The sequence below is a fragment of the Populus nigra genome, chromosome 2, assembly GCF_951802175.1.
Source record: "Populus nigra chromosome 2, ddPopNigr1.1, whole genome shotgun sequence".
NCBI lineage: Eukaryota > Viridiplantae > Streptophyta > Magnoliopsida > Malpighiales > Salicaceae > Populus > Populus nigra.
The window spans coordinates 38,574,036-38,644,998 of record NC_084853.1 but is presented as its reverse complement, the minus strand read 5'-3'; the positions used below and the strand labels follow the sequence as shown (position 1 = coordinate 38,644,998).

At 32.1% G+C, this 70,963-nt stretch overlaps 7 protein-coding genes and 8 non-coding genes across 15 annotated transcripts; 13 read left to right on the top strand and 2 right to left on the bottom strand.

Annotated features, from left to right (window-relative positions):
- The first annotated feature begins 4,699 nt into the window (after positions 1-4,699).
- LOC133681561 (pectinesterase-like) lies at positions 4,700-7,570 on the top strand. Its single transcript, XM_062104636.1, has 2 exons — positions 4,700-5,820; positions 6,704-7,570. Exons 1-2 carry the CDS (start codon positions 4,749-4,751, stop codon positions 7,372-7,374), a joined length of 1,743 nt encoding a protein of 580 aa, XP_061960620.1. The 5' UTR covers positions 4,700-4,748; the 3' UTR covers positions 7,375-7,570.
- Positions 7,571-12,228: 4,658 nt separating this feature from the next.
- Positions 12,229-13,599, top strand: LOC133681748 (transcription factor IBH1-like). The gene has a single exon (XM_062104874.1). It carries the CDS (start codon positions 12,768-12,770, stop codon positions 13,275-13,277), a length of 510 nt encoding a protein of 169 aa, XP_061960858.1. The 5' UTR covers positions 12,229-12,767; the 3' UTR covers positions 13,278-13,599.
- Positions 13,600-27,012: 13,413 nt separating this feature from the next.
- LOC133681859 (putative lipid-transfer protein DIR1) lies at positions 27,013-27,674 on the top strand. The gene has a single exon (XM_062105030.1). The coding sequence runs from the start codon at positions 27,085-27,087 to the stop codon at positions 27,394-27,396; it is 312 nt and encodes a 103-aa protein (XP_061961014.1). The 5' UTR covers positions 27,013-27,084; the 3' UTR covers positions 27,397-27,674.
- A 677-nt stretch (positions 27,675-28,351) lies between these two features.
- On the bottom strand, positions 28,352-37,443 carry LOC133683117 (signal peptide peptidase-like 3). The gene is made up of 14 exons (XM_062106643.1): positions 37,115-37,443; positions 36,845-37,003; positions 36,537-36,648; positions 36,311-36,430; positions 35,715-35,872; positions 33,773-33,952; positions 32,787-32,821; positions 32,520-32,676; positions 31,847-31,900; positions 31,648-31,740; positions 29,830-29,972; positions 29,550-29,620; positions 28,774-28,857; positions 28,352-28,662 (listed from the first exon to the last, which is right to left on the bottom strand). Exons 1-14 carry the CDS (start codon positions 37,256-37,258, stop codon positions 28,562-28,564), a joined length of 1,611 nt encoding a protein of 536 aa, XP_061962627.1. The 5' UTR covers positions 37,259-37,443; the 3' UTR covers positions 28,352-28,561.
- A 3,226-nt stretch (positions 37,444-40,669) lies between these two features.
- On the top strand, positions 40,670-45,869 carry LOC133681687 (uncharacterized). Its single transcript, XM_062104794.1, has 6 exons — positions 40,670-40,965; positions 41,037-41,232; positions 41,375-41,447; positions 45,052-45,101; positions 45,389-45,502; positions 45,632-45,869. Exons 1-6 carry the CDS (start codon positions 40,704-40,706, stop codon positions 45,759-45,761), a joined length of 825 nt encoding a protein of 274 aa, XP_061960778.1. The 5' UTR covers positions 40,670-40,703; the 3' UTR covers positions 45,762-45,869.
- Positions 42,019-42,102, top strand: LOC133684390 (small nucleolar RNA Z122). The gene has a single exon (XR_009837892.1). It is a non-coding gene; the product is annotated as a small nucleolar RNA Z122 (small nucleolar RNA).
- LOC133684391 (small nucleolar RNA Z122) lies at positions 42,271-42,354 on the top strand. Its single transcript, XR_009837893.1, has one exon. It is a non-coding gene; the product is annotated as a small nucleolar RNA Z122 (small nucleolar RNA).
- Positions 42,521-42,604, top strand: LOC133684395 (small nucleolar RNA Z122). The gene has a single exon (XR_009837896.1). It is a non-coding gene; the product is annotated as a small nucleolar RNA Z122 (small nucleolar RNA).
- LOC133684394 (small nucleolar RNA Z122) lies at positions 42,771-42,854 on the top strand. Its single transcript, XR_009837895.1, has one exon. It is a non-coding gene; the product is annotated as a small nucleolar RNA Z122 (small nucleolar RNA).
- Positions 43,021-43,104, top strand: LOC133684392 (small nucleolar RNA Z122). The gene has a single exon (XR_009837894.1). It is a non-coding gene; the product is annotated as a small nucleolar RNA Z122 (small nucleolar RNA).
- LOC133684397 (small nucleolar RNA Z122) lies at positions 43,271-43,347 on the top strand. Its single transcript, XR_009837898.1, has one exon. It is a non-coding gene; the product is annotated as a small nucleolar RNA Z122 (small nucleolar RNA).
- Positions 43,659-43,739, top strand: LOC133684396 (small nucleolar RNA Z122). The gene has a single exon (XR_009837897.1). It is a non-coding gene; the product is annotated as a small nucleolar RNA Z122 (small nucleolar RNA).
- Positions 44,088-44,165, top strand: LOC133684389 (small nucleolar RNA Z122). The gene has a single exon (XR_009837891.1). It is a non-coding gene; the product is annotated as a small nucleolar RNA Z122 (small nucleolar RNA).
- A 13,127-nt stretch (positions 45,870-58,996) lies between the features above and the next one.
- Positions 58,997-61,344, top strand: LOC133681523 (pirin-like protein). The gene is made up of 7 exons (XM_062104584.1): positions 58,997-59,310; positions 59,456-59,505; positions 59,587-59,625; positions 59,713-59,741; positions 59,825-59,887; positions 60,001-60,104; positions 60,510-61,344. The coding sequence occupies exons 1-7, from the start codon at positions 59,102-59,104 to the stop codon at positions 60,991-60,993; spliced, it is 978 nt and encodes a 325-aa protein (XP_061960568.1). The 5' UTR covers positions 58,997-59,101; the 3' UTR covers positions 60,994-61,344.
- A 2,789-nt stretch (positions 61,345-64,133) lies between these two features.
- Positions 64,134-67,574, bottom strand: LOC133682813 (ras-related protein RABA5d-like). The gene is made up of 2 exons (XM_062106342.1): positions 67,107-67,574; positions 64,134-64,746 (listed from the first exon to the last, which is right to left on the bottom strand). The coding sequence occupies exons 1-2, from the start codon at positions 67,438-67,440 to the stop codon at positions 64,427-64,429; spliced, it is 654 nt and encodes a 217-aa protein (XP_061962326.1). The 5' UTR covers positions 67,441-67,574; the 3' UTR covers positions 64,134-64,426.
- Between the last annotated feature and the right edge of the window lie 3,389 nt (positions 67,575-70,963).

The following is a 70,963-nucleotide window of genomic DNA, read 5'->3' as shown; positions in this document are numbered from 1 at the left end:
TCTTGTATACCAAGATTTTTAAGTTTTCTTCTTTCGTTAATGAGGACGAAATTTGAGCACTTTAATCAGTTTACATTTTTCAGAATATGATAAAATGTTATTTCGTATCATGCAGCTAGAACTCAAGAACAATAAACAATCCTGTTTTCAGAGCTAGTTCCTATCAAAAAATATATATATATAAATCATATCTTGAAATTTCATGTAATTAACAGTTTAAATTTTTAAGTTGATATAGTTATTTGACATGGTATCAGAGTCTTGATGACGAAGTAATCACGAATTCAAATCTCACAATTTTTATTTATTTGATAAAAATTATACACAAGATAGTCAAGGTTAGCGCAAGTTTCAAGTCCAAAAGATTTTTACTTGAGGGGATATATCAAAAGATAATATAAATCACCTCTTAAAATTTAATCTAATACTTTAAGCTTTTAAATGAAAATGATTCTTCAACGATTCCATATTTTATTCTCGTTGTTTTATTGATGAAACTGAGCTTAAGAAGCGTGGACATGAAGATGAAGAGAAAGAGAAGAAAGGCTGGACACCATTCCAGAAACCAATGATCTGGACTGTCCACAGACAATATAGAACCCCACCAGTGACCCCAAATGGGTGCTTCTTGTGATCAGTGTAATCGTGGGCAAAATTAGGTTGGCGTTTCTTCATCAATTGTAATCATCCATAAATTAGGTTGGCGTTTCTTCAGAGAATATGAACCTCTAATTCCTAATAAGAAAAAATGGTGGATTATGGATAATCAATTTATCAGCATAATCCATTACATGTACACCACGTTTCCCTCCTTTCGTCTCAATCAAGCCACGTTATCGTTTTCTGTCAACGTGAGCCTTAAGGAGCTCTCCTGATAGAACACGCACAAAAAGTAGGCGGCTAAAGGGACTCGTTACTAGGGAGGGCACCAATATATATATATTTTTAGCAAATTACTATAATTTTCGTATTTTCTCTCGAGCTTTTTCATTCAGAGAAAAGGCGTTCGATATTTAGCAGGGTCTTGAAATTCCTTTTCAATTTAAAAACTGGATGAAACATCATTAATGATTTCTTTCGTTAAGGAAAAGCTTTCTTCAGCTTGAAAATTACACGAAACCACTTTACTTTTTGAGAAAATAAAAATAGAAAAACTCAAAAAAATTGTTTTAATTTTAAAAATGAGTTTTCTTTAATACTTTTATATTAACTTTCAAGCACCAAGCAACCAATAAAATCATTACTAAAGATGTTTCCGTAATTCAGTGCTTTGCATGTCTTGATTAGGTCGCCTTAATTAGGTTGATGGACTCGGTTTGACATGGATTTAGACTTTTCTTTTTATTTTTTTTTCTATGAATGGGATAAAAAAATTAAGGAAAGTACAAAAGATAGCCATTAGGATATGGATTTTAAAGCAATTCCAAACCAGCAAAAACAACACTGGAAAAAATCGAAGCTAGGATAAGAAGGTCATTTCCATATATAGTTGTAGTGTGAAAAGTGCTTGGGAGAACTGATCCTGTTGCTGATAGAAATGTGTTCATTAGTAAAACCCATATAATTTATTTTTAAATAAAAATATAGTTATTAAAGAATCATCTCAACCTAATAGCTTAAACTGTTAGATGAGGTTCCATGATATAATTTATATTAATATTCTCTAACACACCCTCTCAAGAGAAAGTCTTTTGAACTTGAAACTTGTATAGACTCATATTATCTTGTGCTTGATTTTTATCAAATAAATATGGATTGTGAGATTCGAACCCGTGACCGCCTTGTCATCAAGACTCTGATACCATATTAAAGAACCATCTCAACCCAATAGCTTAAACTATTAGGTGAAATCCCAATATATAATTTATATTATTCTCTAACAATAATAGCTTATGATTGTTGAAATTTTGAAAAGTTAAACATCTGTTATTGTTGTTGTTGTTGTTATAAGAAAAGAATCAAAATATTTTTTAGTTGAATAAGAGTCAGATTTTGATGCTGATGGGTTTTCTCATTTTGAAGTTTAAAGATATGATAAAATTGGTTTATGATTTTATATGAAAGCTATATTTTAAGTCTCAGACAATATTTTTTATAAATAGCTAGAACTTGTATTTTACAACTTATTCAGTTGAGATATATGATGTTGTGATATCACCTGTCAAAATCCATAGTTAATATAAGTTTTTCATCACATTCCTACTCGGTGAAGTCATCATATCTTTGTTCATCTTATCAAACATTGCAATAGGAGATAAAGAAAAGAGAATACAAAATAGAGAAAAATAATAATTTTATTTTTTAAATAAAATAGTAGATGAATTCCATGACAATATCTTATGAACAATTTTAGATACCATGATAGTACATCTAATAAAGGCCTAGGTATATTTGACACTCATGACTCCACTGATGCAACCATATATGACTCAACATATAATTGCACATATAGGTATCACATCTCCATCAGTATATTAACATTGACCTCGATCATCATATCTCAATCCATCTTACATCAATCCACAGTATATTAGTTCATTACAAGCATAATGATTGTATTTTTTTATTGTATTGTGACTTATTTGTATTAATGTAAGTTTAACTAAATTCTTAATTGTACTATGAATTTTATTTTTATTTCATTTATTGTTGTTGATAAAATAATTTTAAATATTATTGTATGTTGTGTGTGTGTGTGTGTCCTACAATTTAAAATATTCAAAAATTATTAATTAAAAAACTATTTGGGTAAAAAAAGGATATAAATTAATAAAAAATCATATAATGAACAAGGAATTTTTCATTATTGATTATAAATATTTTATAAATTAGCAACAACAAATCCATTACTGGTTATATGCAACTCATGTGTGTAACATATAATCGGCAACGGGTTTTTTCATTGCTAAATAATAAGCAATGGAAAATTCATTTCTAATTATAATCAACGAATAATTTGTTGTTGATTTACAAATCTACACTATCATGTTGATTTCATTGATAATTTTAGTTTTGTCTGGAATTGATCATGTAGTTGCTAATAGCTCTATTGTTTTAGTAGCGAAAGATGCAATAGTTGCTGCAAGACTTCTTCAATGGGAAGGATCTTTGCAAGGGTATCAATCCTGATGAGGATGATGCTTGTGGTGCTTTTGTTCAGGCTGCAATTCTTAATGGTGAGGGTAATGAGAAGGTCCAAGTCACCAATTTATACTTTGGTTTGGAGATCAATGGCAGAGTCATGACTGTATTGATTTCGAAGAACACTACCATCCCCACCAAGAAAGAGCAAGTTTTCTCCACCAAGAAATATTGTATTCAAAATATTTATTTTTTAAAAAAATAAAGAAATGAAAGAGTTCCTTTTTTTGCTGTGACCTCAAAACTGAGTTTTTCTTATGTGGAAGTTCTATACTGACAAGTTAAATAATTTTTCTGACAAAAAAAAAAAAAAGCACAAGTTCGATGGATAAGCTAAAATTTTGTTAGAGTATTCTACATGTCTTGTTTCCTATGAGATTGACTTGTTAATATGCTAGCGGGACCGAGAGTATGTCCAAATTAAACTTAGAATATGATGTTTGAGAATTTTCTTTATTTTATAGCTTATTTAAAAAAAAAATATAGTTAAAGATTGATTATTGACAACTTTTCCTTTCAAACTTTTAACTCTTTTAAAGCTCTTTTAAAGCACAAAGCTAGCTAAGCCGGCGCCTGACTCAAAAACTAGCTGGAACCTTAAGAACCATAGACCAAAAATTAACACATATTGATTTAAGGAACCTTCGCCACCACAACTAGATAGAATTCTTCTTGCATGAACTGAGGAACCACACAGCAGGCAAGCTAACATATTGACTCCAAAATCATCCATGTATGATCTTAGAGAAGAGTTCATCTCTTAATTTAGATAGAAGTGGAACTTTATTCCAGGAATAAGCTCACAGATCCCAAGAGCACAAGAAGTCATCAAGAACTTGATCAAAGGCATCTCAAAAGGAACAACAGCACTCAAGAAAGCCAAACAGCGATCACAGATGTTAACATCTTTTGTTTTCATCAGCTACAGGTGACTCAAGAATCGTATTTCTGATAATACAATTATTAGTCACCGAGAGGGTAGTTGAAAGAAACTAATATACAAACTTGAAGTCTTGAATATATAAATATATGATCTGAGGTTTTGATTATTTAATTAATAATACCATGTTAAAAAATCAATTAGTTTTAAAGAATATAATATAAAATCATTTTTGGAATTTCAATTGATAAGTCTTTTTTTTTAATCAAATATAAACAGAACGCGACCAAATGATCAGAAGTTGACTTCTCCCACCCTTCAAGCTGTGAGGTTATTAAGAATGGTCCTTGCTATAAATAAAAAGTGTTATTCACTGTGGTTAATTTCTTCGCACTTTCTAGCAACTAATTAACTCGCTTCCTTGATCTAGTGTTAATTGCAATGGCATCGCGTTGGAATTCATTAATCTTGAAGGATTCAGAAAAGATGCTGCACCCATCATCACGTCACTTAGCCAGCAATACTTCTATATAATGGCAGTAAAAAAAAAATATTGGAACTTTTCGAAGCTTTTATTCCCCTAATTGATAATTAAGGTGACCATGACATGATTTTTTTTCGTACAACAAGAAGGATGCTGCTGTAGGGATGGTCACTCCTATATATACTAGAAAGTATGAGGTATTCAAGCACCCATTACGAATCTCTTATCCTATCAAGTACAAATATGTACACAATGCCAAAATTCTTCCATGCAAATCCTAGAGACAAAAAAACCTCATTCATGGCGGCCCTATCAATGCTTCTAATCATCAAAATCCTTTGCCTGGCTAATTTTGCAGAAGCTACCACTTCAAAACCCTTGCCATCTCAGTTCGCAAAGTTGTCTAGGTCAACAACAACACCCGGAGCTCCATCATCCACTGATACCTCTCCGTGCAAAGGCACCCCTTACAAAGCAGCCTGCCAATCTCTCCTCCTGACATTGAATACCAATAATAATGATGATCTTCCTAAAACCCCGAAAGAACTCTTTGATTACTCAGTCCATTTCACCTCAAGCCAAGCTCACTCAGCCATAGACCAACTCGCTACCACATTCCTTGGCCAAACCTACCAGGAGATTGACATGACTCGTTTGCCTGGTAGTGGCATGAGAGACTGCATGGAGTTGCTTGATGATACCTTGGACCAACTCTCTAATGTCATCAATCGCAAGAATGACCCTACCCACACCCACAACGATGTCCAGACATGGCTTAGTGCTGCAGTTACCAATCAAGAAACATGCAAAGAAAGCCTGCTTGAAAATGTTAAAAAGAATCATTTAGAGAAGTTTGACGTAATAGATTCCACGGTAAAAAACTTAAGTCAATTTATAAGCAACTCTCTTGCACTTTATGTGTCCAGCTATGGACTCCCTAGCACGAGTCCTCGTGGTCGGAAATTGTTGACGGACCAAAGTAATATTATTAATGATTTCCCAAGTTGGTTATCCTTGTCGGAAAGGAAGCTTCTAGAAGCTTCTGTAGGAGAGATAGAAGCCCATGCGGTAGTGGCAAGGGATGGGAGTGGGACCCATACCACCATTGCGGAGGCAATCAGGCAGGTGGCGGCTTCTCTGGATGGTGGGGGTAGAAATGTAATTTACATCAAAGCCGGGACTTATAAGGAGAACCTCAATATCCCTTCAAAGCAGAAGGACGTGCTTTTATATGGCGATGGGAAGGGTAAAACGGTCATTGTCGGTAGTAAAAATGCTGCAGATGGTTCCACAACTTACGACTCTGCCACAGTGGGTACGTATTTTTTATTATGTTTTTTTTTTTTAACAATTTTACATGTCTGTATAAAAAAATAAAAAAAAATTCATCTATATCATTAACATAACATGCTGGTGATTTATCTTGATAATCGAAGAAATCAATTTCACCTCTTTTATTATTTTAAGGTATGTTATTATCTGTTTCGGTTGAATATATAAAGTTTTGACAAAACTATGAACGAGATTTTTTAAAATATTAAAGAAATATATATTTTTTATTTTTATATATATATTTGACAAGTAAGATCCTAGATAATCTAATTCAATTTTATATTTGGAGCTTTTTTGTTACGTGGAAGTAATTTTCATTTTACAAAATATAATTAATAAATATTTTTTAGATTTTTTTTTAGTTTAACGTGGGTGTCCGGGTCAGTTTACGCGGACCTCGACTAATCCAACTAGCCCTGAAGTTAACGACCATGTAAGCCTCCAGTGGCCATCATATGAGCAACCACAGGGTTCAAACCGGAGACCACAGAGGAAACAAACATGTTGGTTCCAAACTCTTACCATTAGACTACCATCTAGATAGTTTATTTTTTAGATTTTTTGTCTGTTAGGTAGAGGTCTTGAATCAATATTCCCCTGAGTAACTCTTAATTTAAACCGACTCTGCTCTTATCTTGAATTTTTGGATGCATGGTATCAAGAAAATTCTGGAGCTAAGACAATAATAATTTTGAGATTGATTAGCGTGTGGGAACGGGGATGACAAAAGTCATCTCCTTCCCCCGCCCCCAACAGTACTGTGGGACGCATGCATTGCATTATAATTAACTGGGCATTAATTGTTGATTTCTGGCCATAGTTTTTTTTTTTTTTTGCTAATTAAATATGAGTCTGTGCTTAATTAGGCGTGATGGGGGATGGATTCATCGCGAAAGACATAACATTTGTGAACAGTGCCGGTCCGAGCAAGCACCAAGCTGTTGCCCTTCGAGTTGGATCCGATAGAGCAGTAATCTTTGGATGCTCAATCGATGGTTATCAAGACACTCTCTATACTCTTTCCAAACGACAATTCTATCGAGAAACGGACATTTATGGCACAGTAGATTTCATTTTTGGTAATTCAGCAGTGGTTTTCCAGAACTGTAATATTTTTGCCAGGAATCCCGGAACAGGACAGAAGAATTTTGTGACTGCGCAAGGTCGCACTAGCCCTGATCAAAACACAGGCATTTCTATACAAAACTGCCAGATAGAGGCGCAGTCGGTCACATATCTTGGTCGGCCATGGAAGCAGTATTCTAGAACAGTTGTAATGCAGTCCTCTTTGGATGGTTCAATAGATCCTGCTGGTTGGTTTCCTTGGGCTGGTGGCTCCTCCCCCTCGTCAATCTATTATGGTGAATACATGAACTCAGGCCCCGGCTCCTCTACTTCCGGCAGAGTCAACTGGCCTGGCTATCATAGCTCGCTTACCTCCACAGAAGCTGAAAAGTTCACGGTTGGTAGTTTCATTAGCGGGAATGTTTGGTTGCCCCCCACCGGCGTTGCTTTCGATTCTGGGCTGGGTGGTTAAGGCTCGAAAATGGAAACTACGATGGGGTCCAAATGTGTTTATTTTATTATAGCTGTCATCTTTGTCCTATCTTCTGTTTAATTATTTTCCTAATTTATTATGTTTTTTTTGTTTAAAAATAATTTTACTTGTTCATGAATCAAGTGCCCAAATGTAATTCTCCATGTTCAAGTAATACAATTTCATTTCAATTTCATTTCAAGTGTAAATAGCTTTTAATATATAATTTTATTAGAGAATAATATAATTTATATTTTGATAACTTATCCAATAATTCACTTTTAAAATGAATTATTTTTTTAATATATAATTTTATTATAATATATTCTTTTACTTCATTTTTCTTTTTGATAATCTTAGAGATATTATTAAAAGTTCTTTATGGTTCAGTGATGCCAAGAACACCATAATATTAAAACTTTCTTTCCAGTCCACCGTAATATTAAAAAAATTCTTTCATCCTAAAAAATAAAATATTTTCACACTAATAAGTAAAAGAATTTTGTAAGAAAATGATATATTTAATGATTGTTTGCTATTTACTTTTTAAAATATCTTTTATTTAATTTGAATCAAAAAATAATTTTAAAATTTTAAAAACTTTATTTTTATTGCCAAAACAAGAGAATTAAAAAACATGACTTTTACGCTAGAGTACAAGAGAAATTAAATAAACAAGTACGCTGGAAAAAAAAATTATAAAGCAATTAGAAGCACATCAATCTATTTGATGTTCAAATCAACTAGTTATAAAAGAGAAAATGAAATAAAGGAAAAACTTGTGCATGTATCTTTCATAATGACGTGTTTGTTTCAGCAATAATTAATATATATATATATATATATATATATATATATATATATATATATATATATTAGTGCAATGGTAGCTTGGTAATTTTGCTGTTGGGAAATTTATCCCACGTCACTAAATTAAAGTACTCCAAACTATTATTTCACTCCTAAATTAATTAACTTATCACTTTAACCCCTTCTTTTTCCATTCTTAACAATATTAATTTGCCTTTGCAGCTCAGGCTACTGCTTTGAGATTATGATAACGATTGTTTTTAAAAATAATTTTATTTAAAAATATATCAATATATATATATTTAAAAATTTTATTTTTGAAATTAACACATTAAAATTATCCAAAATCATAAAAAAAAATTATGTTTCTAAAAAATAATTTATTTTAAAAAAATAACACTTTTTAAATACAAAAATAAGCATCCTCTAACATTATACTCTAATATTGGTATTTGTCATCCATAAGTTCTTTTGATAACAGTCAAAGTTTGCTTTTATGGTTTTTACCTCTCTTCCTTGCATTATATTAGCCATGGGTCTGGGCCTGTGGCCGAAATGTGTGCTAATTCCTGGCCCGTTAACCTACTTGCCTTGGATGACCTGTGTGTGATTGCACTGCGTTTGCAGTTAGCAGCCTAATTAAAAAAATAAAAAATGGAGCTGAAGCCCAAGCCATACAGGATAATAGAAGTCCATGGGCCAATTAGCAGAGATACACATTAAGATCCAGATGATAGTCTTATGACCCACTTTTGTTTTTTGTTTTTTGTTATATATATATATGTTTAATTTGTTTTGAGAATTTTAAAAAAGATTTAATCCGTCGTGATATTAATGTTAGGTTGGCATATAATGTGTTTTCTATATATATAAATCAAAATGCTTGAAAAATAGAGAATAAGAAATAGCTATATATTAGTCTTGATCATATTTGTTAGAAGTGAGCAAAAAAACTAAAAAATCAAGAAAACCAAGAAAACCGGAAAAAAAATTAACCTAAAAAACCAAACCATGAAAAAAACCTATTAAACCAATTAAAATTTTAAAAAAACCGACCGGTTCAGTTTGGTTTCGGTTTTATAAGCCTAAAACTAAAAAAAACCAAACCGAACCCAAACCGAAAAAACCGGAAAAAAACCGAGTCAAACCTGTATGAACTAGTTTTTATTCTAAAAACCGAACCGAACTGAAAATGATCACCCCTAATATTTGTTATTATAAGAAAACATGGCATTTGATTTTCAAACAAAACTACTTAAGTGATCTTATTGCATGTAAATTTAGTAAAATCAACCCAAAATCCTCCATTATCATAATATACCTCAAGGAATTTTCTTTTTAATCATCAATATAAATTAACAGCACAATAAAATAAAATTACAAGGAGACATAGATGGGGTAAGGCTGCATGCGGCATGCTACCTCATCAACATACCTATATATATGTGGAGATCATGATGTTTCTAATTAACATCAATGCTGTAGCGCCACATGATGAGGCTTGCTTTGGCGAGGAAAGAGAAATTTCATAAGAGAAGAATTAGAAGCCAAATTCATTGAAAGAGAAGGTATCAAATCATTAGGTATTAAATCCAGCTTATTATATCGAGTTATTCAATATGATGACTCTGAATTTAAAGTTTAATTTGATTCAAGTTTATTATTAAATTATATTAAGAATTAACTCGGTCAAAGTCATGTTATCCTATGGATCAACTCATAACCACGTTGATCAGGCCAAATCTAGATTTGACTTGATAAAATCAACTCTAAATATTTTTTAAATTTTTTGTTCGAACAACATCATCTTACTTAAAAATAAAAGCATAAATGATGTTGTTATTTGATAGATTCGGGTTAATACGTCAATTGGCAATTCACCATCCAACCTACAACATAGCCTTAAACATGCTCCAACATTGAATAATACTATTATATTTAATTTTGTTTGACGGAACATCAAAATCATAATTAGACATTTAGCTTAAAGTTCACAATAGCTCAAACGTCCATGTGACAACGGAAGCACTTTTGGAGTTTTATTATATAGTAGGATAGAAGTATGGATGCTTTTAAGTATAGCTGGATTCGTAAGATCATGTGGCCAAGGGAGACAATATCTCGAGCAGAGATTATTACATGCTATGTATGTATATATGCTTTGCAAAGTAGAGCGAGAAGCACGAAAAAGAGGGAGAATTAACTATGCCTTTTGATTCTATTTGAACCTATATATATACAAAACTAACTCGACCTAGATAAAAACAACGCCGCCAAGAATCCCTTGATGAAGAAAAATGGTGTTTGGGGGATTATAAAAAGAGACTCACTTGCCCAATCCACTCCATCTATCACGTTGATGTTGCAGTCAAGACTCAAGAGTGCGTGGATTAATTAGAAATAAACCAAGAAATAGTATATCAAAGAAAGAAAATAATGGATTTTGCTCTATTTTTTTATTCTCTTAACGAAAGATTGTGTCTTTTACTTTGAGAATTATGTTTGTTTTCTAATCACATATTAATTTTTTTCATTAGGTTAATTTTATTACTAATATCGTTTGTAAAATTTACACGTTATCAAACTATATAATTGTTTTATTTTTTTTTCACTGTAATTCTCTTAGTTTATACCGTAAGAATATTTTTATTGGTGTTTATTAATGGATTTAGTGAAGAAAAATTCGGTCAATAAATATCATCACAATATAAATTTTATTGATATTTCTATTTGTATTTATCAATTTTTTTTAGTAATAATTTAAGACAGAGTTAAATTAATTATCCTCGGAAAGCTTTTTAGTTTAAGTGAAAACAGAGATCTCTTAAGAAAAACAGAGAGAACACCGGTTCAAATCGAACTACAACTCATCAAGAACTAACAAATAGTTTGAAAATGTACTTTCAACAATACAACGAGATACCTATGAATCTTGTTAATTATGAAGAGTTTTTTGTCGGGATATAGATGTCTTACGAGGAAAGGCAGGGGCAGCAGACGACCTTATTAGCATCATGAGGTTAATAATTAATATATATATATATATATATATATATATATATATATATAAAGGGGGGGAAGACGATGAGGGCTAAGACAAATTATCAACACAAAGCATCAATTGACAAGGAAGTAATCAAAGATTAGATAAGGGGAAAAGGTTCCCGTTAGACAAGTGGGTACAGAACCATGTGCGATCATGTGGTTGTTGGCCCTTGGCGGGCCCACCAACCCACTTCTCCAGCCCTATTCCTTCTTGACAGGGAATTTTTGTTCAAAATAAATTAAAACAAAACAAAAAAAACAAGTAGCCAGTTTGCTTTCTTTCGTGTTGGCGAGTGCACTCGACGCTTGTTTCTCGAAGGCAAGAAACATGGCAGGTCTTCTTCCCAATTCAAACAGTGGGGGCTCCTGGCTGAATTTCGTTTCCATTAATAAAGCAACAGGGGCGGCATGATCCTTACATGGTTTTTATGACACGGCGGACATGGCGTGAAGCCCACGTCCCCTAACGAAATAGACATGTTGCACACTTTTATTATGGCCAAAGATGAACTTGGTAAGATGGTTTGTAGATTAATAAGGATGTGTATGGTTGAACGTAGTATTTTTTATTATGTAAATTTTTAAGATATAATTTATATTATTTTTTAATATATTTTTTTAGTTTGATTATCAGGTTTTTATATCAAATGATCATTATAATTTAATAACTTAAGTTATTAGATAAGATTTCAAAATATAATTTATATTATTTTTTAATATTGTAAGGAAGCTGGTTTGATGATAAATTTATTGATAATAAAATTTAACAAAGGCTTGGGATTAATGGTAAATGTGTTTTTTTATTTTTATTTTGTTATTGTGGAGGTTTGAATCCTAAAAAATATGATAAGAAGGATAGTTTTTTATATATATATATACAAATATATACATCCATTTAAATACAAATGATATATTTAAAGCTTGATGGAAGAGGGATTTAATATTAGGGTGATGGAATCTATTTGAAGAATGCTCTAAGAGCCAGAAAAAAAAAATTATTGATTAAAAAAATCCTTTAGGTGCCGAAAACATAAAGGCTAAAATTCTCTCTAGCCGTCCAAATTCAATCCCTTCCACTCTCATCTAATATTCCTTCCATATTAGCTTTCTCTCTCTCTCTCTCTATCTCTCACTCTCCCCCTCAAAATCTCATAATTAGCTCTCCATGCCCATGGAAGAAAGCCTTCTCTCTCTTTCCTAGGCTTTTTAGAATATTAAGAGCTGATTTGTGTGCGAGTGTCAGAGATGATGGAACTTTGGCTTTTGTCGACCTTGGAAGCAAGAGGCCCCCTTTGTGTCAGAAGAAAATCCTAACTTCCAATCTCAAATGCTCACTTGTCCCTCTTTCACCCCCATAAAGTGACTTGTGTCAGAGTTAGTTAGTTAGTACTAGGATTTTACGGGATAGTTCATTCACAGTACTATACTAGTACTCCTGCTGCTGTAGTTTCTATATAAATTCCTGCTAGAAAACCCTAATATTCCCTTCACTGTTTTCTCTAGTTATTCTTTCCTTGAAATTAACTCGGTTTACAGCCATGACTTCAAAGCATGTAATAGCTACAACACACACGGGGTCTCTTAAGAACAGGTTTGCCCGTAGATTTCTCAGATCCCTTCTGAAAGTGAAAAGGAGTGATAGACTCGGCACTGGTACTGGTACTGGTTTCCAATCAAATGAAGAGATCAGGAAAAGGAATGCTCAGAGAATAAAGACCGCTGCTTATAGATCGATGGCTTGTGTAGTTGGGCCAAGAAAAAATTGGAGCCGAGCCCTTCTTTTCAAGCTTAGATACCGAGCCAGAATCCAGGGAGCTGGTTTGAGAAAGCGATGCTTGGTTTCTAAGAAGAAGAGAGTTCTAAGAAAGGAAAATAAGGTGCAGGTGATCTCAAGAGAGCCCAGTCGTGCTGATAATCTTCGAAAGCTTGTTCCTGGAGGGGATTCGATGGATATTTGCAGCTTGTTGGATGAAACTGCACATTACATAAAATGCCTTGCTACTCAGGTTACGGTGATGGAAAGTATAGCCGATTTATACTCTGAATGATGATCAGATGATGAATTGCATGCATGGTAATTTGAATATATTGTTTTTATATACATCAAAATTGAAGTAAATATCATAAAGAATAAAACTACCATGTCATGTTCTACAAGGAAAGGATCCAGATGATGAGTATGTAAACAGGTAAATTCTCTAGATCTATATATAAATATAAATCACTGCACAGTAATATTTTTCTGCATCTTGATGACAGATGTTAGTCAGATCAGGGACCAATCGTACCAGATGGTTTTTGTTTCTTGTGCATAAATATATTATCTGACAGACAGGATATCGTTTATATATGTTTTTTGTATTTTCTTCCTCTCTCCCTCTCTACAACATAAGCTCAAACTGCATCTTCACTTCTTAAGATTTCTGTAATAATTTTCCATAGCTTGCACATCAACGATTATATATATGCAGGCCGATTGTAGTGTATAATGTTGCAGGTGGCAACATAATAAGGGAATCCTGTATATGGGACTAATCAACCTATCAATTTATACCTTCTATTAGAAGATCTGATAGTGAAAATCTTGTTTCAAAGTTAATATGGCTTAGGAGACTGATCGATCAAGTAATCACAAGGGTTTCATGGCAGTCACACACACACACACATATATTTATATATCCATTTTCAGCTGCAAGAAAATGTATTACAAATGCTGATTAGCCGGAGTTGTGTTGAGATAAATCAATGGTACTTGAATTTGAAGTAGCCAATATCGGCCAGGTCGTTGATTAAAAGATATATATGCACAGTTTTCACATCCTGTAATGTTTGATGGATGGTTCGAACTATTTACTGGACCCAAACCTAGATTCGTTCAATATCAATGATATTGTGTGGACGGGGAGCTTGTCCAGAGTCCTTGAATTTACTAGCGAGGGGTCAGTCGTCATCCAAAAAGAGTAATAATAATTACAGAAACTAAAAGGGAAACATCTGCACTCATCCTGCTGTTCATCATTTCAACATTACTAAATTTAATTTGTATTATTTTCGACTATTCTACCCTATAGTCACTGCAGAGAGTGCGAAGCAGTTAAGATCTCAATTTCAAACTTTGGAGATGGTGGGATATGAGATTTAAAGATGGAAAATGACTACTTTTCATTCTATAGTTGAAATCCTGCTGGACTTTAATATGAACAAGAAATAAGTTTCTAGATGAATTAACAAATTAATTGGACATTCACCAGATAATTATACAAAGAAAGGGAGTCCTTGTGGGTTTAGCAGCTGTCCAACTGTTTTGGTTACATATCAATTCTCCAAATTTAATTTAATTGATAGTTAAGGAGACTCTTTCATTGCCTATTAAGATCTAAACTATCGGATCCCATCAACCATGCACTAAGATGTAAGCTTTTTCATGAATCTTCTTGTATCGACATGGATATCAGAGCTTTCTTCTGTAGAGCTATATATATATATATATAAAGAGGAACAAGATATAAGCACCACAACTAACTGCGATTGTGAATTAGTACGCTGTCACTCTCGTGATCAATGTTCAAAGCAATTCTTTCTTAACTTTATGCCCAGACAAGCATTATATACATATAAGAAGTGGTAGCTAGAATCTTAGCAAGTGCTGTTTACAAAAATCTGTTCATTATGTAGGAAAAAATTTAAAAATCACTGTGAAATATATAGTTTGATGACAAAAATTGCATGCTTTCCGTATTTTAAATTAACTTAATAATTAATACACTATTTTTTAATTAGATATATGTGTTGCACGTGAATTATTCAAATATTCAAAATATTAAAAAATACAGCATCCATGACTTCAAATAGTTTGAAGAAACATTCAAAGTCTTTAATTATTTCTAATAGATAAAAATATTATGAAAATGATAGGAGTTTTTTTCCCTCGAAATTACAGAGGAACCGGTGAGCAATGTAGTCTTCTTTTTATTATTAATTGAATCAAGTATAAAATTTGAAAATCATAATCTATAAATCTAGTGAATAAAGAAAAAATGGCCTGTGAAAAAAATCTGTGGTGCTTTGATGTATGTTAAAATCAAAGGTTCTTCTAAGTGATGTTTGGAGGGGAAAAAGTTTAATTAGTGTAATTATAAAAATAAAAAAAATTATGGTCTAAAAAAAGTTATATAAGAAAGTTATATAACATTGAATTTGTTATATGAGAAATACAAAATTGGATATTGAATCTGAAAAGTAAAAGGAATATAGGGTACATAGTATAAATGGGGAAAAAAAGTTATATAGGAAACACATGTTAGGAAATGAAAAAAAGAAAAAAAATATTAAAAAAGTTATAGGAATTATACATGTATTAAATAAGTGTATGATGATTATTTAAACAATTTAAGAGTATTAATTATAGTCTTTTAAAAGTATTTAAGGTATTATCTTCAATCAAAAGTTTCCATAGAGTTTGTTCTTTTATATAAAATTATAGATATGTCATATAAATTGATAAAATAAATTTAGTGAATTTATTAATATTCTTATTATATGTTTACACACACATGTTTGTTAGAGAAAGCACAAAACCCATAATAATATTATTATTTTTTTGGAAATGGGATCCTCTCATGTTTTTTTTATTTTTATTTTTGTTATTGTATAAACACAACAATAATATTAGGGAATGCATATATATATATATAAAATATTATAGAACTACTTTAGTGTTGTAATATCCACCTTTACTATTGTATATTGCTCTACATATATAAATAAAAAAGGTTAGTAAGATAATAGGTTAAAACTCTTATTTCTTCTCAACTTGATATCAGTCATTACACATTAAAACTTTTCTCTTCCTAATGGACTCTGTTGTTGCTGCTGACTTCTCCCTCCACCAAACCAGTGTTATAGCACCGCTGATCGGCCACACATAGGCTGTTGTTGGTGGCCCCTTCCCACAATAGTAGACTCCCTCTCTTGCAGAGCAGAAAAATGGTTTCTCTTCTCATGTTTTTGTCGATCCTCTTCATATTATAGGGACCTTAATTCCAGCCATAATTTCTTTGTCCAATACTCAGCAAGTTATTTTGTTGAAGCTTATGAACAATAATTGGGCCTTGGAATTTGATTTAAATTCAAGTTGATTTTTAATTTTTTAAACCAATTAAATATTATTTTGAGGGGTTAGTTGTGGGTTTATTAAAGTTTATAGGGTTTTTTTTTAGGGTTTTTAAGTGCAAAAAAAAGAGGGCTGAAAATGGAAGTTTTTTTTACAAAAAAAAAAAAGAGCCCATTTTTCACCAACTTGAAGTGGCCTAAGCAAAAATAGTGGATAACATGTCATTGATCTATTTTTTTAACATAAAATAGGTAAAATCATTCAACGAAAAAAAAAATGGCTAAGTGCGCTAACCTACCTAGACCCAAACATGTGGCTTTTTTTTAACTTTGGTTTTAATTATAACTCATTAAAATAACTTATAAAAAAAATTTTATTTTGAATTTTATTTTATTAAATATTATTTAACTTTTACTTAATTTTCAAGCAGCGTTATAACATTCTTTTTATGACATAAACAAATGATTTTTTTATACAACCCTTTATAATGTTTTATTAATAAAAATATTTTGTTGATATTTTACGCATATCTATTTTTATTATTGTATGATTAAATAAGAAATAGATTTCGATAAACAAAATTATTAAACTCAACCAAGTCCATGACATGATTTATGGATTTGACGGGTTGACTCTGATTGTTCCAAAACATCATCATTGTTTTGTTATATAAAAAAATATATTCAAACAACATCATTTTAAAAATATTTTCTAAGTTAAATCGAGTTATAAAAGGGTCATGTTTGAACTTTTCAAGTGGATCGGATCCATCAAATTAACTCACATAATTTAGTTAAAAACTCAGGCTAAAAAAAGGTCCCGGTCTGGAGGTCTACAATCCAACTTGTCAAGTTTGGTAACATTATCAAAAAGTTCTTTGTGACAATACACAAGCAATGTAGTATTCTTATTTGTTTTCTAATACATTTATGTACTCTAAATTGTTAGAATATGTTTTTTAATTAAAATTTGCTATTATTATTATTATTATTATTATTATTATTATTATTATTATTATTATTATTATTATGAGGTGTTGTCTAAGAAAAAAATATCCTAGTTTAAAAAAAATCATTAAAAAATAGAGAGCTTTATTAATCCTTATTTCAGATTATTCGATTTGTGTTATATTAGTTTTGATTTCTTTTTATTTTTATTAAATAAATAAGATATAACAAAAACGTTATATTTCTTTATGGATAAAAGATAATAAGAAAACAAGGGATCATGCTAACAAATTATTTTTTTAGAGAAAATTAAATTATTACATTTTCTAAAAAATAAAAAATTATTGTATAATTAAATAAAAAATTTAAACGGCACACAAGTTGGATATCTTGATTGAGAATGTTAGTATATGGGTTTTCTAAATTGATGGGATTATCGTAAAATTTCTTGGGCTAAAAAAAACCGTTTTTCTTATTAGGTCCAACTCGTTCAACCTGTCATGTATGCACATCCAATCCATCTGTAGGTTTGATCTGCTTCACTGTGAAAATCTAAATAATTCATAATGTCCACCCCACTTGAATATTTGAAAATATTTTGTCAGATCAGATCAGAAAATCAAAAGAGTGGGTATAATGTTTTTTTTTAATTAACATATATGAGTGTTCGAACTAGCTTGCGTGTATTTTTATTAATCCCACAGGCCTTGAAGTTAACGACTATATAGACCTCCAGTGGTTATCATATTAGCAACGATAAGATTCATACCTGAGATCACAAAGGGACAAACTTCTTGATCCCAAGCTTTTATCACTGGTCACCTAATAAATGGTTAGAGTGGGTATAATGTTGATCTCCCTAAACAGTGAGGATTTTAACTTCCTATCTAATATACTTTAAAACAAGAGTTATTATAGGAGTTTTCTACCTCCAAATTAAATTACATACACTTTTAAATCCTAATATGAAAAAATACATGTTTTTGTTGATAATTATTATAAATTCAGATCTTATTCAAAAAAACAAAATTGAATTATCGGATCAACTATTTTTATTAAAATAATAATAATTTATTATTTTTTTCTTGATATTGACTTGGTCAAGTTTGGATTGAATTTAGCCGAATTAATCAAATCATTAAAAACTAGTTATGTCAAATGAGTCTGATTAAGTCATTTTGTTGTCTATTTTAACTAAAAACTTGACTCAAATTATAAATTTCTTAAATCAACTTAACTCAAATCACATGTTTTTTAGATTAATTCCTAAAGTGGATCTGAATTTAATAATTATGTTACTATAAACAAGTATTTAGTTTTTAATAAATAGTAAAGAGTTTCATTTATCTCTTTATATATATATATATAAAAGACATGGCATTAATGATTTTAACTCATTTCTATATGTTTTTCATAAAAAAAAAACAATTACCTTTTCTACTAAAATATGTGTTTTTGGTTATACAATCTTTTATGATTTCCTTAATAAACCTGTGTTGATTTTTTATAAATAATAAATAGTTTCATTTATCTATTTTTATAAGACATGATATTTTATTAATAATAGTCTTAATCGATTGAATAGAGAATCTCCTATGACTTCTCCAAAGACAAACGGTATCTTTTCAACCAAAGTACATGTTTTTTAAACAAGTGTTTAATTTTTAATAAATACGAATTAGTTTTTTTATTGTTAATAAGACACATCATTAATGCTCTCAATTCATGAAATATATTCTTCTTATGGATTTCCTTAAGAAGCAATGTTTAATTTTTTTTAATAAATAGAAATTAGTTTCATTTATATATCATTTTTAATAAGTTACATCATTTTATTTATATTCTCAACTAGTCATTAAATAGAATCTTCTATAATTTTTCATAAAAAATATATTTTCAATTAAAATAATTTTTTAACATATCTTTGAGGATTTTCTCAATGTATTAAATTTTTAATAAATAAGAATTAGATTTATTTGTATTTTTAATAAGACACATCATTTCCTTTAATTGGCTAAATATTTGTTTAAAGGATTATGGTTGATTTAGTGAGGGCAACAACCTTGCCAAGTGGAGGTGCATTTGCATACAGTACTGAGTCCCATTTTATAACCGGATTTAGCTATACTTTAATTGGCTATTTATGGAACTCAATCATTGTTCAAAATTAATTTCTCGAATAATTAGGTTGTTCCAAAAATAATTAAATGTTGTGTCGAAGAGGCATTGTAATACGCACCAGTGCCTCTGTAAGAATGCCACATGTTGATTTCATTTTTTTTTTTTTTGTCGAAAACTAAAATTAAAAAGGAAAGGTCTTAATTGCTTCGCCGCTGTCATCCGGTTCTCAAGTTGCGAAGAGGATAACGACGATCTACAAATTAGAACATCAATACTCTAGAGGAATAGTAGATTACTCCATCTCTCTCTCTCTCTCTCTCTCTCTCTCTCTCTCTCTCTCTCTCTCTCTCTCTCTCTCTAATTAATGCTATATATATATATATATATATATATATATATATGACCTATCCTTTAATCATTAGATTTATCATTACTTCTCCTCTAATTATCCAAAAGAAAAAAATATCATTAAAAGACACAGAACTATGAATGGTTCTTTTTATTAACAAGGGATGATATCTACAACATTCAAGTAGCTTTTAAAATAAGATTTATATTTTAAATAATTAGTTAATTTTTTTTATTTTAGTAATTTAATCTATTTTTTATAATCAGTGACTGATGCTTGGTGCTTGATAAGCTATGATAATTGATAATTGGTATCTGTAAAAGATCACATTTTAAGGGATTTAGGAACTCTCTGGTATTTAAGTAAGTATCTTTTTAAAAGAAAAGACAACAATATTTTAGAGAGACTCTGAAAATAAACATGCAGTGAAAAATAGAGATTGTAAATCTACTTTTATTAAAGATTCATATGGTTTTTATTAGGGGAGAGCAAAAAAACCAAAAAACTGATTAAACCAAGAAAACTGGAAAAAAAAATCTGAAAAAACCGATTAAACCGATTAGAATTTTGAAAAAACTGACCGGTTCGGTTCGGTTTCAGTTTTATAAGCCTGAAACTGAAAAAACCGAACTGAACCGAACCGAACCCAAACAAAAAAAACCCGAGCCAAACCGAAAAAACCAAGCCAAATCGGAAAAAAACCGAGCCAAACCAAAAAAACTGAGGCAAATCGGTTTGAACCAGTTTTTGCTCTAAAAAACCGAACCAAAACCGGTTGGTTTGAACCGGTTTCGGTTTTTTTTAATTTCGGTTTGGTTATTTTTTTGATAAAAACCGAACCGAACCGAAAATGATCACCCCTAGTTTTTATAGCTTGTAAGTCTTGTCTTGATAACATTATCGAGGGAAAATATCCCTGAAACATTCATTAAAAAAAGGATGAATTAATATCTTTAACACATCATTAATAAGGGACAAATGGTAGGTTCTTTTGAAGACTTTTATACACCTAAAAGTGTAGAGAGATAAGATACTTGACCTCAATATTTTATGTTAAGGATTACGAGGAAAAACAAGTCTTGTGGCTTAATATAAAATCTACAAAGATCATTAGTTCTATATCCATTTGGTCTCGGAGAGATGCTGAGCCCTAGGATGTTGGGCCTGGCAACTTGCCAAGTCCACATATATTTGGGCTTAGCGTGTAGCTGAGCCTTGGGGTGTTAGGTATGACAACTTGCTAGATCCACATGTATTTGGGCTTAGCGTGGAACTAAGCATAGGGGTTTTGTAAGATCTATATGTACTGGAGCTCAGCATACAACTAAGTCTAGGGATGTTGGGTTATCATCTTGTCTTTGGTCCTTCTAAACATAGATTTTAAGCTAAGTAACATGTATAAAACACTTTGATCAATTAGTAGCCCCCTAAATTTAGGCATATTTATTATGCAAAGATTTTGAAAGGTTATCAGCTTTAATGAAAATCTTTTTACTTGAGAGTTGATTGTCCCATTAATGAGAGATTGTTGACCTTTCCTATGAGGTTTGTCTTTGTAGAATTATTAGGATTCTTTGTGACCATGTGTCTCATCTTTATTTGAAGGAAATGACTAGGTGGCTTATCCTTATTAAAAAAAAGGTGTCCCTTGAAAAACAAAACAGTAGTGTGCATTCAATGCAATAATTGAATAGACTTTTGGATATATGAGATGACATGAAAGGTCAATTATCTAACTGTGAAAGTGAAAAGTTGTTTCCTTTATAACCTTAGTTGTTCTTGCTTTTATCTTTCCTTTTACTTTCATCCTTTTTAATTTCTAAAACCAATAACTTTGTTGAGAGAAAAACCTTAGCCAATTATGCTATAATTTGAGAAGAAAACCATCATTTTAGGTATCTCCTACTAAAAACTTCTTTTTCCTTCTTTACTTTAATCAGAAAAATGGACCTAAAATGAGTAAAATATATCCCTAAGAGAAAGGGTTTGCTGCCGCTAATAAGAAGTTCAAGTTTCAACCTGAAATTAGATGAAGCAATAGGTGACATGGGTCCATTAGAATGGACCCCAGAACTAGAAGGGGTGGAATCCCAGTATCCACCTCTAGGAGAGGGAGATTAGTTCTCCCTATAAGAGATTTTTTTTCTCCTATTATTACTAGGGAACCTCAAGGTAGAGAAATGCCTTTGGCACTCTAGGTGTAGAGGACATAGAGTTTGTTAATGATCGACATGTAAGAGAGTACACAACTCAAATGTTTGTTAAGGCTGAACATATCTATCAACCAACCTTGGACACTGTCTAAGGTCATTTTAAAATCACATTTTCCTTTTGCGCATATATATATATATATATATATATATATATATATATATATATATATATGTTGGGGTACACCTTCCCCCTATAGAACTTGTTAGGAAAGTTTTTAGATACTACCATTAGGGTTCATGCCAGTTGCACCCTAATGAGTGAATAATTTTATTTGCCTTTGATAAGTTTCTTGGGCTCGTCAAAATCAAGCCTATAGTTAATATCTTTAAGACTTGTTACCATCTGATCGTTGACACTGATGGTGGCAATGACATGTATTGGTTATTTACCTTTACCAACATAACCATACGAGCAATAAAGGGAATTATGTAAGGAAAGCTTGCCCATGTCAAGAAATGGAAAGAGAGGTGTTTGATAATGAGATATAATGGGTCAATCAACCCCAGAGGTAGGATACAATAAATTTAGGGTTGTTCCCATTATTAAAGGGTACCTCCCCCTGATATTAACAGTAAACCTTGTCTAAATTCAGATAAAGAAAAAACATGTGTTGCATTAACATTAGCCTCAATTGAGTACGAAGTCAATAGGATGTCCAGATAGCGCTATAAGTCATGTTGCAAAGTATGGAGCTTCCTTACCTCTTATTTTCTTTGTACATTTAAGTTCACTACTGACTTTATTTTTGTACATGATTAACAGCTGAAGAAGAAAGAAAAACTTCAGCAAGGTTTATAGAGGAGAGTTCACGAAAAGGGTCTCCATCTCTTAACTTGAGTAGAGGTAAGGCTAGATAAGAGATGGAGGGTGACCTTGTCATTATAGATAAACTCCTTATCCTTAAGGACACAATAGCAAGAACCATGACTTTTGTAGAAACAGAAGATAGGGGTAGTTATACTCTCCTACCTGGGGGGTCAAACAGATCTACCAGGCCATGTTGCAAAGTATGCAGTTTCCTTACCCGTTGTTTTTCTTTGTACATCTAAGTTCACTATTGACTTTGTTTTTTGTGTAAGACCGATAACTAAAGAATAAGGAAAAACTTCAGCAAGGTCTATAGAAAATATTTCAAGAGGATCTTTATCTCTTAACTTAAGTAGAGGCAAGGCTAGAGAAGAGATGGAGGGTGACCCTATCATTATAGATGAACTCCCCGTCATTAAGGACTCAATAGTGGGAACTAGGACTCCTATAGAAATAAAAGCTATGGTAGCCATACTCCCCTACCTAGGGGTTAAACAGATCTAACTTTTTTGAAGTGATTGCAATCGTTGTTGCCCATTTTAAGAGAAAGAGGGTCTCTATTTTTATGGTGTCTAGTGTTCCAGCCTCAAATATAGAGGCTCATGTGGTGACATTCCTTCTGCTTTGAGTTTTAACTTTGTCTACAAATTAAAAGCTGCTGCAGTGGAGCCCTTTACCTGGGTTGTTCATGAAAAAGCTAAATTTAAGGATGTTTTTACTAACTTTATCCTTGGTGAGGCTTCCCTTCAATGGCTAAGGAAGAAAAAATTTATGGAAGCTAAACTGAGGAGCCTCAAGGTGACCTATACATTGCTAAAGGAAAATATGCAAGGCTTTATTCTTCAATTGGGCTCCACTGAAAAAAAAATCATGTTGATTATAATCGGGTGGATACCCTAAAATAGACGATCCTTAAGGCAAATGCCACCCAAGACTGCCCAAGGGCTGAGCTTCTCGCTATCAGAAAAGAAGCCTGGAGTTCTCGAGCGCAGCTGGAGACTTTGACGAACTCTTTTGAGAAGTTCCAGGAATTGTTTGAAAGGTCTGCAACTTTGTCTAAGATAATTGGAGACAAGATCTTTCATGTTATACCCAACTTGTATTTCTTTAATCAATAAAAGGACATGTAGATGGAATTAAGTATTTCCTTCCATCCAGTCCTGATGCTTAATTTTATAGATGTGTTCCTTACTAGGGCTACAATTACCTAACATGGAGAATATCTAGTTGAGGAGCATGAGCTAGATATTTAAGCCTCTGCCCCCTTCTCCCCTTAACTATGTAAACAACCTCAGCTTTGTGGGGTTTATCCATGTGAAACCTTGTTATTTTATAAATTTAATTTTTTTTTTAATTTTTGTGTTGACTTATGTAATCTGTATGGATCTAACACCTATAGTAAAAAATTCCATATAGGGTCCAAAGCCCTTGGAAAATTGTTGAGAATTTGTATAGGTCTAACACCCATACTTAGAAAATTATTTATCAAATTTTAGAAAGAATCAAGCTTTGAATTTTGCCTAGCCTTTGTAAGATTTACCCCTTGCTTGAAATCGAGAGGAAATCAAGGTTGTAGTTATATCTTTATATTCCCAACGGATCGTTGAGATGCCCCTAGAATTGCATGGAGATTGGTGTTATTACATTGTAAATATGAAGTCAAATCTCATAGAGAGGTATGGGGTCATTTCCCTAGGGAGATGTCATTTCAATCTCATCCTTGGAGAGTTGTGCAATTGCACTAAAAGATCATGTCAATCCCTTCTAAGGTAAGATGTGCAATCACACTAGCTAGAAAGACTAAGTTGATCCTTTCCAATATAAATTATGGAATCGCATTAGAGAGATTAAGTCCATCTCATCCTTAAAAGAGTTATCAGACCATTTTCCTGGGGAGATGTTGTGTCAATCTCATCCTCGAAGATTTATACAATCGCACTAGGAAGACCATGTCAATCCCTTCCAATGTAAGTTTTGCAATTGTAATAGGAAGACTGAGTTGATCCCTTCTAAGATAAATTATGCAATCACATTAGGAAGACTGAATTCATCCCATCCTTAGAAGATTTATAGGGCAAGTGCCCTTAAGCAACACTTGGAAAAAAAAGAAAACATCATTATTTTGAACTAGTTAATCCATACATAAGAAACTTACATTCTTAGTCATTGACTATGGTACATTTTATTGCCCTTTAAGGTATAATCAACTCGATAATTTGGGTATCTAGTTTTTATTGAGATCATGGTCTCAGTTTTATAGGTGATGAGAGAATAATGTTTTTCTAGTAGATGTCTTTTAGGTAGTTGATTCACTTTACCTTGGATTGTTGCCAAAGATACTTCACAAGTTTTATTATTTGAACCAACACTCTATTTGCACTTATGAAAAGCTTTGAGATCTCAAGGTTCCAATGACATTCATGTAGTCGACAAATATGTAGCCCAAAATTTGCTTGTCTCCCCAAGTCCCTGAGAAAAATAAGAGAAATCATATTCTGACTTAGAGCAATAAAAATGGTGTTTAGCCTTCTGATTCTCTTACAAATAGTTTACATCAAATATCCTTGGTAGATCATGTCTTCCAAGTTGATTTACAACATTCTTGGTCATTAAAGTAGTCTCTTCTATTGATGAACTTTATTGGTATCATTAATGGGAACAAAACAATGAACATTATCCTCCTAGTAGTGATGTTGTACTCAAAATTGATACAAGTTTAACACAAAGGCCATTGAAAACCATGATAAAGATTGGTTCCCAAATATTGTATTGGGTTTGATGGGCTTGACGATTTCTTTATATAGCTAGTACCACCTCAATCAGGAGTCTGACTAGGTTGAAAAGTTGTTAATGCTTTGATAAAGCAATTGTGCTAGCAGTCGCAGGGAGGTCCATGACATATCCTATTCTAGGTTTGTCTTGATTATCTGCCATTAATTGATAAGAGATGTCAAAAACTAATTCAGGAATAACAATTGATGGTTTTTTTTATCATTATTCCCACAAACGACGCCATTGATGATGTTCCAAAAAATCCAAGTAGCTTAGAAGCAAGGCTTATATCTTGGATAATTGGCTAATATCTTGGTTATAGCATTTTGATCCACTTGGCTAAGATGGTTGGCGATCAATGTCTAGTGTCTAATAAGTCAAGATGGTCTATGGCTAGTACCTATAAAAAGCTTATTTTGATTTGATAGAGTTTGAGACTCTCTAAGTAAATATATTTTTTAGAGAAAAGACAATGATATCTTAGGGAGAGACTCTGAAAATAAACATACAATCGGAAATAGAGATTATGAACTTGCTTTCATTGAAGGATTCATAGGGTTTTTATAACCCATGATTTTTGTCCTAATAATATTATCAAGGAAAAATACCCTTGACATATTCATTAAAAATGGATAAATACCCCTTACAAATTATTAATCAAGGATAAATATCTCTTACACATTATTAACGAGGGGTAAGTGGTAGGTTTTTTTAAAGATTTTTATGTACCTAAAGGTGTAGAGAGAAATGAGTATCTCTGGCCTCAATATTTTATGTTAAGGATTATTAAGGAAAAACAAGTAAAGTATTGTGGCTCGATATGATACTTATAAAGATCATCGGTTCTATATAAATTTGAGCTCAGAGAGATTTTGAGTCTAACAACACATAATTGAACTTAAGGATGCTAAGTCTAGTAATTTTATCAAACCCATATATATTTGGATTCAGTATTTTATTGGATTTGACAACTTATCAAGTATATCTCAATACATAGTTGATCACAATAATATTAAATTATCACGTCCTTTTAAACATAGATTTTAAGCTAATCAACATCAATAAAACACGCTTATCCAAAGGTAACGCTGAACTCGAGACCTCACCTTCTTCCAAAGAGTAGCACTTTGAGAAGAACTGTTTTTTAAGCTCTACTTGAAAAAGAGATGCAAGCATGCATGGTTAATTAATTTGCTTAAATAATACCCTTTAACCACCATCCTAAATCACGGCATTACTATAGGTTACAGTGGGGCCCAAGGATATACAAGCCCTTATGTTCAGACAGAAAGACAGATCCAACAAACATTTCTCCACCGCAAGTTCACAATCCGTGATGCCACAGTTCAGTTCAGCGTATTGATTGATGGATTAGGGAAACCTGCCAAGTTCAACTCACGGGCTACCCTTATTTCCTATCCCTATCCTTCTTCTTTTCCTATATATAATCGAAACCAAAACCGCCCAAGAAGCAACAAAAGAATATAAACAAGAAGATCAACTGTCTCTCTGCCTGGTTTGTATTCCAAGAAATGGAGAAAGTCCAAAAGCTCTTCTGTGTGGCTCTATTGCTTGCAGTACTAGCCATAGCAAGCAATATTGCGAATGCCCAGAGTACCATATGCAAAATGCCTGTTGCTGGCCTAATGTCATGCAAGCCTGCTGTAACTCCTCCTAACCCTACCGCACCCTCGGCAGACTGCTGCTCGGCACTTTCGCATGCTGACATAAACTGCCTTTGCTCCTACAAAAATTCCAACCTGCTCCCTTCCCTTGGAATCGACCCAAAACTTGCCATGCAGCTCCCTGGCAAGTGCAAGCTTCCTCACCCTGCTAATTGCTAGACTACCGATCGTAATCGATCCAAGGGTTTTCCTCTACATATATGTATCATGTCATAAACGTCTGCCAAAAGAAGAGATCATAAATCAAGGAAGAGTACAATAAATCAGCTAACCTTCTATGCTCCTCTTGATCAGCGCTTTAGAAGTTGGCAAAGTACCAGCTAATTATCCTCCTGATTGTGATTTGATGTAATTCCTTGTTGCGAGTTCTTGTTTGTTAGTTGATGAGTCTGTATTAAGCTTAAGTTAATCCAATGTTATCGTGAAAATTTGTGTCAGTACTGTGCTTGCTATCCACTGCTTCGTGCTTATTATCCCATGGAGTCCCACTGCCTTGCCGTGCTTGGTCACTGTCATCTGCAAGGTGTAAGAAGGGATCTATTATTGGCAGGAAAAAAAAAATAGTTGCGAGTATATATATATAGATAGATAGATGCATGGTTATATATTGTGGAATCAATGTTGGTAAACAATCCCCTTCGACTAAGATTGAACTTGCACAAGGACAATGATTGAAACTAATTAATGGCAAAAAATTCAAGTGCTCCAGGACCCAGGAAAATATGGATCAAGCTCTTACGTGCTTGGAGTAAAAGATTTGCTTCAACTTAAATTGTTATTGCTTTCTTCTTTTTTGGTTATTTTTGGCGATTTTAGGTTTTCTATATCCTGCAAAAAGCAAGGAGCCACTGGAGTTGATCACGTACAATAATTGCAATATTCTTTTCATATGAATATTCCTAGGCTCCCGTAATTATCCTCATGGTGTAGGGAAAGTTGTCCTGATGTCTGAATTGATTACATGGATCATATCACATCAAATGACAGTTCAGTTTTACATGTTTCAGCAGTTCGACCTGTTTTTTTTTAAAAAAAAAAATTGTGTTAGATATTTTTTAATTATTTTAATGTGTTAATATAAAAAAAAAATTGAGAGAGAGAGAACCATTGACTCTTTGTAAACAAAATTAATTACGATTTTCTTTATCATATATGTCACAATATATCAAGACTGGCAACAATTGTAGAAGTACATACACGTGAATTAATTACAATGCAAGATTTCAAGAAGAAATGCAGTTAGACGTTCAGCCCGCTTGTAAAGCTTTAGTGTTCTAAGAGTAATTTCCCTTGCAGCTTATGAAGAAATAACTGGTCTACAGCTTCATGCATCGCCAGAAGAAACCCTTGATGAAGCTTCTTCAGAACTATAATTCCAGAGGTTTTTCAGCTCTCCTCGCACTAAAGCCAATAGGACACAAGTTCCTGATAACAAAGTGAATAGAAGCAAAGTTTTGTGACGAGCAAATCAGAATGAAAATGCAATAGCAAATCAGAATAATTATGTCCAGAATGAAAATGCAATCACCCAATTACCTAGAGTACAAGGAACAAGATAGAGGAGTGCAGGTTGACCATGCCCATTCATTAGATATAAGCCCAGGTACGTCAGGAAAAGACCTGAAACAGGAAAATCAGTATCACAAAGGAGACAGATACCATAACACCAAGGTCCTTCCTCCACCCCCACCCCCCCCCCCCCCCCCCCCCCCATTTCACACTTTGACGAGTAAGAGAAAGGTACACAAACTGAGAACCAATAAACTCTGTTAAATTCTATACAAATAACAGATTGTTTACAGTATTGTTTACAGGTACGTGGATTTCAGTGGTAAATTTTCCACAGCTAATGATTGATGATTGAAAGAATTTCCACAATCAGTCGCAAAGTAAGAAAACACTACACATGTCAGTACTTAAATATCAAAAACTTCAGGTGCTTGAAATTGTTGCAAAGACCTGATTTGGACAAAGGACTGGAATCTGAATTTGTACTACTCAGAAGTAACAAAATATTCTTGCAACAAATATGGTAACATGTGGTGAATTTTGACTATCTATTTGGTAAATTTAAAACATTTACACCAAGGTGCCAACTAGCTTGCCTAAGAAATCACTTGGTGCCATCCTTAAAAACCTAGGATTGAAACCTAATTTGCACTTGGGATAAGAAAAATATAGGGGGGGGGGGGGGGAGTTTACCCTGCTGTGTAGTGTACTCATTAACCAAAATAACATAGCATAGAAAAGAAATTCACTGACATAATTGCAACTGAATTAAGATACAGCAAAGATTCTGCAAGAATGCTCACCGACTCCATAGCCAACTGTCAACCAAATAAAATATCCATTTGCTATACCCTTCTTGTTTGTTTTGTCGTATCTGAGACAAGCAAGAGAAAAAATATGCAGCGTATGTCAAAGAAACTGTCCCACATCTAATAAATACAAGAAAACATAGCAATATAGAATATTGAGAACGGGCCACCCACAACAAGGTTTATATCTTTTGGATAAGTCTTGTGGATAGAACTCAGACTCAACTATGTGCTAATGCACAATTTATAATCTAAGGTGAAGTTAGCACGCTACCTGAAAGCAAATGATACAAGCAAGCCAGGAAAAAGAATGTCGCCAAATCCAATCATGTCATAACCACCCCAAGGGTCAGCAAATCGAGGGATTCTTAAAAGCATCGGAATAGTTTCCCCGCCACTGTTGTCACCTCGAGCAACCTAAAGAAAGAGAAGGTAACTCAATACAAAAACTCATCCAGTTATAAATTCTAACAAACCCTCCCATTTATGTCCCATCACAAGTTCTCCAAACAATTTTACTGTTGAAGATGTATTCATATCAATGGAAAATTTATTAAGCAAAGAATCAAAGAGCAAATGGCACAAAACAGAAATATCATTAGGAACATTCTTACAGAATCAGAAGGGCTCTTTTATGTGTCTTTGTGTATCAAAGATTTTGTACTGACTAGTGGAGTGCTGTAATCATGGTCTTCATTTTTCACTCTTAACTTGTCTATAGTAAGTCACATTAGATGTTGTACAGACAGGTAGGACCATGGCCCATTCGCATGTAATGGACTAAAAAGCAGCAGTATGAGATTCAAAAACCTATTAATCAATGACAACAGTTGAGAAGGAACAGGGAAACAACAGTCCTCTTTCACTTTCCTGAGCATTTAAGGCAAAGGCAACTCCAAGAAAAAGGAAGCAATGATAGAAGAACGGGTGCAAAGGCGTAAGAATTTGAAGGAAAATAAAAAAGGAAGAGATGCGGCAAATTTCTACAATTGAGTTCTAAGAAAGATGAGACTGCTAAAAAAAACAGCCAAACGTAGGGGTGACAAAAGAAAATAGAAAAAGCTTGTGCTTTCCAAGGGCAGATCCCTCCATAGCAATCATTAGCTTTTGGCTAAATAAACTTAACTCATTCCCAAGATGTTAATCCACACAAAAAATACCCGGCTGCAGATAATACTTTGAAAGAAACTATACATCAGCCTAATATAAACTTATTCATGATTTTGCATCTCCCAAAAGTACAACTCAACTCAATTCAACTAAGAACTCAATCCATTTAGTCATGTTTAAGGCCAAATATTTGGCAAGCTAATCCAACATCTAATCAATTTCCACCACTTCCAGTGAGATCATTTCAGGTCTACCTCTATCATTCTCTTACATACATTCAACTCAATCCAATCCCGCTTCCATGCTATATTGTAAAATGACCAAAGCATCTCAACATTCCTTCACCAACTCTTCCTTGACAAGATTGAGCACCACCTCCAACTTTTATCGAATGGATTCATTTCTTATCTAGTCCTTTCTTGAATCATTTAATATTCTCATCTTTGTAACACCAATTACATAAACATGTTGCTGCACCACTGTCTAACACTCACTGCCATTAAGCATTGCTGGCATAAACACAGTCTCGTACATTTCATCAGTCTATCCTTTTCCATATAATGCAACTTAAGTGCAGTAACAGTCCATTAAATAATCTCCCATTAAAAGACTCCACAAGTATCATTTTATCCATATGTACTTCCTGTTATGTATAATGCAACTTAAGTGCAGTAACAGTCCATTAAATGATCACCCTTACACATTGCAACTCTACATCAACCAATCTTACAAAATTCACAATTGCTGAGCTTTAAACTTCCCATCTTCTTTATACTGGATCAACAAACAGAGACTTCCCTACATTTGGTCTCAATGCTTTCATTTTCATACATCTATCAAAAACATAATTTCAAGCACTATAACCACAACTATCAGTCTTTTTTGATGACGTAAACTTTCCATGTTCAATCTAAAAGCAATGCAGCATGTGTATGAACCACATGATGGTAAGGAATGTTGAATATACAGCAATAATACTTACCACAATCATAACACTCTGATGGAATATTATTGGTGACAGAAAGACCCAGAAGATGTCATAAACAAATGCACAACAAAGAAGTACTGTAGCAACCTGAGTCACCATAGAAATATCAGATAAGAAAGGAAGAAAAAAAAGTCTAAGCAAATGCCATGAATGAACAACACCATGAATGCTGACAAAATAAGAGTGAAGGTACCTTAATATTAGGTAATCGAGCCACCTGCAAGACAGTTATCATCAAGCAGATGCCCTGACAACAAAAAAGTCATTATTTATTGAAGAGCAGGAGAGTAGACATGATCTAGACAATGTACAAACAACGTCAACGGGTCATATATAGAATATATTGCATCAAACCACTAGTTCCTAAGCATTGAGAGAATATGTCCTTGTTCTTTTATTTGAAAATGAACACATGCTGGTAGCAAGAAAACTAAAAAGCCAAAAGCCACGAAATATGGAGGCTTCCAGATTTATGGGCCTGATACCATCTGTTTACAGCGATCCCAAAATGCAAACCACAACAGATTCTAAATCAACCCTCGTGAAGATGAAGAGTAAGATCTCAACTCCACATCATTTTGGCTACATGATCAAGAAATGAATATTTAAAACCATCACAGCATAAGAACAGTCCTGAACAAAAACTTGCACACATGCTTTATGCAATGAAATTTAATTGCATCAAATAAATAATCCAGAGGATAGACCAGACACATCAACCAGATATAAAGTTATAACTTGCATGAGGTGACCTAGTAGTCTTTCTAGGAGCTTGGTCAAACTTAACAACTAAAGTTATTTCCACACAATATAACAATTGATCAATAAACTAACCTTGTTTACAAGTATTGATAAATGAAACTTACAAGAATATCCTGCCCAGCCCATGAATACGATGCTTGCCGATTAATAGCCCAGAAAATGGCAAATGCCACACAGCAGAATAATACAATAAGTGATAAAAGAGAAGTTTCTCCAAGAAGAGGTAAATTTAGCTTCTTCCGCCCACAGTTTTTGCATATTCTGCTCCACATATAAGAAAAGTGAGTAACATGAATGTAGTGTATAACATAAAATCCACAAGCTCACCAGTTCACAAATTAAGAAACGCAAGAAATCAAGTACCAGTATACCTTAAAATAACTGTTGTTATGCAATTGTGCATCCCCTGAGGAAAAAAGAAAGTACTTCAATAAGCATGATGCAGAATTAGTTGCTGCCCATTAAACATGTTTTTAAAATTAAATGAAAACAAATGTGTATAAATTAATTTGTATACAAAAGAAGGAGATTTTATTAGAGGAAAGAAAACTAATACTCAAAAGGAGAATACAACATCCTATCAAATAACAAAATGAAACAGCTAGTTTAGAATAACAAAGCACTTCGATCCCTTTGCATGTCTGCTAAAGGCGTGCCTCCTGGAGTATCTGCTAAATATTAGCAAAATAAATGGTTTTCAGTGAGTTTACATGCAGTTGTTTTCTAAAGATTATTTAGAGATGGATGAAGGTAGTTGGGAAATGAGAGGAAAAAATAACGAAGAAAGAAGAAAAAGAAGAAAGAAATGTTTTGAAATGAAGTGACAGTTCATTACATCTATCACTAGCTTATATCTCATATATATAAGAACAGAGTATAAAATTACTTTACTACCCTTGACTCCACACTATAAATAATAAACACGCCTAACAACATATGCACTCAATGATTCAGACAAACTATGGATAAGAACTTTAATCAGTGTCCATTGCAATCTAACATGCATTGGCCATGTGTCAGCTGAGTGTCTAAAATCCCAAAAGAGAAAAGAACTGTATTTTTCAACAAAAAGGAAACATTATAAATGCGTCAAGAAAATGGAAAAAGCAATTATACTTCTTCAAACCATGGGCGGAGGAGTGGACGTATGACATGCAGGAATTAAACTGACCAAGCGCAGCTTCAGATCCACTCTATTATATCTTTATGTCTGTTATTCTTTTAAAAATGGTACCATTCCCAAACAATAAGCTCAAAATTACAGTTTCATGAAATTTTCAGTTGGAGTTCATCAACTATAACAAGCCCTTGTTTCAATGCTTTAATATTAGCAATTCGCCAATAAGGAAATTTGTACCTCAATACCACCAATGCAGAAGAGTACGATCAGCAGCCAGACAAACCAGCTTGACATGAAGAAGTAAAGTAGCAACAAAAATGCAGATGCTGTTATCACAAAAACTACTGCACTCTTCACATCAATATCAAGGAAATCTTTCTCAGCGTTGTCTTTGAATGCTGAGACATTGGAAGTTTCCTGGCCAATGAAAGGGGGGAATAGTCAAATACTTCTCGACTAAGCATAATTAAGCAATAACAGAAGAATTTAAAAAACAGGAAAAGGAATATACATGCATACATAGACACGTATACACACACGAGAATGTGTGTGCACGCATGTCAAGGAGATCAAGAACATAAATAAAGGCAAGTAAATGTCCATGAAGATTTTGCTTCAGGTGATGGAAATACCCATGTCTCATTCTCATTCCAATACACCTTTCTTTCAGTGGCATTCTACCCATAGGTGAATTTATAAGTATCTAAGGTGTTCAGGGATATTTTGCGAAGCATAAAGTGGTACCAATGCTTTCAATTTCAATGGCATAAAACACGTTTAAGAAAATCTAAGGGGTACCTGCTTCTTTAATCCTTTAACATTTTCTTAACTCTATTTGATCCTTTCAACTTCAATTTATCCTAGTTAGTTATCTAAACTACATAAAAAATTATAATCAAATACATTGCTCCACAATACCCCTCAGTATCTATACCAATTGACATGTCACTGGTTAAAGAATATTTGCTGAATATTGTACTTGATTAGGAATTTTTAAATAATTCCAATACTGAAAAAAAGAAGAATTAAAGTTGAAAGACTCAAATGAAAAGTGCAGGAAGAAAAAGGACTAAAATCTGATAGTTTCATTTCCCAATCTCTTGACTGGCAACAAAGCCAGACCAGAACTGTTTGGGAAACCATTTGCAGCGGAAGCCAGTTTACAGTGCGCGTTGGGCGCAAAAAAAGAGTTAGCCTAGGAAAGAAGAACATAGCTTACACCTGCAAAAGATTCGGTTCACCAGATGGGGATATGAAATTTGGTTCTGCAGAAAAATAAGAATATATACAATAATTCTGGCTGGAAGTGTTTCTCTTTGCAGAAGTGAAACAAACTAAATGTGGTTGGTAACTACAGTAGGATGTTCTGTAGAGTGATTCCCATTTCATCCAGTTCTATTCAATTCAACAATGGAACAACTGAAACTTCTATTTGTAGAAGCATCTCATATCTTTCTTGTTTTGGATTCACCAAGTCAAAGTATTTTCATCAAAGTGTTGCCAAACAATGATCTTTTAATGGAAGCATTTCCAACAAGCTTAAAGGAAAATATGAGAGACTCTTATTTCTTGAAAATCCTTTCATTCAACAAATCCTGATTACTTGTTCCAATGAATGATCCATACGCATTCTAAAGTTAACTTCAATAAGTAAACACTATCTTACTGTTCACTATCAAAATGTCCCATAAAAATAAGAAAAACCAAATTAATATGTATCAAGTAGCTTGCCAGAAAAATATATCAAAAAACTAGAAAGGTGAAGCATTGTGGAAAATATAGACTCCTAAAATGTATAGCAGATCCCCAATATGTTATTCACAACACACATATTCTTACTAGGTGATGGAAGAATTTAAAATGAATTGATCTGTTTAGTCCGTAAAGAGGAAGAATTTAAAATGAATTGATCTGTTTAGTCCGTAAAGAGAACATCTCTGGGAGAGAATTTATGGACTCCAAAATGTCTATCACGGCCATTTATTCTCACCTGACAAACAAGGGCTTTCCAAGTCGCACTAGTTACAGGACATTTACTTGCTTTAAGCTATTTTTGTAATGATGGCAATCCAGCTAAAAACCCATCCCATAGACAGGGAAAAGAAGAGCAAAGAAAGGGAATAAAGATGCCAACAACTTGAGTGTAGACTTGAAGACACAAATAAGAGTGCATGTTAACCTTCGGTGACAATTCATTATACCGCTCCTGAGCCTCCTCAGAAGCAGCTATCTCAGACCAAAGTGAAGCACAGACAACTGTTCCAACGGCCATCATCCATAAGAATATCACCGACAAATCCATTGGAGGACGAACGGGTGCATAGAACAGAAGCTCCACTGTATTATGAAAATCCATAAAAAGAATTAGGAGTGGTATACATGCTGTGTTTGTGTTGAGTGAGGGTTTGGGTGGGGGCAGAAGGCAGAAAGAGAGACTGCAAGTTGTTTTTCAAATTTTGAAGGGCAAAGAACAGCTAAAACTAATGGCTCTCATGCTTAATTCAATTTATTAACTATGCTTCTGTACAATCATTGACATTATATACAGGAAAAATAAACATTATAGCAGTTCTGGTGCAAAGCCTAAACATGACCGTATTTCCATTTTTTCTAGCTGACTAGTGATCTTCACCCATCACCTCACTTTCCTATCTAACTCATACCTACATGCAGCACAAATCATCATGGCTTCTTTTGAAGGTCTCATAGTGTAAGACAGTGCTAGCTAGATAAGCATACATAATCATGACAAAACTGTAAGGACTCAATGATCACCTTTCTGTCCATCCACAACAGATCTGTTCAGAGATTGACCCCCTGACTTTGGAATCAGTACAACAGGGATTGACACATCTTGGGCAGAACTATTCTTTTCACAACCCATCTCGGCAAGCTCTAAAAGAATAAATTCAAACACAAAGAAACATAAGTTACAGTCAATTCAAAAGGAAGGATAAATGACCAACTCCCCAACATTCCAACAATCTAAATAAACTACAACCTTCTTTGTCATTTATCACCAACAGAGCTGCTGCACCTCCGGACTGAGCAACTTTAGCCTTTGTTGTGAAGTCACAGTCACCGCGCACAGCCATGGCAACAGAACCAGATAGCTGCAGAACAGGAAAATAGCCATACCATCATTTATAATTCAGAAAATTTTATGGATGAAGACCAATAGAATTGTGACAATACACGACTCCCTCCCTCAAAATTTCATTATTCAAAACCTTATGACACCACCAACTACATTTTCTATTCCCGGTTGAAAGTACTCAGATAAGCAAAAGAGCAGCGGAAAAACCTTACCTTGGAAGAAGAAGGCGAACAGCTATTTAACGGATTAGAGAAAATAGCCGTTAATCTGACACCATTTCTCTCCTCTTTTGGCAGAAGAGCTCCAAATCTTGCAGTTATCCCGGTCAAAGTCTCACCTCCGGCACCATTAACCCAGTTCTTAACCTTGACCTACAACATTTTAGGTCAAAAAACAAGTTCCATTACCAAAATTGTCATTTGCATTTATCAAATTTGAGACCGAATTCGGGAAATGTGAGGAAATCAATAATGCGAGCGAACCAAATTGTAAGGATGGTCGCAGGCAGGGAATTTGGGGGAATCGCCGTCGTGAGAAGCTTCCTCTGCGAACGAGAGACCGATCAGAAAGAAAATGCAGAAGAAGATTGTGTGAAGAGAGCAACTTCTTCTTGAAGGAAACGCCATGGATGGCTATGAAAATTGAAAATGGGAACCCAGATTTGAAATGCAGAAAGATATTGAATCGTTTTCTCTCTTTCTCTTGCTTGTGTTGAAGAAGAAGGAAAAGGAAAGGGGAGGGCGAGTAGTCGGTGAAGGAAAATTAACGTACTGTTATGACGAGACACGTCTCATGTTTGATCTTTTGTTGTTTCGTGTTAATCATCAGACTAGTAGCATCCCACTTTGCGTGCACAAGGCAAAAGACAAAGGCGGGTAATTTTGTTATTTTTACTGTACTTCTAAAACTTTTTTAAAAGTTCCTGATGAAACCCTGATTTAGAGTATCTTTATTTTTGTTTTTTAAAAAAATTAAAGATTTTTTTAATTTTTTTATATTGTTATATTTTTTTAATGTAATTATATTAAAAATAAATTTTAAAAAATAAAAAAAATAATATTTTGATTTATTTTTAAGTGAAAAATACTTTAAAAAGCAACTTCTATCGCAATATCAAATAGGCTCTTGGTCCCATTTAAGAAGGTGTTTGAGAATACGATAACGCTTGTTTTTTAAAGTGTTTTTCATTTGAAAAAATATCAAAATAATATTTTTTTATTTAAAAAAATATTATTTTGACATCGACACATCAAAACAACTCAAAAACATCAAAAAATTAATTGCAAACAAAATAAATCAAAATTTTAAAAAACATGTAGCCCTCTGCGTTTCTAAACATATTCTTAAGAGGTTGCTTGACGTTTCATTTGTACCTACCTGTATTTTGATGCATTGAAAAGTATATTCTGCATGAAAAAATGTTAAATTAATTTTTTTAATATTTTTTATTGATTTTAATATGATGATATTAAATTAAAAAATATTTTTATATGTTTTCAAAAAAAATATTTAAAAAATATATTACTATACAATGCTAAACTCACACTAAATCTTAAACATATAAGTTTTATCCTGAAATATTGCTTGCTTTTTTCAATAGGGTCCTTTTATCAAAAAAAAAAATTAATGATCCCATGTGCGTTTTTTGTGCAACGGAAGTGTAGTTTCAAAGAAAAATTGATACAAAAGGTATGAGCATTAAGGAAAATAATTTACTGAGAATTATCTGAGATGTTTGGGACTTAGTTGGTAAGATTTAAAGTGGTATAAAAGATGACAAATACATTGTTAACATGTTTTTCAATTAAAAAAAAATATTTTAATCATGAAAGGAAAAATTGATGTATAATAAATGATATTTTTTTAAAATATTAAGATGATAATATATTAGATAAAAGTTTTTTTATCTAAGAGTAAGACTCGGTGTACTGAGAATTGTTGCAGTGCACTGATATTTTTGCCCTTTACAATTAAAAGGAAATGGTTGATTTTCTGTAGGTAAAATGGTCTTTTAATGAGGTTTAATTGACATTACCAATTTGTGTGGGGTAAATTAGTTTTTTTATATTTTTATTGATATACATTTTAAAATAAAAAAACAAATAACTTAGGGGAAGTGGATGTTTTTGTCTTTTTTATTTCAAATAATGTAATTACTTAACCACCCTTGCAATTTTGTTTTTCTTAAACCTTGGTTCATGTGTTTTCGTCATTTTAATTTAGTTTTTTTATAATTATCAATTATAATTAGAGATATTTAGGTCTTTTAATTATATTAAAAAAAATTATTAGTCCGTGCAATGTATATACATCAATATCTTTCCAATGAGTATATTGTTCATGCTTATAATTATAATTATTAAACCCGGTTTAGAGATTGACCCGGCTAAAGAGCCGGGTCCCGAGTTTTATGGGTCAACCCATAAAACCCGGGTTATTTAAGGGTAAGGTTAGGTTAAAAATAAGAAATGGAGAAGGGAGGTAGTGAAGTGGGATCCATGTGGCAGTCATGTTGTCGCTTGTTTTATGAAGAGTAAAGGCTCAGCTCATCTCATTACCATCTCCTCACAAATTTTACCTACCCTCTCTGACTTCATTACAGGCAACCAAGTTGTCTCTTTTTTTTGAACCATTTGTTTTGTGGAGGGATGAACACGACCTGTTGAAGCCCAGAAGCACAGTCCTTGCTCTTGTTGCCTCTCTCTCTCCTGAAACTATGAGTTTGGTCCGCCCCCCATTCGACGACCAAGACCTGCTAACGAAGAGGAAACGGGTGAGCGAAGAGCTTCGTTTTCTTCTTCAAATCGGAGCCATCAAAAGAAAAAACAAAATAGCTGACCAGCTCCTCGATTGGATGAGACTGAATAATGAAACGGATCGTACCCTGTTGGAGGATTTTTTGGAGGAGCAGGGGAGGATTCCCTTTGAATATCTAATCTATTCTTTTTTGCCTTCCCTGAGGCTCACGTTTCAATTGTAGTCCTCCTACCAGCCATTTCTTAGCCATTTTTAGTTATCTTGCTTGCAAGTTTTCTTACATCCCCTTCCAGTCATCAATAGTCAGAAGGAAGAAATGGAACTCAACGCTAACCCTCAAGATCTCAAAACTCAGATTTGCAATTATCTCAAGCAGACCCAACTCCAAAACACCGGGTCTCATCCGAGTTTGCCCGGGTCGACCGGGTCATGGGTCGACCCTCCGGGTCGACCGGGTTTTGCCGGGTCGTTGCACCGACCGGTCTTTTAACAAACCCGAACCGGTCCAGCTACCGGTTCGACCGGATCCCAGATCGACCCGCCGGGCCGGTCTGGGTTTAATAACTATGCCTATAATAGATTAATTAATACAACTTATTAATGGAAATATGAATAATAAAAACAAAAAATACCACATGGAGTACATGAATTTGTAAATTGAATTGAAAATTATAGAGTTAAAAAAGTTTCGATTGAAGTGCATGTTAGTTCGATGATATTTTCATAGTTGAAAAAAAATAGAGTAGGAATCTTCTAATAACATTTAGTGGTCTTTTTATAATTTCCAGCAACATTAGTTTTTTTATTTAAAATAGATAAAATTCTTTAATTAAGATTTTTTTAAACTTTGATAGTAAAAACTGATTAAAAAATTATTTGATAATAATATTGAGAATTTTTGGGTGATATTTTTGAAGTTTTCTAAATGTTTTTGTAAGATGAAGAGTATGCCTATTTTTGCGATAAAAAACCGATGTTGACAAGTTTTAGATTTACTTTGCTTTAAATTATTTTTTTTATATATTTTTAAATTGTTACGATATATTTTTTTAAAAAATATATTTTAATATATTTTTTAAAATAATTACCACTACACTACGTGTACCAAATAACTGCCGAAATAGATGCATGCGATGGTCTGTGTACAATTTTCTAGGAACCTATTAAATTAAAACAAACATAGAGGACGGAGTTGACCTAGTTACTGTAGTACGAGGACCATGTTTGATTTTGGGTTTCAAAGCCAAACTAGAAGACCTAATACTATAAATACGTACTTATGCTAAGCCGCAGGCAAAGAAGCAAAATAAAGAAATGGGAAGCGGGAAACCAGAAAGACACTCAAAGACAAAGGAGAAGAAGGGGTTATCTCTCAGAAACCCTAGTAAAAAAATTAACTTAAAGAAGAAAACGGGTATCAACAAGAAGACCGACCAATCCAAAAACGAAGAAAACCAGAACAAGAGCGAGGCTTCTACCCCAGCTTCAGCTTCCCAGCAGCTTAGTTTTTTCATAAACGAGTTTCAATCTGCCAATGGGGTTCAGCTTTCATCTATTGAGCTCGAATCAATTAAGGGTATTTCTTTTCTTTTCTTTTCGTTTTTTATTGTTTTTGTTTGTTTGGATCCTGATACATTGATGATGCAGAGACCTGCTTTGTTGAGTTATCTCAAGAATCGGGTCAAGATGTTATGGCCTTAGGGAGCCACATGAAGGTGGCTTTTGGCCCATCTTGGAAACAAGTTCTTTGTGAAGGGAAGTTGGTGGAAGGCATTATCGATCCAGGGAGTCCTGCTGTTCTTATTATTTCTACATCTGCCTTGAGATCTCTAGAACTTCTAAGGTCCGTTGGTTTTTTTTTTCCTGTTCTCGCTAATTAGATATGATTTGAATTTAGCTAATTGATGTTAAGTAGTTTCTGTAGTTTTGAACATTTATTTTTTGAAAGCCTAACGTATTAACAAGTGAAAATCTTCTTCCTCTAGGGGTGTGCGCTCTTTGACGAAAGAATGTCATGCTGCGAAGCTATTCTCCAAGCATATGAAGGTCGAGGAACAGGTTATTTCTTGGTCTTTTCTAGCTCTTTATTTTTATTTTTGAATGGATACATTATGTAGGTTTCCCTTTAAAAATATTCCTCTGGTTGATATTTTTTTATAAGAATTGTTAAAGCTTTATGATTTTCTAAGGAAATAGATATCTTCCGGTTTACATATCAGTCATTTTTCTTGATGTTCACATCCGTGGATTTGTTGATTCTTTTTGCTCGAGCTGTGAGAGTAGTCTGGTAATTACTAGCAGAAAATGGCCGTTCCTGTTAATATTATATTTTTGAATATCCACTTCTGATTTGTTATTTGGGTTTTCACATGATTATAAGAATATCTTATCTTGCTACTATACACACGAGCTGTAAGTTTCATGCATCGAGTATTTGATGAAGAAGAGAAGTGAAAATACTGTCTTACTGCCTTTCCTCTTTTTCCTCTTTTATCTCGGGTTCCTGCTGTTTTCTCTTTGGTTTTTCCATTCAATTTAGCAACAATAATTGTGCAATTTTTACTTTTAAACATATCTAGTTTTTTCTTTCTTTCTTTTTTCTTTTATCATATGTTCTCTACGTTGTGAAGTTGGGAAACGATGAAAGTTACAACAGATTATTAAAGGAGCTATAGATGCTGAATAATCATTTGCACGTCAGTCTGATCCTGAAATTACACTGATTATGACTATTTTTCTACTTTTTCATTCTCATTGGGATTTCTACGTGTGTTTTGATTCCAATCTACTTTAATGACCTCCAATGAGTCCGCAATGTCTGTTGTGAGATGGCTTGGTTTGTCATTTTTTACCCTTTATCATATGTTCACTTTGTTGTGAAGTAGGGAAACGATGAAAGTTACAAAAGATTATTAAAGGAGCTATTGATGCTGAATAATCATTTGCACGTCAGTCTGATCCTGAAATTACACTGATTATGACTATTTTTCTACTTTTTCATTCTCATTGGGATTTATACGTGTTTTGATTCCAATCTACTTTAATGACCTCCAATGAGTCCGCAATGTCTGCTGTGAGATGGCTTGGTTTGTCATTTTTTACCCTTTATCATATGTTCACTTTGTTGTGAAGTAGGGAAACGATGAAAGTTACAACAGATTATTAAAGGAGCTATCGATGCTGAATAATCATTTGCACGTCAGTCTGATCCTGAAATTACACTGATTATGACTATTTTTCTACTTTTTCATTCTCATTGGGATTTATACGTGTTTTGATTCCAATCTACTTTAATGACCTCCAATGAGTCCGCAATGTCTGCTGTGAGATGGCTTGGTTTGTCATTTTTTACCCTTTATCATATGTTCACTTTGTTGTGAAGTAGGGAAACGATGAAAGTTACAACAGATTATTAAAGGAGCTATCGATGCTGAATAATCATTTGCACGTCAGTCTGATCCTGAAATTACACTGATTATGACTATTTTTCTACTTTTTCATTCTCATTGGGATTTATACGTGTTTTGATTCCAATCTACTTTAATGACCTCCAATGAGTCCGCAATGTCTGCTGTGAGATGGCTTGGTTTGTCATTTTTTACCCTTTATCATATGTTCACTTTGTTGTGAAGTAGGGAAACGATGAAAGTTACAACAGATTATTAAAGGAGCTATCGATGCTGAATAATCATTTGCACGTCAGTCTGATCCTGAAATTACACTGATTATGACTATTTTTCTACTTTTTCATTCTCATTGGGATTTCTACGTGTGTTTTGATTCCAATCTACTTTAATGACCTCCAATGAGTCCACAATGTCTTGTGAGATGGCCTGGTTTGTGATTTGTGATTTTTTCTTTTACTTTCCTTTTTTTTATGGGTTTGGATGTGATGCCAAAACAGAATATCAGAGGCTTTCAGCACTGGTGATATTTTGCACGTCAGTCTGATCCAAAATAAAGTATTTTATGCACTAATTTATCTAATTTTCACAACTAATCTCAGTCTGATCTGAAATGAAGTATTTTATGCACTAATTTATTTATTTTCACAACTGGGCTCATTGATCTTTTTGTTGATTCATGCTTTAGCACCTCCCTTTTCTATCATCATTCTCTTGGATTTTTGTTCCTGTTTTGAATTTTTGAAGTTCAGTCTCATCCAAAAATCTCACTGTTTTTATATTTATTTTTGTTTTGTTTTCTAACTTCACTTCTGTCCATCAGCAATAAGTCCATGGTAAGATTGCATGTTGTGTTTATTTGCAAGTTCGGGTATGATGACAAAACAAATTGTCAGAGGCTTCAGCACTGCTGAATTGTTATTTTGCACGTCAGTCTGATCCGAATAAAATCTCAGTGGTTCTGACTTCGTTGTCTATTTCCTATGTACTCCTTTATTTCTTTTGAACAACTGGTTCACTGATTTTTTTGTTGTATGAATCGCTTTTGCAATCTGTTTCTTTTTTACCATTCTGTCAATTTTATTACTGTCCAAAGTCTAGGTTGCGAGTTGCAAACAGACTTTGAAAGAATTTACACCAATATTTGACCTCAAAATGTGCCCCTGGATATTGTTTTGTTTATATATCTATATGTTTAATTGCGGTTTTGATTTTTTTTACATCATTTTAACAATTTTTGTGATTTTTGATAAATCTCCATCACTTTCTGTGAGGTGAATACCTTTTTTTTATGTTTGGGAGATGATGAGAAAATTAATCAGAGGCACCAGCTCTGCTGAAATTCTATTTTGCACGTCAGTCTGATCCCAGAACATAGTTCTCTGTTTCTATTACATACAATACCATTCTTAAACCAAGGGACAAAATTCACCCTGTGGTCACTGGTATTTCATATAACTGGTAATGGGATGTGGATAGTTTCGTCATTTTCTTATAGGTACATTACCAAATCAGTGGTCAATTTTCTGTTTTTTTCTTTTTTTGTCTGGCTTCCTGTTCTCCAACAATGGCATTTTCCTTTTCTTATATTTTTCAGTATATGTTCAATCTGCTCTTCACTTCTTGATGCAAACTCGTATAAGCTTAATAAAAGTGGACAAAAATAATCTTTTCAATTTCTTTTGGATGGCTCCTTAGTTATGACATGAAAAAAGAGAGTTCTCTTGCTTTTGACTGGAGTTTTTGTTTCATAACATGTTTAACCACAGCAATATAGAAAACCATCCAGGCTGTTCCTTTCAATTTCTGATGCTTTATCGTCAGGGATGACTAAGGGATAACTAAGTAAAGGAATATATCCTAGAACCATGGACATGGAAAAGGAAATAGGGAGATACCGTTGAAGAGATTTAGTTTCTGAGGTTCAAATGGGTGGTTAATTAAGAGGCAACTTTCTTACAGGTTGCCTAGGACAGGCTACCTGTGGGTGGTTCAAAGATGCTCCAATCTTATAAACTGAGATGAAAATGCTCCTATCTATATGTTGGTGTTCAAGAAAATTTTCTATCATCTCTTCAGAGAAAAGCTTCTGTAATCTGTTCGGAGAAGAAGTTGCTTACTTGCATTCACTATTGGATACATTAAAATTTCTGCTTGCATTCCATATTCTAGGTCTCTCATACCACTTCCGTTTTAACTATCTGTGATTTGTTGTAATTACATTTATTTTCTTTCTAAAACTTCTATGGTCAATGCAGGTAGCCATGCTGAAGAATCGTGTAAATTTTGCTAGCGGCACACCAAGTAGGTGAGTCATCCATGTATTATGTTAATGTAGCAATGTAATAGGAATCATACCGGTATTGTTTGTTAAAAGAAGATGCTAACAGTGATGCTCTGTAGAACATTATGGCCAAATTCACCGGCCACCTTATCGTTCTATACCATAATATTTTAAAGGGTAGTGTTTTTTTTTCTTATTTTCTCCTGTTACTAACTACATTTCCATATTTCTAACAGGGTTAACACATTAGCTTTCAAATTTAATTGATAGAAATGAATTCCTAATAATTCTTTCATCTTTACTATTTCAAGGGTAAAGAAGTTGATCGACATTGAGGCATTGGGGCTTTCACGGTTAACAATGATTGTACTTGACATGCACGCAGATGTCAAGGGTTATTCATTGTTTACCCTTCCGCAAGTCAGGTACAATCTGGTTTTGATTCTCTCTTTATATTGTTTGAGGTGATTTTATTTCCAACAATGTCTTATCAAAGTCGCAAACCGCCGACCCCTCCCCCTCTATTCTCTTTCTGTATTCATTTTATTTGGCAGAGACGAGTTCTGGGACTTGTATAAAGATTTCTTCCATCAACGACTATTGCAAGGCCATCTACGCATCTGTCTATTTGGTCCTCAAGCGCAAACGGTAAGGAGTTCAAGGGTAGAAAAGAAGAGTCCCTAATGAACAAGTAGAAGAACCTCAGTTGCAAATTTTGAGCTGTGTATTATTTTAAACTCTACTGGATCTCCAGTCTCTTCCATGAAATGTTATACCAGCTTTATCTTCTCAGTTCTCAGAACTCCAAATTCCCATCACTCTGAATATGGAGGGAAAGAAACTTCCCTCCATTTATTTAAGCTGACCAGTACATTCTAGTATTCTACTGCTTGGTGGGGTGAGACAACGTGGATACATCATTCTACATCATGTCCAAGATTGGCTGTGACAAGATTAGAACCCCTTTTCATGGTTTCTAGCTTATATATATATATATATATATATATATAGATGCTTCGAAACTAGGGTAGCAAAAACTGGAAAGGAATGGAATGGCACTTTTACGTTAGCATTCCCAAAAATATGTGGGCAAGTCTGACGCGTGCGAGTATATTTCTTCAGATGATTTTTTCAGAACCCTAAGCCTAAAACCAGCGCAGGTAACTGAGTCACACGCTCGCCCATGGAGCCCAAAGCCTGGATCCTCACAAGATTTGACTTTTTTAGGAGCCTCAAAGTCAAAGCTAAGTGGTTAGATGTGTCAAATCCCACTTCTATATGTTATCGTGGAATCACCACAACAGCTTCTAGAAGCTGACTAAGGGTGTGTTTAATTATGTGTCCGTGGCAATGGTTTTTCTTTTAAATGAATTTTTTAATTTAAAATTAATATTTTATATATATATATTTTAATGTGAGGATATCAAATATATTTTTAAGCGAATTTTTCCATATCTTCTAAAGTGATGGTCACAAAAAGACTTCTCACATCAGTTTAGTGCTGTCTAGAAATAATGAAAAAAAAAGAGTAGAAATAAGGCAATGTTTGGGATTTGCCTACAAGGATTATATGTTTGACTTTGATGGATACTAGGGTCAATCACAAAGGTTATTTCAGTAAATGTACGACTTAGCCTATAATGATTAGTCGTGATGCTCAACGAATGATGTTGTCACAATAATGGATAAAAGCTAACATCCATCTGCCTTCGATGGTCAGCAGGTAAAAAAACGTTTCTTTTTGTTTTAGGATAATCCTATTCTGCCTTTAGATGCTTTTTTTATTCTTTGTTAATTCTGGTTAGGCCCATTGTAGAAATGAAAGCTATTTCATTAAAAGAATGTAAAAAGGACGTCGTTTTGTTGTCTATAAACCTTTCCTCCCCTCGCATTTCATACAACTGTTTGGTATTCAAATTCCCTTTCTTAGAGGATAGAGGATGTGTGACAGTGTCGTAACGGTTATTTTTTAAATAATTTTTTTGTGCTAAAATATATATAAATGATATTTTTTTATTTTTTAAAAATTATTTTTGATATCAGCACATCAAAACGATCCAAAACATACAAATCATATTAAATTTTAGCAAAAAAATAAAATTGAATTTTTTAGAAACGCGGTTTGCATTGCGTTTCCAAACGGTTTCTTAGTCTCTCGAGTTTTCTATTTCTTTTCATTTGGTAATTCTTTTCTTTCTAATTTGATAATTTTGCATTTCTTCTTCATATTTAGTTTAATTTGAAATATCTATGATTCTATTAATTATTAATAAGAAAAACCCTATTCATGATTTTATAAGGATTTATTTTCGAGGGGAAATCTAAATTTCATGGACATATCTCCCGGCCTTAACATCAACCTTGATGTTTTCAAAAAGTTTCAATATGATCCCTTAATTTTTAAATGTTTAATATCACGATGTACGATGATTTGGGAGGAAAAAGAATAAGAGAAAACATGAGGAAGTGAAAGAAGAAATGATGTGACAAAACGTTATTTACTATATATTTATCACATTTGATGATACAATGATAATTACTGGATTTATTAGTTAATTAATACTCTAATAATTATTATTGTATCATCAAATGTCATAAAATTCACATTCCATGATTTGAAAACCTTTCTACACAGTAAATGCCATATCATTTAGTAAAAAGAAAAAAAAATGTAAACCATTTAAAACTCCCAGCATCGCCCTTCTAATTTTGAGGGATCACAAGAATAATTAATAATTATTTATAAAAAAAATATTTTCTTACTACTCGAACTCCTATTTTATAAATATTCAATTTGGATGGAAAATCTATAACTTTCATGAACACATCTAAAAAACAAAGATTATAAATGGATATCTGTCCAACTAACTATTCAATGGGTAATTAGTGGTTAAGTAATCAACCTCTTTTCAATTTTTAAAGATTTTGAGCATTTTTGTTGGGTAATATCACAATGCATGATGACATGGGGGGACTTTTGAGAACGCGATAGAAACTGTATTTTTAAAAAAATTAAAATTTTTTTTTGTTAAAATTTAATATGATTTGTACGTTTTGAATCGTTTTGATGTGCTGATGTCAAAAATAATTTTTTAAAAATAAAAAAATCATTGGCATGTATTTCGGCACAAAAAATTATTTGAAAAACAACTACTACCACACTGCCAAGCACTCATAGGCTAAATTAGAACTTTTTAGAAACACCGAAGTTGGAATTAGAAAATTTAAATTATAGAGACTAAATATAGTTTATATCTCTTCCTCTCTTTTTTTAAGAGTTTATTTGGTATTATGGTAATAATTATTATTTAAAAATATATTAATATAATTTTTTTAAAAATTTATTTTTAATATCAGCGCATCAAAAAAGTTTAAAAATATAAAAAAATTAACTTAATAAAATAAAAATTTTAAAAATAATTTTAAAGAAAAAAAATCAAAAGATTCGAAAAGAAAGAGTAAAGAATATAATTTTGCGTCATCAGCAAACTATGCATTAAATGACCACGTCAAACCTCATTATCGGGGAATTTATTGCTTCTATAATATTGCCGTCCGGCGGCCGTCATTTATGCCCCAAATTTTGGAATGCTGGCCGGGGTCGAATCTAAAGGCATTCTTCTAAAGTATGCACATTACCCTTTTAACTCCATGATAAAATATTATAGAAACTAAGTTATACATACATTTTAATTCCAGCTAGGGACGATTAATGAGGTTTATTTATTTTTTAAAAGAACTTTTCAAATTCAAATTTAAGGATTAGCTAGCATTTAAAAAAATTAATTTATTCTCTTAAATGTCAAACCAACACAGAATAAATCTTCGTTATGAAGAACCATGTTCCTCTCTATATTCATTGAGAATTTACAAGCTTTAAAATTAATTTCAAATTCTAACATAATTTTAGGAGAAAAGGATATCCTAAGCCTACATGTTCTTAAGATGGAAATAATTTTTTTTTTGGGTTTAATTCTCAATAGATATGATGTTTGGAAAATATTAATTTTATTTTTTAATTATGGATGTTCAAGTCAGTTTACACGTATCTCGATTAATTTTTTAAAATTTTAAAATTAACAATTAAATAATTTTTTAAATTTTTAGCTATCCTAAAATTTATCATATTTAAATTAATGATATAGAGAAAACAAACACTGAACCAAATATGTGATTGATAAACAAATTGATACCAGATCATTAATTTATGTTTCTAAAAAGAAAATAAAAGTTGTGTCATTTCAATCTCTATATTTATGTATAGAATCGTGCACGGTCATGTACTCCTGCAACTATGTCAGAGCTAGAAATGGTGTCAAGCTCGCAACTTCATACCGTGACAAGACAGAAAAGACCTGCAAGATTTTCTGGGAAAAAGAAAAAGAAAAAGAAAAAGAAGAAGAAACATTTTTTTTATTTTTTAAAATTTATTTTTGATATTAATATATTAAAAAAATCTGAAAATATTTAAAAAATAATTTAAAATAATAATAATAAATATATATTTTTAATTTTTTTAAAAGTATTTCTAAAACGTCTAAGCGTAAACTTAGATTGTAATGGTGATAGAACGATGACGTACATTTCTTGGTGTAATTATTCCCTTTTCACGTCTTTTCCATTTATGTGGGCATTTGAGGCAACATGGCCACCGCCGTGTGCGTGTGCCGCTTGCCTGTCTCGAACCATATGGGCCCCCCGTGCTCGTTCTTTTCTTGGATAAAAATTAATGGTGATAATTAGTTAAATAAATGAGACTAGTCAAGTTCCCTTGCAAGCGCAATGCTTAGCTATGATTGATGTCATTTGGATTTTGTTAAACTAGACGCGATTTTCATGGGTAAATTAATATTAAGGTAATGTTTTGAGGTGTGATTGTATATTTGTTTCTATTTTAATTTTTTACTTTGTTTAATTTAGTTTTTTTTTGTTTTTTTATTCCATTCTTTGTTAAAAAAATTTCTGTTAGATTTCACCCTCGTTCTTTTAATTTATCATCACAAATAATATCTACAATTGAGTAATGGTGAGTTTTCAATATATTTTTTTTCATTTCAGGTATATTATTGGTAGCTCATTTATTTTAGTTGATAATTGTTCAGAGTTTTTTCAGGGTTTGCATGTTAGTTTTTTTATAGTTTAAATTATATTATTAAACTACTCAGTTTTATTAGATCTAGTTTAGTTAATGATTCAAGTATTAGATTTTTTTTATTTATTTAAAAATACTATTGTTATCTATTTGACCATCCCACAACGCAGCATATAACCAACAGCGTGTCTGTGAGTGTGATTGTGGTTGTTTTTATATTACTTTTCACTCAGAAATGAATCAAAATAATATATTTTTTTATTTTTTTAAAATTATTTTTGATATTAGATCTTCAAAATGATTTAAAAATATCAAAAAAATATTAATTTAAAATGAAAAAATAAAAAATTTTAAATTTTTTAAAAAATATTTTTCAAATATAAAAACAAACATACCTATATTTTGACCACCGTGCATGTACCACTTGGCTGTCTTCGAACTAGAAAACCATAGGGGTCCTATTCTGATTTTCTTTGATAAAAATAAATGGTCATACTTAGTTTAATAAATGGGAGAAGTCAAGGTTCCCCGGCAAGCGCAATGCTTAGGTATGCCAGATGTCATTTGGATATGGTTAAATTAAAAGACGATGCTTGATTCTCCAATCAAAAAAAAAAAAAGAAGAAAAAGAAAAAAAGGGTCGATGCGATGCCGTCTTCTGGACTGGAAATTCCAGCCATAAAATCCTAAAATAGAGCTTTCTTCAAAAAAAAAAAAAAAAAAAAAAAAAACAGCTGGTAATGAGTCACCAACCATGATCCCTTTGCCCACCCTTTTCCTTTCTTCTTCTTTGTTTTCTCACGTTAGGAGGAAGATTCCACAGGAAAATTATCGCAAACATCTACTATATTATTATTACATTTTATCGTTACTATAATTCTTTTTTATCGTTTTCTCTTATATATAATAGATTATTATCTAATCCACGGAATATCAATACCCATTGATAAGATGAGGACGATGGAATCACCCATCTATCCCTTTCAATACTATAAAACTAAACATCATAATCATGAAGGAATTTTGAACCAAATCTATGATCCTAAAATAGAAGATTTTGATCATTTTAACATGTCAAATCTATATACGCAATGGAAAAATAATAGAATACATATCTTCTTCCATGATTAATTAAATATTAAAGTAATTATCTAAAAATCTTTCTGATATCAAGAATAAAAAATCTTGTAATCTATGTCGAATTTTAGGTTTACTTTGCGTGGATGAAAGATAATAGAATTTTTATTAACATTTTTCTGACTAAACATAAACTAACTTTTACATCTCCATCCATCATTAACATGCTTTGCGCACTACTATAGTTCAATAAGCTTTAAACCTTATTTGTCACTTAATTTAAAATCTACATGACATGTGGGCCACCTTAAAAATATTTTTTTAACATTCTTCAACTTGGCCCATATGATTTCATCTGAAAAGTTACAATATCTTTATAGAGTTCAGAATATCTAGTAAGTGAAAATACTCACACTTAAATCAAGAATACAACATATGAATCATAGCGGTCATACTATCCACATGATCTCTATATTGTTTTGCCTGCAATGCTTTAGTCATAGAATCTGCAATCATTAAATTATTGTTAATATGCTCAATGAATACTTCATGTTCCTTCATTTTCTATTTCACAATGATATATTTTATGTCGATATGCTTATTTTGCCTCTCAATCTTATTATTCTTAAAAAAGAAAACTGCAACAAATTATCACAATATATCTTTATTAGTCTTGATATGGAATTGACAATTTTAAGACCAAAAATAAAATGTCTTAACCAGGTCGTATGTGTCGTTACTTTATAGCATATAATGATAAAGTAACAATAATTTGCTTAGTATTTCTTCAAGATACAACTCTTCTATCAAGAAGAAAAATGTACTCTGAAGTAAACTTTCTTGTGTCTATGCAATCAACAAAATTCAGGTTTGAATAATCAATCACCTCAAGGTGATTAATATATTTGTAAGTCAACCTATAATCCCTAGTTCCTTGTAGGTATCTAATCACTTTTTTAGCAGATACCTAGTGGTTAGTTCCTGGATTACTTTGGAACCTTCCCAACATTCTCACTGCAAATACCAAGTCAGGTCTTGTACAGTCTTGTATATACACAAAACTTCCAACTGTAAAAGCATGGAGAATGTTACTCTTCTAGTATTTTTCCAATGTATTTTGTAGGCATTGATTTTGATTGAATTTGTCTTCTTTAACAATGAGTGCTATTGAAGGTGCATAATTTTACATATTGAATCTTTCCAGAATTTTTTCAATATAGGTCTTTTAAGACAACTCTAATGTCCTTTAAGACTTATCTTTATGAATTTCTACGCTAATGACATAAGAGGCTTCACTCAAACCCTTCATATCAAAGTTTAGAGAAAGAAATTGCTTTGTCTTATATAGTAAACTCAAGTCATTACTTGTAAGAAAAATATCATCTGAATATTGTACAAGAAATATATTTTTTCTTCCACTGATCTTAAAGTATAGACATTAATCAACAATGTTCTCAATAAAACTACATGAGATTATAACATTGTGAAATTTAATATACCACTTTCATGAAGGCTATTTTAGTCCATATATAGATTTTTTAAGCTTACAAACTAATTGGTTATTTATGTCATCACAAAAACCTTTAAGTTAATTCATATATACCTCTTCATCCATATTTCCATTTAGAAATGTTGTTTTCACATCTATCTGATGTAGCTCTAAATCAAAATGAGCTACTAATACCATTACTATTCTAAATAAACCCTTTTAAAAAAATTGGAGAGAAGGTTTCATGGCAGTCTATGCCTTTCTTCTGACTATAACTCTTAGCTATAAGTTTAGCTTTATATTGCTCAATATTACCAGAAACATCTCTTTCAATTTTATAAACATGATTATAGCTAATGACTTAATATCCCTCTAGTAATTTGATGATGTGTCGAACTTGATTTTTATATATAGAATCTATTTATTTCGTTATGACATTATACCACATAGTAGAGTCTTCTCCATTAATGGTTTGTGAAAATGAATTTGGATCACCTTTAAGTCTAACTTTAAAGTTTGACTCTTAAAAATATATAACATAGTCATTGGAAAATGTTGGTCTCCTTATTCTTAAAGTTCTTCTTAATTCGATTTCCTCGTGTGGGTTTACTTCATTAAGAATTAGTTACTCTTGAATTGGTTGTTATTCAAAATTATCTACATGATTTTCTTGAACAATACCCATTTGTCTTTTATCTTTATGCAACTCAGTTGAATCTTATGTTTTCTCAAATTCTATCATTCTAAAAAAATCACTCCCACTAAAATTGAGATTCTCAAGGAATTTAACATTTCTTGCCTCTATTATTCTTTTACTATGAGGAGGATAATAAAACCTATATCATTTAAAGTTCACTAAATAACTAATAAAATATTAATTGGTTGTTCTTGGGTCTAATTTTTTTAATTGAGTATTATTAATACTTACCTCAACGGGACAACTTAGAGCGTGTTTGGCAGTGTGGTTGCGGGTGTTTTTCAAATAAATTTTCGTGCCAAAATACATGTCAATGATGTTTTTTCATTTTTTAAAAATCATTTTTGACATCAGCACATCAAAACGATCCAAAACATACAAACCATATTAAATTTTAGCAAAAAAAAAAATTTCCAAATTTTGTAGGAACGCAGCCGCAGCCGCGTTCCTAAACGAGCCCTTAATACATATGTATAATTTAAACCGAGCTTTCACTCATTCTATAATTCAAAAGGTATTTTATACACAACTTTGGATGGAACCACACACACACATAGTTGTCTTTAGTGCTTCACTTCAAAATGATGATGGTAGATTAGAATTACTAATCATGCTCTTTATTATGTCTATAAGTTTACAGTTCTTTGTGGTTTTCTAGACATTTTATATTATGCAATAATGCCCTCTTTTTCAAGGGACTTTGCAAATAGATTTGATATTTGTTCATTTTCTATATACATACCATAATACTCTTCACCTCTATATGACCTTATAATCTTTTCTTTTCTGTTTTTCTACCTCAGCTTTATAGGTTTTAAAAGCATTAAGTGTTTCAACCTTATCAAATAAGAGATAGAAATACATAAATATAGAATTATCATTAATGAATGAGATAAAAAATCTATGACCATTCAATTATGAAGTATTAAATAGTCTATAAATATCAATATGTATGATTTTTAAAATTTCTAAGCTCCCCATGACACCTTTAGTGGTTTTGTTAGTTTACTTTTCTTTTATGCAATCTACACAAATACTGAAATGAGTAAAATCAAGATTGCTTAAGGTTCTACCATTCATTATTCTTTTAACTCTTTTAATAGAGATGTGACCTAATCTTCTATGCCATAACTTAGAGGAATTTTCATCAATTTTGCTCATTTTAATACCATAATCAACAAGCATTAATAAACAGTCGAGTTAGAAAATAAGATCTAGATCAATTTTATATAAACTATCAATTAATGTTCCACCAACAATAAAAAAAATTATTTTTCCAAACACTAAAAATATTTGCATTAAACAAAAATCCATAACTAACATACCAGATCTGGAAATTGAAATCAAATTTCAAGAAAATAATGGAATATAAAAGACATTTTCCAAATCCAAAATAAGTCTAAATTTTAAAACTAATCTAAAAGTCCCTACAACTTCAATTTTAAAGCGTATCTAGTTTCCTGAATAGATGCCTCATTCATTTTTCTTCATCTTCTTGAGACTTAAAAAGCCTTGCGTGGTATTAACAATATGGATTGTAGAACCAGAATCAATCCACCATGTATTACTAGGAGCTTCAATGAAAAAAGATTCATGACATACTAAAGAGATGAGTTTACCTTTCTTTACGAGTCATTTCCGATACTTAAAGCAATCTTTCTTAACATATCCCTATTTATTATAGAGGAAACATTTGTTATTTCCCCATTTTTATTTATTGGCATAGTTTTATGTTTCTTCACTTTACAGGTTATTTTACCCTTCTTGGTAATTTTCTTAGTTTAAAAAGACAAATAAGCACTTTCAGATTTCTCAAGTTTCAATCTCCTTTCTTCTTGAACACACATAATCAATAATTCATTAATTAACTAGTTTTTCTTATGCATGTTATAAGAAATCTTAAATGGACCATATTTCATGAGGAGAGAGATCAAAATGAAACAAACTAGGAATAACTTGGAAATCTTAACCTCCAAGGACTTCAATTGAACAACAATGTCTTTCATTTCTATAATGTGTTCATGCACACTTTTAGAATAGTCAAATAACATAAATGAATCCTCTTCATTAAGGTGTTGGTCGATGCTTTATCAAAATAAATAAATTATTCCTCTACGGCCTTTAACAAATCTTTTGCCTTAAATCATTGAGGGACGGAACCCCTAATACTCATACTCATACAAGACGTTATGAGCATCAAACTTAAGCGATTAGATCTCTTCCACCGCTCATAATTAGTTTTTTCCAAAGCATCACTTGATTCCATGGAGATGGATGACTCATCTATATGTAAGGTCAAATCCAAATCCACACATCCTAATGCAAAGTAGATATTTTCCTTTCAATTAACAAAACTATCACCATATAATATAGAAATACTGGACTTGTCAATAAAAGCAGCAGGAAAAGTTGCAATAACTAAGAAAATACTTTAATGCTATGAAACATATATTTTATCTAAATTAACCAATATCAATTAATTTAGTAGTAAATTCTAACCTTCATGTAGTCATAGGTTGCATCATACATGAAGTTTACTAATTCTTTAATAATAAGACTAATAAATTAAAATACCAGGAATAAAATGTATTCACACATGAGGGTCTGGAATAAAATTCATCCTTAATGTTCATTTATTATCTTATTTCAATTAAATTATAAAAATAGCAACCTCCTAATAGGGTCAAGTTATTACTTTTATATGATAATCATGCGTATAAAGTTAATTAACACTAGTCAAAAGCGACTCTGTAAGATATCGTTTTAAGGTTTGTTTGGGATTGTAGTAATAGTTGTAGTTTAAAGTGTTTTTTTGCTTATAAATGCATTAAAATAATTTTTTTATTTTTTAAAAATTATTTTGAGATCAGTGCATCAAAACGATTTGAATATATATATATATATATATATAATTTTAATAATTTTTTTTTGCAAAATTTGAGGTAACGCGATTTGGACCGTGTTCCCAAATGGACCTTTAATATGATATATCCACTTATCATATTAAGGGTCAGTTTGAAAAATATTGAAATAATTATTCAAAGAATTTTATGCTATAAAGAATAAAAAAATATTTTAATTTATATCAAATTAAATTACTTTGTGCGGATAGAATTCATTAATTATTTTTTGATTAGACTAGGAATTTTTTATATCCAAATATTATGGATATGCTTGAACTATAGTTCAATAAACTCCAAATTTTAATTGTTACTTAATTTAAAATCTATATTATACATGAGTTACCCTAAAGTATTTTTCTAAGAAATTATAATTAAAAACAAATAAAAAAATAAAAAATAAGAAGAAAAGTGAGGAGAGGAAGGGACATGAAATTGGTGGTCATCGATCCCAATGATGAACAGAAGAGAGGGGGCCAGCAGAGGAAAATTATTTTTATACTTCTCACTCCAAATCTTCATTATTATAACTTGAATTGTTAAAGGCTATTGACTTTATAAATGGGTCCTTAATGCTTTTTAAATTTGAATCTACCAAAAACACTTGTAAATTCGGTCAACTTAAAGATCGTCAAACAAAGATTATATACCAAAAAAAAAAAAAAAAGTATGACGACAGCATGAAATGGATGCTGCTGTCATGATTTTATGATGACAACGACATCCAAATTCCAATGCAGTAATCTGGAATCCAGCAGGTAACAATTTGATCATAGAACAAATAAATTATGAAATAAGTGTTAGAAAATATTTAGAATTTCTTTGTTTTAAGTTCACAAATAATTATTCATCCCATCTATAAATAAATTTAATATCTTTCAAGTAAAACACATAAAAAGAACAAAAATTATTACACTCCCGAACACTAAAAAAACCTCTCTAGATTTAATAAAATACTAAACAATATTTTTATGTCTAAAACACCCTTTGTTTGTATAAAATAAATGCCACTACCAAGTTATGTTTACTTTTTTTTTTTACATTTTTAAAACACTGAAATAACCAATTGAAAGCAAAAATTTATAAACTAGTTTTTAAGGGATTTTTAGTATTTTCACACTTGTTTTACCATTATTATTTTGTTAGTTGAAGAAAATTTTGGTATTTTAATAAATATAAAATATTATTTAAAAGAAAAAAGAGGTTAACACATTAGCGCTTGGAAGTGGTTCGATATCGATGACTTTTTTTTTTTCTTGTCCTTCCACTTTTCTTCTTTCTCCTCTCGGAAATCATGCTAGCTATATAAAATTTGATCCTTAATCTTTTGATTTTTAATTTTAATTTTTTTTTGTAAAATTTTATTTATTTTTAATTTCATTCCAATTTATGATATGTTATTTTTTTTTCAATTTAGTTCTCATTTCTTTGATTGTTTTTTAGTCATTTTGTTAAATTGGTTTTTCTTTTTAATTTTAGCCTTCAATCATTGATTTTTATTTTTTATTTCAATTTTGATCCTTATTCATCTGATTGTTTTTTTTTATCTTTTTGTAAAATTGAATTTTCCTTTTAATTTTACCCTTCAATAAAAAATAAAATTTATTTTTATGTCGATTTTGATCCATATTCTTTCAATTGTTATTTTTTGGATCTTTTTGTATAATTGAAGTATTTTTTTTTCAATTTTAATCTTCAACATTTGATTAGTTAGGAATTGAGTTTTGTGTTTTTATTAAATAAAATGTTTCCGGTCTAATGAACTGAACTATAATTTTAAACATTTAACGCAAATAATTTTCTTCATTTTCTTTTTCATCTAGTTATTCTGATCTCATTCATCACCTATCTTCTCTATCGTATAATTAAAATAAAATTAATCTATTTACCTTAGTCAAGTTTATCACCCTATTCATAAATTTTTTCAAGCTTGAAAATAAATTTGCAATACCTAAATATATTTTTTTACATAAAAAATTTAAACTCATTGCATATAGCGTGGTCCACAGCTAGTCAGCTAGTTAGTTAACTAAAAAGAAATGGAAATTCTGGACCTTTATTTTTTAGGTTATAGAATAAAGCTGCGTAGGAAAAAGAAATGGAAAAGCGAAGTGCTTTTATTTATTTATTTATTTATTTTTGTAAGAAAAAAGAAGGAAATTCTGTAAAGCAGCCTATGCGCAAATCGCAAGAACATCACGATGACAAGAGCTTGACATCATCATCATATTTGGTCCAAGGAGAGAGTAGAAGAAGGATATCCCCACGCCTTCCAACCGCCTTCGGGTCACAGAGACCAAACAACCCCAGCAAAACAGCACGTGTTTGAATATTATCTTTAGTCCCTGGATTTTACCAGAATCATAACTCGGTCCTTCACCTTTGAAAACCTACAACTTAACTCCCCGACTCTTGCTGACCCTTTTTGCATTAAAACAATTTTCGGATTTTTTCCTAGTTAAGTTCTTAACAGAAAACCAAGGTGTAGAGGAAAACGGAGATGCTTTAACAAGAGTTAAGGGACTAGATTATAAGTTTTCAAGCTTGAGGACTAAATTGTAATCATGTTCAAAACCCAAGGAAGAAAGAGTAATCTATTTGTGGCGTGTCCGAAAGCAAACAAAGCCACCTGCTCTTGCTATATATATGGATGCAGAGCAGGTTCTAATTTCTAAAGAAGCTTACAAATAAATCCAAAGACACGAACAAGAAAATACAAACTGATTTTCTCTTAGTGTTTCTTTTTGTTTTTTAGATTGCTTGTAGTATATGAGAGCTTCTTTTTATCGAAATTTTCTGAAGAGATTATATCCACCAACTACTACCGAGGCTAGTAACAGTATACACCGTATCAGAAATATCATGTCTGAATCAGATCAATCCATTGGTTTCGACACACCCAGATTGGTGACCAAGAAGATCCTGGCCAAGCTCCAACATGAAGGTGATGGTGCTGTTGTTAGAAGAGGCATTGGAAGGTACTTCCTTCTTCTTCTTGGTTTTTTTTTTTAATGTCAATCTTAAATCATGCATGGCTTCTTCTTCTTGATTTATTCCAGTTTTGGTTTGCTGGTTTCTTGATGCATTTCTTGGTTCTCTTTGTTTTGGGAAATTGATTTTCAGGAGTGAACAGAAGTTCTTGGATCCTTTTCTCATGCTGGATGATTTTTCAGGTTAGTTTTATGTCAATGTCCAATCGGTTTAAGAAATTTTGTATGGTATTGAAATTATAAGGTGTTTGGTTGTTGTTGCAGTGTCTCCTCCTGCTGGATTTCCTGATCATCCGCACAGAGGTTCTTGAATTATTCCATCAGTTTTAATGTTTTCTTTTTCTGGGTTTTTTTATACCTTTAGTAATTTTTTCTTAATGTGAATTGCAGGTTTTGAGACTGTTACATACATGCTGCAGGTAAAATTGTTTTCGGTTAAAAAACCAGTATGTTGGAAGACTGAATATTTAAGAAACTGATGTTTGGTTATTGTGGATATCAGGGAAGCATCACTCATCAGGACTTTGCAGGGCACAAGGGTACAATCCATACCGGAGATGTGCAGGTGAAGGATTTCAGATGGGGCAATGAATCAGTGCATTTCATGCCGTTATAAATTCTAGGTTTTCTTCTTCTTTGTTTCATTTGATTCTTAATCTTTTTCTCTTCACTTTGCAGTGGATGACAGCAGGAAGAGGCATCATCCACTCGGAAATGCCTGCCGGAGAAGGTGCTCAAAAGGGTCTGCAGCTGTGGATAAATCTATCTTCCCAAGACAAAATGTTAGAAATCTCTAAATTACTCTCTTTTCTTTTCCTGGGTTTTTAAGGTTGTAAGGGCAAGACTAGAAACAGCTGACCCCTAAACCCTTAATCATCTGTTAGTTACTAATTCTCAGTCAAATTCTCCTATGTTTCGAAAATTAAATTATATTTTTGAGAATTTAGCTGCACTTTTTTGTGTGTGTGTGTATGCATGTGTCATTGTCCCAGGATAATTCTTTTGTTACTTTCAAGCATGTCTACTTTCATTGAGCCTTGAGACAGGCCAGCCTCCCCCCTACCATCAAGCAATTTAAAGTTTTCCATATATTTCTAATGTTCATCTTGAAAAACAACAGTGTTCAGAATTTATCTTCTATATTCACCATGCAGAGGATGCTAATAATCCGAATCCTATTTTGGCAGGATTGAACCTAGGTATCAAGAACTTTTAAGTGATGACATAAAAAGAGCAGAGAAAGACGGGGCTGAAGTGAGAATTATAGCAGGGGAATCGATGGGAGTGCGATCTCCAGTTTATACCAGGACACCAACAATGTATTTGGATTTCACTCTGAAACCCAGAGCTCAAGTGCATCAAAATATCCCAGAATCATGGAATGGATTTGTGTATGTTATTGAAGGTGAAGGGGTCTTCGGCAAGCCAAATTCTTCACCCTCAACTGCTCATCATGTCCTGGTTTTAGGTCCTGGAGATGGTTTGAGTGTGTGGAACAGATCTTCTAAGCCATTGCGATTTGTGCTGATTGCCGGACAGCCAATTAACGAGCCTGTGGTTCAGTATGGACCTTTTGTGATGAACACAGAGGCAGAAATTGATCAAACCATTGAGGACTACCACTATAGCAAAAATGGGTTTGAAATGGCCGAGTATTGGAGATCCCAATGATGAGTGGGTTCTGCAAACCATGGAAGCACATTGCTACTGTTAAAAGAAAAAAAAAAGTTGGAATAAATGAAGGACATCATCTTTATCTGTCTCTATCTTTCAATATCTCCATTTACACGCAGCAATCATACATGGAAGCTGAAAATGATGCTCTCTTTTCTCATTGGGAGCAAAAAAAAAAAAAAAAAAAAAGCTTCTAGCAGAATGGAAATTGCAGCTGAAGAAGCAGAGATTGCGATCGCTGAAGTCGTGATGGGTCAGCTTATCTTAGTTGATCTCGTTATTATTAATCTTTTTTCAAATTTGATTTTTCCCATTTAATTACATTTTGTAGTGGTACGTTGATCTCCAGTTTTTTTTTTTTCTCTCTTTCGACGTTAGTTTATGACTAGACATGGACTCGCGCTGCACCTTGGGACACTATTGATTTTTTTCCATAAAAAACAACGTGTGTGTTGTAAGCATGTTTTAAATAAATCAAAAAATTAAATGGTTAAATAAATTAATTTTATTTTAATTAGATAAAAAAAATAGATAACAATAGTAAATAATCAAATTTTTTTAAGAAAAAAAGTGACCATGACAACTTGAGATATTTTTTTTCAAGAGTAGAAAAATAATGTTGTTCAAATTTTAGTTATTTAAATATAAAAGGAAAAAATTAGAAAAAAGAAAAAAGAAAAAACAGCACAAGTTATTTTGAGTTGGCATGATAGACATGTAACTTGGATAATAAAGAGCGAGTTAACCTCAGTTAACCTGTCAAAATTATGTTTTAGATCATGAAGGTGGGATAACATGGTAGAAAGGAAAAAACAAGAATCACAAAACAATTTTTTTTTTTAAAAAAGTCTAATGATGAAATTAGAAAAGAAAATAAGCTAAAAAAAGGATATAAACCTAGTTAACTTTTCAAACCTGTGACATGGATCATTAAACCAGAAAAACTATATATGAAAAAATCGTGAAGTCCAATCTTCAAAAAATTAAACATTGAAGGATGAAATCGAAAAAGAAAAATAATCACACAAAGTGATAAAAAAGTAGTAATAAAAAAAATAAGGATAAAAATCAAAATAAAAAAATAAATTAAAGGACAACTATGAATTTTTTATTGGAAGGTGAAATTAAGAAAAAAAAATAACTTTAACAAAAAGACAAAAACAAATCAAAAGAATAAGGACTGAATTGAAAAACATAATATACCATAAATTTAGATTAAAAGGCGAAATTGAAAACCAATAAAACATTTACAAAAAAACCAAGAAAAAAAATTAAGAACCAAAAGAATAAGGATTAAATTGAAAAATATAATACATGACAAATTAGAATTGAAGGATGAAATTGAAAACAAATAAAACTTTTACTAGGAATAAAAATCTAAAATTAAAAGAATAAGATTTAGATTTGAAATACAAACAATAATTTTAATTAAGTTATAATTTTTAGAGAAAAAAAAATCTATCAGTAATAAACTGCTTCATCATCATGAACACATGCCATACCAACAAGAAAAGGATGCACAGGCTTTTCCAGTGACAAGACAAAAGGCTCTTTTAAAATGCACGGGCATAGCACATGCTTGCAGTTTTTTACATTTAGATAATAATTAATTATTCTCAAAAGACAAAAATTCCCTCAATAAATCTGGTAATGACAAAAAACAAGAGTGAAAGGGCCAAAAAATCCCTTGATGCATGGTTTATCTCTTTTTATTTAAAGAGTAAGCTTGTTATTTTACTATATTGTTTTTAAAAATTAAAAAAAATACTTATAGCTCTGGTTAATTTTTTATAAAAAAAATCAATTTTTTTTAAAATATAGTTGAACTATAAAAACAAACACTACAAGATAATTCAGCAAAGCTTGATGTAGGAATGATTGAGACCTTGGGTGTTGGATAGCTGGGCCAGCAATATGTTATTACATGGTCACGTTATGGCTGTGATATTTGGTTGCCAGGCAACCAAAGAAGTTCACAACTGTCTTGAGAGCAACCTGCAATGCTGCTTGTTGCTTTCTCAAGTCACTTCGAGGCCGTTTGTTTAGGAGGTTGTCTCTATGTTTGAAATCAAATGCAGGTGCAGGTATAACTTATTTGGTAACTCCAAAACATAATTTATTATATATGAGGGACCATGTAGATTTTTTTAAAAAATAGATGGTTTGCGGAATGTAGCTCCACAAACCCGCGGATGCGTTTAGTGGAGATGAACTCCACTGTTCATTTGAACAACTGATTATTTGAACAACTGATTTCAGCCGGACCAGATCCGGTTCAAAGCTAAATATATTGAATTGAATCCGACCCAGTAAAAAAAATTATTGATAACATAGCATTTTCAGAATTTAATCATAATTTTAATTTTGTTCATGATTATATGTTACTTGATGTTATTATGCGCTTAAAAAACCAAGAAAACTATAGTCTTTATCGGATGTATTTCATACGTGATGGAATTGTAGATAGTTTAATTGAACAATAAAAAATATTTTATGTAAAATATTATTTATTTCATGATATAATAGCAATAATTAAACCTATAATATTTAAATTCAAAACCATCAATATTAATATATTAATTTTTTAATTATTTTATAATCTCAATTTGAAAAGTAATTTTTTAACCAAACACATTAAACTACTTTTTATTCAACCTCAAATCCAACCACAGTTTTAACCAAACATATATAAATACCAAACCAACATCAACTAAAAATACTTTTTATAAAACAACTTTTTTCAAATCATAACCACAAAAACTATCACAATACCAAACTCAAGCAGAAACCAAAGTTCATTTTTCTCAGCTCCCGAGCGTTGTCATCTAACATCCGAGCAGGGTCTGCTACTATAAAGCAATGAACAAGGAAAGGTTGGGCACAGATTATTTATGATCACTTGGAAGGGAACAATAGTTGCAAGACCTTTACCACCCAAAAGGGTTGCTTAATTTAAACTGGCTGGCCGTCCCTCTGAGCCAGGGTCCACCTCCTTCCACAGACCAACTACAAGTAATCCATAATTTAATGGGATTTTAGGAAGAAAAGAAAGAAACGAAAAGCAAATGGATCAGGATGCATCCCTGCTGCTCCTCTTATGAGAGAGGATGCAGTTGCTGGTAAATAGAATGAAAAGATTTCAAGAGCTACGTGTGAAACTTCCACTAAAAAACAAGCTCACAAAGGATTATGACCGTTCGCTTTCTTTTGTGCAATTACATGACTACTATCTAGAGCACAAAGAGCTTGACCCCTTTCTTTTATCTTGAATTAAACAATTTCATTTCTATAAATATCAAGTTATTTGGCAATTAATAAAGCCCTGATGTCATAACAATTAAATAAAACAAACCAACCATCCAAATTGAATCAAACCAACCATGTAAAATCCCGTAACTTGTACACTTGTTGGAGATGAGAAGAACTGAGATCACCTGGAGCAGCAGGAAAAGTAGCTCTGAGCTTGCTTGGAATCATTCCCATTATTAACAAGGGTTACCCTATTCAGAGACAATTCAGCTTTGTATGTATCAGAATTCAAGACCTTCCTGCTCACATTGTTGTATATCTCTCGAATAACTATCTCAAAAGCCTTTTTAACATTTGTTGAGTCGAGGGCAGATGTTTCCATGAAGAATAAGCCTTCTGCTTCTGCGAGGCATTTGGCTTCCTCCACACTAACATCCCTGATATTCTCCAAATCACATTTGTTTCCAACCAGCATCATTGCTACAGTTGTATCTGAATGGGCTGCAGAATTGTTTCAGTTAAGTTCAAAAGGTGATTTTTAAACCAAAAGGCATTTGTGAAAATCTAGGGCCACGATCAGGAGGAAAATGATTCCTTGGAAGCAAATAGATATGCAAGGTATACATGCAAAGGATAAGGAATACTGCTGAATCTTGAGACATCTAGAAACCATTAACAATCAATCATATTAACTCTGCCATTTCTAACCAATCCAAGACCAAGCTAAAAACATCATTTTGTTGCCATGCACAGAGAACGATTGATAATAACAGATCAGTTCTCAGATTATAACAGAGTGCTCAACATGAACAACGATAGGAGAACTAAACAGTAATGGAACTGCTTAAAAAAATGCAGACATTGGAAAGGTGCATTGACCTTTTGAGAATCTCAGATGACTAATTGTTTCTCGCTCAATTATTCCCACCACTTAGAAGCTCAATGCTCAAAGCACTGCATGTTTATTCATTATTTCAAAGAACAAATAGGGTATGATATGAACTCCAGCACACTTGGGGACATATGCTATTTCTATACGTCACTTAAATGCAATGTAGACTGCACAAGAGGAATGCTATTCATCCCCAAATATTCAAGATTTGAAGTCAAGTTCATGCAATCACCAAATCATATGGCTGCAGAACATGGCTTCGGTACTTAAGCATTTCATTCTCATGATACTCCCCGTGAAAGTACAGAGAGAGAATGACACATTCAACAACGCACGTGATTTGCAAACACTGACATAATATTAAAACATTGTATATATTTACAAGTGTGCCATTGTGAGTGTTTGTGTGCTATTCATGTGGTAGATTTCATGATGTGTACATTATCCAATACATCACTCGAAGACATGATGATTTTGGTCATACTCATATGTAAGGACTAAAGGAAGAATCGAGCTTCTTATAGACAAAGGTACTGTGTTTGAATAGGGATGACAATTTAATCCAAACCTAATGGATACCGACCCGACCCGAATGGGTGGGTATTTTTTGGATCCTTACCTGATGGATAATGGATAAGGTATAGATATTGTCAAACTCAACCCGAAACCCGCCCAAACCTAACCCGAAATATATATTTTTATATATAAATATTTCAATATTAATATAAATCCCATATATATGTATAATATTTATCATTTAACATACATGTACATACTTCAAATATATATATTAACAATTTTATTTTTTATAATAAATAATAGTAGATAATGGATACCTAAAACCTCTGATGAATAGTTCATGGATATCTAAATTTTTTACCCGATGAATAATGGGTAGGGTATAGATATCAAGAAATCTAACCCCAGGTACCCATTGCCATCCCTCTGTTTGAACTTGAGTATTTACAAGTTCTTTCGCATGAAAAAAACTTCCCCCAATATAACCTCAAAAAAAAGTAAGCACACGGCTTGGTTGGCATGCACCCATGGCAACCTGGTCAGGTTAAAGCATACAAATTTAAGCAAATGATGATCATAGTAATTCGGTTCCTAAGTAATATGAAATCAACTTCAACTTTCTCGTCAAAATTACATAGAACTAAACAATTCGTGAGATAAGATTAACTGTGCAAAAAGATTAAACACAGTAAGACCAATTTGGATGCAATCCCAGAATTTGGCATGGCATCACCAAAAAGCTAATCATAGACATTTTATGATTGTAGGGCCAAATGTATATACCAAGATCAGCCAATTGCACTGCAATGCAAGATGCCAGTCATCATATGTGAACATAGAAACAGATGCATGGTGTATAAAATCACTAATGAGGTCCCACTGTATTCTTTCACCAGCCCATATTTTTTGTTAAACCGAACCGAACTATTAATCACAGCAACTCAACATAGAAATCGTAATAAGCTGCTTTTATATTTAAGTGTGTTAGTATATACTTTATACTCATTAACCCTGCCCTCCAAAAGGGGGGGAAATTATAGTCATCATAATTTGAGATCTTGCACTTCCAAATCGCTAGTTAGCATAACAAGGAATATATTTTCCAATTTTTAGCAACAAAATAGCAAACTAACAGCATTCAAGAAGTTCATGTCATGCCAATACCATCCATAAAGTATGCAACTATGAAAACCCAAAAAAAAAAAAAGCACAATATAAAGATATGGCAACAAGTTCTGAGCTAAAAAACAACCATCTTCAGTAACTTTTCTAAAGGAGATCAATTTATAGCTTTCTTCTAACTTAAGTCTCGTTGAAAAATCCATCATTCCAACTTCAGATCTAACTACAACTAGCCAAAAAACCAAACCCTTTACACCACTGAATACTTTTGAACCAACAAAAAATGGGCAGTCATCAAATTCACAAAAAAAGAAAAAAAAATACTTACTTTTAAGCTCATCAAGCCATCGACCGACACTATCAAAAGTAGTACGGCGACTGATATCATAAACAATGAGAGCACCGACAGCACCTCTATAGTAAGCGGAAGTAACAGCCCTAAACCTCTCCTGACCGGCAGTGTCCCAAATCTGAGCCTTAACTTCTTTTCCATCAATTTCCATGCTCTGGGTCTGAAACTCCACTCCTATTGTGGCTTTTGAATGCAAATTGAACTCATTTCTTGCATATCGAGAAAGTAGATTTGATTTTCCCACTGCAGAATCCCCAATTATCACGATCTTGAACAAGTACTCCTCTCCTCCTTCCTCGTCTGATGACATGTTTGCTTGCCGTTTCTGTGATAGCTGCGTGGGTTTTGAGGGAGGGAGGGAGGTGGAGATAGAGGCGTCTGAATGTGCGTTTTCAGTCTAAGCTAAAGCTGGCACAGACAGACTGCGCATGTTGTGGACTCATCATATCATTTATTTATATTTTTTTAAGGACTTTTTTTTTCATGTTTCTTTGTAATAAATTAAATCAAATATTTAATGATATCATTTATCCAACTTTTTTTAAAAAAATCAAATACTCCCATGTAAATTATTTTACCTTTCTCATATCCAAAAAACAAGTTCAGATTTATTTGAGATGTTTAAGGAGAGTTTTTTTCTCTATCAATGTTTAATTAGAGAAAAGCTACCTAATATACAACTTATTTAATTTTTTGAATTTAAACTTTTAGACCAGTATTTAATTTTTTTATTTTTTTAAAATATATTAATTTGATGTTAGGATTTTAAGATTATTTGAAAAATAAACTTAATTTGGTTTAAAGAGTATAATGATTCAAATTTCAAAAAATATATATATTTAATTTATCACATAAGCTATCAAGTAACAATCTGTTTTTTTTTTTTATGATTTCAAATCTCAAGAAAAAAAATTATTCACTAAATAAATATAAAAATATTAAGATTATTAAAGAAAAACCTTAATTTCAATTGATGTATTAATTTTATAATACATTAATCTTAATAAATAAATAAATAAAATCGTTTTCAAGATTTTCATTTACCATGCTTTTTATTTTTTTCTTTTTTAATATTACCGATTATTAATATTTATTTATTAAAAGCTACTTTCAAGATTTTCAAAACGAAAAAAACGCGACTTCTACTTATGGTTCGGGGCCTTGGGAGGTGTGGTTGTGAGTCATTATTGGCCCATGATAGAAACTGTTTGTTTCCCCTTCACATTTTTGCCTCAAAAACATTTCAATTTCAATTTCATGTTCCGCGAAAATACTATTTTTCCTGCACCCATAAATAATATAGATTATAATAGTTTTTTTTATTTTTTGCATTTCAATACTTTTTTTCTTTCGTTATTGAATTTTTTTATTTTTAATTTAGTTCTTATATTATATTATGTGTTTATTAGGATTTAGAATTAATATTTTATTTTATTTTATATATTTACAACAAAAACTAAAAAGTGTCACGAAAACATTATTCCTCACAAATAAAACTATAATAGTAATTTACAATGTTTTGTTAATTTATTTATTTATTTGCATTTTAATTTTAATTTTTAGATTTTCTTTTGTCTCTCTCATAGATGCCCTTATAATTTTATTAAAAAAAATATCTTAGTATTAGATTGGTATCAAAAAAATATCTCAACATCGCGATGTGATTTATTTTGTTTAAAATAAAGTTAAATAAAAAATGTTTTTTTAAAACTAAATTATTAAACTTTGTGAAGTCAATGACCTGATTTACGAGTTTGACGGGATAACCTGAATTACCCTGACTCATGGGTTTCACATGGTACTTTTTTTTCTCAAGTGAAATTGATTTTGTATTTATCTATTTTTTTTATCATATAGTTAAAAAAACCATTTTATTAAATCTTAGAAAGTTCATGGACATGTTCGCGGGTTTGGCAGGTTTAATTTTTTTTAATTCATCCTTTGATATTAGGTTAATTGAAAATTGAATTTTATAATTTATTTCATTTTTGTTTTTATGAGGTTATTGTTGTCTAAAAAATAATCCCAATATTAGATTTGTGCTCGATTTTGCAATCTTCTATATTTGTTATTATGTAGTTGAATAAACAATAATTTTAAAAAAAACAAGTTATTAATCTTAGTGGAGTTCATGATTCAGTTCACGGATTTGACATGTTGATTCAAGTTACCTGATTTATAGATTTGACAGGTTTACCCATTGAATCTGATATGTTTTTGTTTTTAGTTTTTGGTCCTTTATTTTTTTTAATTGGTTTTTTTTATTTCATCCTTCTTTGATATAAGATTGGTTGAGAAATGAATTTCATGATTTACTTATATTTATTTCAGGGTTATCACAATCTCAGATAAATATCTATTTTAGAGTTAATATTTAATTTTACAAGCATTATTTTTTTAATAAAATTAAATAAAACAATTTATAAAAATAATAAAGTTATTAAACCCAATGAAATTCAGGATCTGGGTCACAAGGTAACCAAGGTCAATCTAAAAAGGTGTAGTCTTGATTTTTTTTTTAAAAAAAATTGTTTCTTTGAAGTTTTTTTTTAAGTGAAGTCATGTTTTTACCAGTCATTCATGTTAGATTAGCTCTCCCCGTGGTTTTATCGAAAACTTAAGCTAGAAAAAGTCGAGACTGGAGGTTTCCAAATTGATTTACTTTGTGAGGTTTAATGCTACTGCTAAAAAACCCCATGCACTCTTGACATTCTTTTTTAAGTTTTTAAAAAATTGATTTGCACGTGAGCATCAATCAATTTATTCAATTATTTTCTCAACTAGCCCAATTCCTTTAGGGACATATGATATAAGGGCTATGACAGTGGTGTCACACTAAGCACAAGTTTGATTTTGTGATCTATAACCTGTCTTAGTGGAAGTTTTTTTGGCATACTAGCATGAATGTCAACATGCATAGACAATACTAGCGTGCACTGGCAATGATAGATTCTGTAGTAGTGTACGTCTAACAATTCAACAAGACATAGGTTGATGTTTGATATGAACTCTAACTTGGATGATAGATAGTCCAAGACATGCTGAGACACCGTAATACTGGTAGCAAGGGTGGTGGTAGTTTAGCAATTGGTTTGTGAGATGTGATTTTTGTCTGTCAAAGAACCATCTCAACCCAATAGCTTAAACTGTTAGGTGAGGTCTCAGGATATGATTTATATTATTCTCTAACACACCCCCTCAAGTGAAAGCCCTTTGGGCTTGAAACTTGCACAGGTCCACTTTACTTTGTGCTTAATTTTTATTAAATAAATTGGGATGGTGAGATTCGAACTCGTGACCGCTTGGTCATTAAAGCTCTGATACCATGTCAAAGAACCATTTCAACCCAATAGCTTAAGCTGTTAGGTGAGGTCTCAGGATATGATTTATATTATTCTCTAACATTGCCTAGTGCTCTGAATGTCAAAATGAAAAAATTCAGCCAAGCATGGACAAACAACATGAGTAACTATGACTTTTTTAAGGTAGTCAAATGCCTCATCATCTAATTAATGACATGCATGAATGAGTAACGAGATTTTATATGTCCTTATCTTAGCATGGTATTATTTTTTGTGCTCGTGCCAAGATGCAGGAAGTTGCTCAGCGCCCATCTGTTTAGCATGACGTCATGACAACCATAGTTGTTGCCCATGCCTGTAAGTAGGGGCGGAGAGGGGGGGGCTGGCAGGGCCGGGACCCCTACAAGGAAATTATTTTCCAGCCCTTCCTTTAATAATATTAATTTATTTAACTTAAATAATATAACAATTAACATTTTGATCCCCTTTAATTTTATTTTCTAGTTCTGCCCTGCCTGCAAGTTGAAGGCC

What these genes read in the sequence shown, in the direction of transcription:
- LOC133682813 (XM_062106342.1), bottom strand. Translation starts at nt 67,440, where the DNA reads ATGTCATCAGACGAGGAAGGAGGAGAGGAGTACTTGTTCAAGATCGTG. An exon ending in ATGGCTTGATGAGCTTAAAA is followed by an intron (nt 64,747 to 67,106) that starts GTAAGTATTTTT and finishes ACAATTCTGCAG; the next exon opens with CCCATTCAGATACAACTGTA.
- LOC133681687 (XM_062104794.1), top strand. Translation starts at nt 40,704, where the DNA reads ATGGGAAGCGGGAAACCAGAAAGACACTCAAAGACAAAGGAGAAGAAG. An exon ending in AGATCTCTAGAACTTCTAAG is followed by an intron (nt 41,233 to 41,374) that starts GTCCGTTGGTTT and finishes TTCTTCCTCTAG; the next exon opens with GGGTGTGCGCTCTTTGACGA. An exon ending in ATATGAAGGTCGAGGAACAG is followed by an intron (nt 41,448 to 45,051) that starts GTTATTTCTTGG and finishes TGGTCAATGCAG; the next exon opens with GTAGCCATGCTGAAGAATCG.
- LOC133681523 (XM_062104584.1), top strand. Translation starts at nt 59,102, where the DNA reads ATGAGAGCTTCTTTTTATCGAAATTTTCTGAAGAGATTATATCCACCA. An exon ending in CATGCTGGATGATTTTTCAG is followed by an intron (nt 59,506 to 59,586) that starts GTTAGTTTTATG and finishes TTGTTGTTGCAG; the next exon opens with TGTCTCCTCCTGCTGGATTT. An exon ending in TCCATACCGGAGATGTGCAG is followed by an intron (nt 59,888 to 60,000) that starts GTGAAGGATTTC and finishes TTCACTTTGCAG; the next exon opens with TGGATGACAGCAGGAAGAGG.
- LOC133681748 (XM_062104874.1), top strand. Translation starts at nt 12,768, where the DNA reads ATGACTTCAAAGCATGTAATAGCTACAACACACACGGGGTCTCTTAAG.
- LOC133683117 (XM_062106643.1), bottom strand. Translation starts at nt 37,258, where the DNA reads ATGGCGTTTCCTTCAAGAAGAAGTTGCTCTCTTCACACAATCTTCTTC. An exon ending in GGGCTGGGCAGGATATTCTT is followed by an intron (nt 31,901 to 32,519) that starts GTAAGTTTCATT and finishes TTTTGTTGTCAG; the next exon opens with GGCATCTGCTTGATGATAAC. An exon ending in ATCAGAGTGTTATGATTGTG is followed by an intron (nt 29,973 to 31,647) that starts GTAAGTATTATT and finishes CTCTTTCTTTAG; the next exon opens with GTTGCTCGAGGTGACAACAG.
- LOC133681561 (XM_062104636.1), top strand. Translation starts at nt 4,749, where the DNA reads ATGTACACAATGCCAAAATTCTTCCATGCAAATCCTAGAGACAAAAAA. An exon ending in TTACGACTCTGCCACAGTGG is followed by an intron (nt 5,821 to 6,703) that starts GTACGTATTTTT and finishes GTGCTTAATTAG; the next exon opens with GCGTGATGGGGGATGGATTC.
- LOC133681859 (XM_062105030.1), top strand. Translation starts at nt 27,085, where the DNA reads ATGGAGAAAGTCCAAAAGCTCTTCTGTGTGGCTCTATTGCTTGCAGTA.